The sequence below is a fragment of the Pinus tabuliformis genome, chromosome 9 (genome assembly GCF_031772625.1).
Source record: "Pinus tabuliformis cultivar Carrire ecotype Pingquan chromosome 9, CPIR1, whole genome shotgun sequence".
Taxonomy (NCBI): Eukaryota; Viridiplantae; Streptophyta; class Pinopsida; order Pinales; family Pinaceae; genus Pinus; species Pinus tabuliformis.
In genome coordinates, this window is record NC_142307.1 from 729,421,697 (window position 1) to 729,493,785 (window position 72,089).

General features: G+C 36.3%; 6 non-coding genes across 6 annotated transcripts; 4 read left to right on the plus strand and 2 right to left on the minus strand.

Moving 5' to 3' along the window:
* Positions 1-20,112: 20,112 nt before the first annotated feature.
* LOC149150769 (small nucleolar RNA snoR97) lies at positions 20,113-20,218 on the plus strand. The gene has a single exon (XR_016263874.1). It is a non-coding gene; the product is annotated as a small nucleolar RNA snoR97 (small nucleolar RNA).
* Positions 20,219-21,530: 1,312 nt separating this feature from the next.
* On the plus strand, positions 21,531-21,636 carry LOC149150770 (small nucleolar RNA snoR97). The gene has a single exon (XR_016263934.1). It is a non-coding gene; the product is annotated as a small nucleolar RNA snoR97 (small nucleolar RNA).
* Positions 21,637-37,197: 15,561 nt separating this feature from the next.
* Positions 37,198-37,304, plus strand: LOC149150771 (small nucleolar RNA snoR97). The gene has a single exon (XR_016263898.1). It is a non-coding gene; the product is annotated as a small nucleolar RNA snoR97 (small nucleolar RNA).
* A 1,249-nt stretch (positions 37,305-38,553) lies between these two features.
* LOC149150772 (small nucleolar RNA snoR97) lies at positions 38,554-38,659 on the plus strand. The gene has a single exon (XR_016263858.1). It is a non-coding gene; the product is annotated as a small nucleolar RNA snoR97 (small nucleolar RNA).
* Positions 38,660-54,997: 16,338 nt separating this feature from the next.
* Positions 54,998-55,103, minus strand: LOC149150773 (small nucleolar RNA snoR97). Its single transcript, XR_016263982.1, has one exon. It is a non-coding gene; the product is annotated as a small nucleolar RNA snoR97 (small nucleolar RNA).
* Positions 55,104-56,361: 1,258 nt separating this feature from the next.
* LOC149150774 (small nucleolar RNA snoR97) lies at positions 56,362-56,467 on the minus strand. The gene has a single exon (XR_016263826.1). It is a non-coding gene; the product is annotated as a small nucleolar RNA snoR97 (small nucleolar RNA).
* Positions 56,468-72,089: the final 15,622 nt, after the last annotated feature.

Below are 72,089 nucleotides of genomic sequence, written 5' to 3' on the forward strand. Positions count from 1 at the left end.
GATTTCAAAGGCCATATTTTCTGGAAGACAACAACCAATAAAATTTTGAGAGCGGGGTATTATTGGCCAACTCTTTTTGCTGATGTGTACAAAACAATAGAAAGCTGCCATGAATGTCAAATTTTTCAAGGTAGGAGGAAGTTGCAGCCTTTACCACTCAAGCCCATTGAAGTAAGTGCTCCATTACAAAAGTGGGTTTTGGATTTCATTGGCGAGATTCATCCTTCTTCTTTAGTGCAGCATAAATGGATCCTCACAGTGACGGATTATTTCACCAAATGGATTGAGGCAATTCCCACGAGGTAGGCAACTGATTTGGTAATCATTTCATTTCTTGAAAAAAACATTTTGTCTCATTTTGGCTGTCCAAATAATCTGATCACTGACAATGCAACAACCTTTAAATTTAAGAGGATGATTGACTTTTGTCATAAATATCAAATCACTTTGGGGCACTCAACCGCCTATTACCCACAAGGCAATGGATTGGCAGAGTCCTCAAATAAATCTTTGGTCAACATTATCAAAAAGCTACTGGAAATGAACAAGAAAAGTTGGCATAAAAACCTGGTCAATGCACTTTGGGCAGACAGAGTAAGTCAAAAAAAATCTATAGGCATGTCTCCTTTTGAGCTTGTATATGGTGTGGACATAGCTTTCCCGACCTCTCTTGCAGTCCCGGTGGTCAAACTCCTACAAGAAGCGGGCAACGAAGACGATCATTTGCAGCAGAGAATCAATCAAATGATTCACTTGTAGCAAACTAGGGAGGAGGTATTTCAGAACAATTTCAAGTTGCAATAGAGAATCAAGAAGATATATGACCGAAAAGAAAAATCAGACAAGTTTCAAATAGAGGACACAGTGCTGAAATGGGATGCAAGGAACGAAGAGAAAGGTAAACATGGCAAGTTTGAAAATCTTTGGAAAGGACCTTACAGGATTGCTGCATATTAGGGCCAAAATTCCTTCCTCTTGCAAGAAATGAATGGAGAAGACTATCCTGGTGGGCCAGTCAATGGTCAGCTACTCAAACAGTATTATTTTTGAAGTATTTTCTGTCGTCATATGTATCATTGTACATACCGCTTTGTTTAAGTTCCATTGCAAGTGTGTATTGTTTTCATACTTTTAGTTTGGTGCTTGAGGTGAAGGCTATAAAACTGAGGTTTGATTTTAGTTTTGGTTTGGTTTGTTTGAGTCAGGTCTTTTAGTCGATTTCAGTCTTGAAATTGGGTCAGTTTTGAGTCACATTTCAGTCCTGAAATTGAGTTAAGAGTCTCGTTTTGGTTTGTCGAAGTTATTGACTCCATAGCCCAATGGAGGAAGGCACTGCCTGCTTTCGCAGAGATCTGTAGTTATTGGCACCTCCAAGGAGCTATCATCCCCATTGGAGCCAATGTTAATGTCGATATCTTCATCCCTCCATTAGAGATCAAATTCTCTTGTTGCATTACATATTAGGTGTCTCGCACAGTCAATTGCATTCCATTAGGAGCATGGATCATCTGACAGTTGTGGCTTGTTGTACATTTTCCCTCATGTCCTTTACCTGCTAGCTCATTTCAATTCATCAAAGATCACTTGCAGTCACATTTTGTCTTCAAATTTGCAAAAGTCTTGTTTAGGGTTTCAGTTTCATTAGGTCTAGGGTTTCATCAAAGAGGTCTTCAAAATTTCCAATAATAGCCAGAAAGCACTTGAGGAGGTTGAAAAAAGTTCCAGTATCAATAAATTTCACTCAGAAATGTATTTTTCGTCAAAACTTTGTTTTGAGCAAAAAACAGAGTATTTTAGGTTTTATTTGTATAAATTCATGTATTTTTAGTTCTTTCATATGTACATCACTTCAGTGGCAACCCTAGTCACCTTGCCAAGCATCAGTAGCTCCATCTCCTGCAAGGAAAACAAAGATCGAATCATTCAGTTCATCAAAAAGCTCAAGTAAAGAAAACTGCTTAAAAACAGAGGTGAAAACAAAGTGACATTGAAAACATTATAAAAGGGGGTTTTTATGAAACAAAAATGAAAAGCTCTTGTGTATAAATCATTTTCCAAAATCAAAAGTTCATTTTCATTCCAAGAAGCAAGATTGAGCAAGTCGAAAGCCGTGTTGGGAAAGCGAAGCAAATCGCAACAAAAAATACACAGTTTTGGAGGTGCGGCACACTGGGTGAGTGGTGCGGCGCACATGACAGGCGTGGCGCATAGGGTTGCGGTCTCCAGTGTTAATTTGAATTGGCGCAACGCACATAACAGGCGTGGTGCGTTGGGTTTGAGGCGCGGCGCATGGAGCTGCCAAACCCGTTTCACTCCAAAACTCCCTCAAATTCCTAAAATCGCTCAACTCTTCTAGTGTGCAAGTAAGTTAAGATCTCTTCCTTGCCAGTGAAGGAGTTTTTCATACAATTTATGGTGGTTATGTAAAACAAAAATCAAACCCTAATTCCTTGCCATTTCTCAAGAAACTATTTCCTAAGGTTTGCATTGGTCATTTTAGCTGCCAAGTTCATTCTTCCACTCCTTCATTTTTCCACTTCTCCACTCATTTTCTCATCCTATACCCCATTCCCTAACTCCCATATTCCCAAAACTAATTTACCCCTATCCCCAATTCCCATTTTCCCAAATCCTAACCATCAATCCCAAAACCCTAATGGCTATTCTTAAAGCCTAAATATCACTCCCCAATCCCCTATTTCCAAAACAAAACCCTGTCCTAACAGTCCCAAAATCCCTCATACTCCTTTCCCCCACAGTCCCTCATATATTTTTTCCCTTGGTGGCAGAAAATTAAAAACACCATAAATCTCCTACTACTCATCAAGAAAACACACCTACTAAGAAAAAATGGAGTCTGATCCTTCATATGACCATGAGGAAAAGACACAGAGTGACTCTCCAACAGAAATACATGCACCAAGGAGACCTCATAAGGGTGGCAAACATATATGAGAGGAACCAACCACACTTGCTGAGCTGCAGGCCTGCCCTCTCGCTATCACATGCTTCCAACACCAATCCTGCTATGAGTTCTGTGAGATGGTTGCTAGAGTCCAGTATCATCATGAGTTGGCCCAGTTGTTTGTGCTTCATTTACATAATGGTCAAGCCACTTTAGCTGGTGTAACATTCACTTTAACACCAGAGTCTATTTCTCTAGCAACCGACATTCCTAATATTGGAGAGCAATGGAATAAGAGGCAGCAAATTGACAGGGAACATTATGAACCATACATCAAGCCCGGTTATTTGAGACAACTCAGCAGAGTGTTTCCCTTTCGGTACCTGAAAGATTCATATGCTCCTTTAATGAAACTGATAATGAAATATTTCAGCTGTGAGGGCCGGTTTTCTCGCCTATATGCCTATCATATCAGGTTGTTGATGCACTTTACCAGGGTGAGAATGATGAATCTCCCCTACTTCATGTGCCGAAATATTGAGAAGATGGCCACCCTGGTACAAAAAAAGACTCCTCAACATCAGTTCAATAGTATATATCATTTTTCTCTCATTAAGATTGTGGTCGTGCATCAGCTTGGTTTGCAGGGCATCTCATGGGAGGATTTCATTTCTCGTGAGTTCTTCACGCTCCTCAGGTACCTACAGAGACTTTTCATGACGCAGGTGGACCTTCTCATCAGCATGAGGGTCATAAGACACAGACCGCTAGTGTGCCGGTGTTTGTCACCTATCAGAAGGGCACTAGACGGTTATTTGCAACACCAAAGCGACTATTATCTCCACCCGAGGTGGAAGGGGTCTCGCTTCCTTCATCAGCATAGCAGGTTCAGGACAAGGGAAAGAGGCTAGTACATGATGAGGGGCCTTCAGGTGAGCAGGAGACCAATTTCATTCTCATTGAGGGTGATGACACTGATTTGGGCCCACAAAGCTCAAATCTCAAAGAAGTCATCCAAGAGAAACAGGCAGACATCAATGCTTTGTACCTCAACTTGGAAAGAGCTGAGTGGATAATAAAGTACTTGGAGCAAAGAAACAAGCAGCTTGAGGATCAACAAGTGATTATGGAGTTGCAAAACATACGAGAAAACCGCCAAGCTGCCAAAAGAAAGAAGGTGAAGCTCACATCAGTTGAGCAAGAAATCAATGCTGATCGAGAATCACGGCTTGAAAGAGCTAATATCCACTTAGATAGGAGGTTGGGGAAATCCATCAATGAGAAGAATATGTTGAGAAACATGGCATATCATTATTTGTCAAGGAATATGGTGTGCCAAGCTAGAATTAGGAGCTTGAAGGCAAAATTGAAGAAGAGATCGAGGAGGCAAAAAGCGCAAGATAAACTTCAAATAATGGCTGAGGATTCCTTGGCCCAACACAACACTTGATGGAGAGTACTCAACCCAAATTTCAAAATTTGGGACACTTTTTTCATTTTTGAAATGTTTGGGCTAAAACATAGAATTTTCTACCCTATTCGCCGCTCTACCTGGCGCTCGCTTTTGATGGGAGCCTCCAAATGACAAAAACTCAGAATTTTTGGATTTGGCATGAAAAAATATGCTTGCTTACCAATGGCCAAGAAATTTTTACAGCTTTTGAGCCCTCAAAAAGGTAAAAACACTCAAAAAATGACCTTACTGCCCCTATTTTGACACAAAGGAAGCAGTGTTGGGAGAACTCAATTTTGGAGGGGAAAATGGAGGCCAAATGAAAAAATTCCACTTGGGTTGGAAAGTAGACAGGAATAACTTTCAAACAAGAACACTTGGAGTAAATTTAGACACCAGGAAGGCCTACAAAAGTGGCTGCAAACAGGGGCTACGCATAGAGAATTCAACATGGCGCATAGGGGAAATTTTGCTCAGTTTGACCAAGTATACCCTGCTTTTCGCCTAGTTCTTTGACAGTTTGACTTTTCTCTTTCTTGATGTCAAAATTATGATGTAATATAATGTAAATTAATAGAAGGTAGATTCATCCATAAGAAGTTAATTTGCAACTGAATGAATCAGTTCCCTAGTTTTTAGAGGCATGTTGTTCCACTGCCTAATTTGTAGTTCTCCGTTTAGAATTAGTTGGAACAACTTCTAAACTCATGAGATCGACCCTTGGAGGATAGGATGAGTTCTTGTTTGCCTATATATTATGTTTTTTCAGTGATTAGCATGGTTGGACTTTTGGGAAATCTTGGAGGTTATTGTATACTCATTTCAGCAGTTTTGGATAAGGAATAGACCAGTGGTTTGCAGCACTCTATGGGATTCCTGTGTCATGTTGCTTTGATATTGTGTTTCCTTATATAAATTTAAGTTTATATGTGTTTTATATATTCCATTATCTCTCTTGATTCTTCTTAACTAAAACAAACAAGGATAAAGGTATAATCCATTGAAATTACAGTGCTCTACCTAGGGTTTGCTTAGTTATTGATGTTTTCAACTGTTTGAAGAGGATCCTTGAGGATTTCTTGCCCTCTTCAACCCCTCACCTGTCTAAATCTTTCCATTTCATTCAATTTTAAGTATCAAATCACTTTCCTACCTTGCCCCATTGAGACCTCTGCAAAACTGAGCCTCATTCCCAAGACCCAAAAACGACCATTCCATTTAAGCTGACAAAACATAATCAAATTAAATCAAGCCCTTTTGCATAGATACCTAGCCTAAAATCAATTTTCATTCAAGTCATCTCAAGCCTCATTGATCATTTTTACTGATATTGATAGGAGAGAGCCCTCTCCCGACCTAGGAGGGCTAGCTACCAGGTTAAGCTTGGTTTGATGTTACCCTAGATCCTACCTTTCTCAGCTTGAGGTAGATTTAGGCCCTAACACTAGGGTGAGCTAGGGAGTGTTAGTGGGTGTCAAGGAAACATAAGGAAGCACTAGTTCAAAATGCATGGAACTTAACGAATAAGAGTGTGTGAGAGGGAGTTTCAATGAGTTCTAGATGTGTTAATGAGGGAGTGACGAGGTTATATGCTAGGCAATGCCAAGGTATGATAAACCACCAAGGCATGTTAGGAAGTGCCACAATGTGCTAGGGAGTGTCAAATCATGCCAAGGAATGTAGGGGATGTTAACTCATGCCACATAGTGCCAAGGAATTCTAAGACATGTCAGGTGTTATGGCATGTCAAGATGTAAATTGTGTTGCTTAATTGTTTTAGACCAAGGTTGGATGTGATGAGCCTTGTCTTGGTAACTTGTTAAGTGGGATGAGTGGGATTGTACATGAGTACCCTAATATGAGTTACAAGTAGTTCTTAGGTGAACAAGGCATATGTTGAATTTCCATGACACATGAGAATTGGGGTTTGGCCTTAGAATTTTTTATGCGAACACACTCAAGTGCCACAACACATCTACTATGCAGAACGAAATTTGCCATGAAAGAAAAAGTAATGGATTGAATGCACATAATTTAGGGTATGCACATCTTCATATGTTAATTCTTATTATTGTGATATATAATAGCCATTTATATGTCTAGTGTAAGACTTCTCTGGATATTTCTATCCAACAACAACATCTCTATGGTAAAATGTGTACTGCCAGAGGTTGCTCCATCAAAAATAGCAACCAAAAGGGACCTTGTTGTGCACACAGATGAAGAATTAAGAATATTGTTGTCTATGAGTCCTGATGTGGAGGTATGGGACAAAATTACACATGCATCGAACCTTTTTATTCAACCAATCAAGATCTAAAAAGGAAAATGTGTGATTATATATACATGTGTGATAGTATTTCGAGAAATGCCAACCTAACCCACAAATTTGTTGACATTTTGCTGGAGCTGACCTATAATTGTTCCTAAATTTATTAAACATGTAAAATAGGACTGACTTTTCAATACAAAATATAAATTGATAGGAACATGGCCAAATTGTGAAAGTGTAAAAATTGCTATGGTTTAAAGGGACCAATCCCTTTGAAAAGTCTTAAATGTGCTAATGAAGGTTGAGCCTCGTTAAATAACCCCTTTGGGCATCCATCTTAAGAATTGGTGTAGGATGCAACACTTTAGAATAATTTTTGTAGCAGTGATGTCAACACTTGTATAGTGACATGGGGTTGGAGTTGGCCTATCAAAGCTCATTGATCTACTTTGGAACTTGTCTGGGGTGATGCCTTAGATGATTTGGAGTATGAGGGCATGATTTGATATTTAGTTTGCATTGAAGAAGCTTTGGAGGCTAGATACTGCAGAGAAACCCCTTGTTCTGAACAGGGAAGCACATGCCACTGAAGAAAGTAACAACAAGTACATAGATTTGAAACTCCAATCACATCACTATTTATTACTCTTTGAAACAAGAAATAACTAAAAATTTCAAAAACTACTATTCACTTTTCCTTTAGTCTAGAAGGTACAGTGAATCTGGAAACATGTACAACAATGTCTCAACTTTCTTAACTCCTAATCCTAATGCACCTTCCTTGCATGGATAGATAAGAAAATTAAAGTCTGCCACTAGTGAATATGATATGAGATATGCAAACATGCTTCCTTAGCTAAGGCTGAGAATTAATAACTAGGGAAGTGCTCCTTTTAACTGTGCATGCAAAAACTAAATAAAGAAGGGATGTGACGCTACTCTAGGTGCCAGAAATGAATCCACTGCCTAAGGTAAGTGCTTTGCCCAGAACATGATATTAAGGACTCAGAAACTTTGTTGCTTCCTTCAAGAGATGTGTATGCCAAACAAAACTAAGTTATCATGCACTATCCTCCAAATTCATTCACCTTTAACAGAAATCTTATGCCCAGAAAAAGACAAGAGACTAATATCCGACAGGATTCGCTGACCAGCCAGAGACCCTTGTGCTCAAACAACGAGAAAATAAGGGAATGTCAACTAGGGTGGAATATTTCGCCACTAAAATTGACAAGAGATAGAAGGGGTCAAAAACTATCATACCTAATGCTCAAGAACAAATGAATTAATCCACACTTGGTGATCCAAAATGAATTCAATCCTTCTTTATTTATAGATTTTGTAGAGCAGTTTAATATTCTTAAGTGATTGAGTAGACCTTACTCCAAACCCAAAAATTGGGGTTTTTAAGCCCAGTTTCCCCAAAAATTCCCCAAGAATGGGTCTTTTGGGGTTTTCCCCCTTTACGGATGACTATAGTCTACGAGGATGGATATGATATTACATCCCATTCGTCCCCAATTTGTAGATGATGATACATGGCACCTAATAAAAGAAATAGTGCTTTAGTTTAGGAGGTAATAACTAAATTCTTATTTCTTTCCACATAGGACATACATCTTGTAAAAATGATCATTAGGTAAAAATACTACAAAAGGCCTAAATCTTACTAGCATTGTCATAGTCCAAGAATAAAACCCCTTTCAAGTGAAACAAGGTTAGTACCACATACTACAAGCACAAATGAAAAATTAAAAAACAATATACTTATTCAATGAAAGAATGATGAATCATATTAGTGCACTTCAAATTTAATAGCTCTTGAGTTGCAGTGTCAATCAAAATTTCTCAGGTTGGATCATAATTGAGTACTCAATGTGGTTTTGGGTCCAATTTGGGAAAAGGAGGAGCTCTTGGTGACAATGGGATGATCAAGATTTTTAGAAGGGAGCTCTGTTATACTTTTCAACATACAAGCCATTCATTCTAGTGGAGGAGATATAGAGAAGCCTTTAATAAGGACCTTTCCAAGATCAATTTGGAGGAAAATCCATTTTCAAAGCTTAAACATAGTTCTAGATTCAAACAAGAGTAGAAACAATTATTAATTCCCAAGAAATTGGAGCCAAGCTGACATGTTGACTATTTATTCTTCTAGTGGACAAGGAAGCATTTATGAAAAGTCCTTGGCCCTTTGATCTAGTATTTGATGTAAATCTCTTGATTAGAAATGCAACAAGATATGCAATTTATATTAAGGAAAAGGGAAAAGTAGAGGGCCAATTAATAATTATCTCTAAAAAACCCTCAATATAATCCTAACATATTTGAAATGGAAAAGGATAACTCCATCATTATTTTTTTCTTTAGAAACTTTGTTAATTTCCATGATTGAAGCATGTATTCATGCCTTGAAAGAAGCTCACAAATGCTTTTGATATTGGTTGAAGCAAAGAAAGTGTGCAAAGTTACACTCAGATAGAGGTATGGAAAAAAAGTATGTGGAGCTTGTTGTCCCAGACTCCAAACAAAGAATGGACAAAAGGTGAAAAAACCAAGTCAAAAGGTATGTGTAGCTTTTGTCATGTAGAGGTAGGTGTTAACTCCACACTCTACAGTGAAGGCTTTGCGGCGTAAGTGACACAAAGGTTTGCATGCAGAACTTTGGATTAAAAGGAGTGGAGCTTGATGCTACATGTCCACTATTACCCCACTTTCTGTATGAGTTATAGGAGATAAAAATAATGAGATACAAGAGATATAGAGTAGATACTATTGTTATTCAAATTTAATAAAAAGTATTACTATGTATTCCTGGACATAAAAGAAAAACCTTCCATGAAATATTTCTCCATGAACTTGATTTAAAATGAATGTCTTCCATTGACGCGCCCAACTGCAAATAGAAACAATTCCGATGGGCCAATTTCAATTTAGAAAATTCACAATTAGTTTCAACTATAAGATCTCCTATTTTCAGTTCAGATTTCAGTTACAAGCAGTGAAACAGGACTCGACAATCAATCATGATTAATCACGAGTTAGAATCTGCTCGCTCTCTAAATGATCTGATATAAATATTTGCGAGTCTAACTCATGTTGACCAAGTTTAACTCATGGTTAATGCAATTTTGACTTGAGACTTGCCGATTAAAGCAGATTCCTGCAATCGATTCCAATTTATTCAATTTTCAACCTTGACTCGACGAGTACAAGTTTATCAAGTTTAGGTATGATGCATTGCTAAAAACTAAACACCAGTCGTTCCAAAACTTATTTCTCATTTCTGAGGCCCAAAACTCATACGTTGAGACCTTCAGTAATCAATCACTACTCACTATTACACAGTCCAAACTCAATATCAGGGTTCCACCAAGGTTAACCCAAATCCAGACTCTATATCGGGCAGTCGCTAATGTGTGCCCTATAAATACTCCATATCGACCCTCGGGAAGTCGCGTGTCACCTTCAGCATGTGTTACCTTTAGGCTTAGCCGCTTCACTATTCAACAATTGAGGATATTGGCACTTGGCTTAAATAATAAGTATATTACTATATTGAAGTTTCAATGTTGTTTTCAATGGAAAGTTTCAAGTTTCACTATTCAGCAATCGAATGTTTGGCGTATTCCTTTGGTAATGACTTTTCAACCCTATAAATGGGGCTTAAATAGATTTTAAAAATGCACTAAGAAATGGTTTCATACCAACCATCGACCAAGTCATCAAGCATTCCTTCCTTGGTTGATGTCTTGCCGACTTCAAAGGCTTTAACCATGCATTCACAACTTTGGGTATTTTTGTTCTTCTAGAATCCGTCATTGATGTATTGGTTCATTTGTCTTATGGTAAACGAGTTTGCAAATTCAAGATTACAATGCAATATATGTCGATAATATTTCCTTTAGGTAGCATTTCCTCATATATAACTAATTGTGTTTCAAGGTCATAATGATATATTAGGTCGAAATATGCTTGTATTGCTGGATAAACTCCTATTTGATCCTTAACAAAACCTCATATCCTTTAAAACCAACCCTCTTTTTTGTGAAGTTATATATGCCATTTTTAATTTTAATTTTTTATTGTATTTTACAGGAGCCAAATTAAATAGAAGGCACAACTCCAAATCTAAACATAAGAGGCAATTTAAACACAAGTCCAAAACAACAACAATGCCGAGGGAGAAGGATTTTGGTTGGGCTTATTGTGACAAGATTCTTGGAGACCCTAAGATTCTTTGTAAATTTTGAAAATTGAAATGTAGTGGAGGAATTTATAGATTCAAGTACCACCATTTGTACAAATACCCGACCATGATATAGGTTTCTGGAAAAACGTTGACAAAAATGTCAAACACCAAGCAACCTTGGTCATTGATATGTTGAGTCAACATAATGCAAGGAAAGAAAAGAAAAAAACAGAAATAAGAACTACTGGAGTTAACAATTTTTCTTCCACTACCCCATTATCATCTCCCTCTGTTGAATCCTCAATGCAGTTCCCAAGTTTCCCACACATGCCTCCAAGTCCAAGTCAAACTCAAGGCCAAATGAATCCTCCTGCATTCAACATTGGAAGTGGAAACATAAACACCTTTTTTTCTCCCCACACAAAACCCTGTTCCGAAACTACCTTGGATACCAGTGGTTAGAAAAAAAATATCCATAGTCAGGCAAGGAAGGCCATTGCTAACTTTTGGTACTATTCTGACATACCTTTCAACTATGCCATAAGTCCTTATTGGCAAGTTATGATTGATGCAGTTGTTGTTGTAGGTCCAGGGTTCAAAGCTACTTCATTAGAGAGCATTAGGAAAAATTTGCTATTAGAAAGTGTTGAAGATGCCATGCTTGTGCTATCTGAGTTTCATTCATCATGGGTAGAAATAGGGTGCACGATCATGAGTGATGGATGGATAGATCAGAGGAATAGAACTTTAATAAATCTCCTTGTATCTTCTCCAGTAGGTACAACGTTTCTCAAATCAGTGGATGCCTCAGACAAGGTTAAGACTGCACAACTTATTTGTGAAATGATGGAGGAAGTCGTTCAAGAAGTGGGAGAAGAACATGCTGTACAAATTTTCACCGATAATGCAGCTAATTATATGGTTTCTAGTAGACTTTTTGAGATTAGGCACCCCACTATTTTTTGGACCTATTGTGTTGCCCATTGTATAGATTTAATGCTTGAGGACATTGGTAAGCTTCATTGGATACATGAGGTTGTGGAGAAGAAAAAATCCATAACCAAATACCTATACAACCACATTATTGTCCTAAACACCATGAGAAAATACACTGAAGGTAAAGAAATTGTTCGACATGCAGTGACTAGATTTGCAACAAATTTCATATCTTTGCAATTTGTGGTTGAGTAAAAGATAAATCTGAAGAGGATGTCCTTGGGACCTGAGTGGATGGCATCTAAACATTCCAAGACCCTTGAAGGCATTGAAGTTGTTGCACTTGTCCTTAATGACGATTTCTAGAAAGATGTCGAAGAGATTATTGTTTTGATGGAGTCCATGTTAGAGTTCTCATGTACTTCAAGTCTTTTTAACTTTTTCATATTTTAAATTTCATTTCAAGCTTCTTTTTATTTTCAATGTTTCATATTAATTTAAATTTGAAAGCTTGAACTTTTAGGATGGTTGATGGTGACAAACCTACTATGGGTTCCATTTATGAGGCGATGGATCTCACAAATGAGGCCATCAAAAGAAGTTATGGGGATGAGGAGGCAAATTATATGCCTCTTTGGGACATTATTGATGCACAATGGGATAGGAAATTGCATTCCCCTTTACATATTGCTAGGTACTTCTTAAACCCATAGTATTTTTAATATAAGAGAAAATTTAATGAGGATGGGGAGGTTCATAGAGGACTTATGACATGCATGGAAAGGTGCTTCCCTAATCTAGAATTTCAAAGTCGTGTCGTTTCCCAACTATAGGATTATAGAGCACCACCTAAATTATTTTCCTATACCAATGTTATACGAGAAAGTTCTAAGGTGTTGCCAGGTACCCTTTGAGGCTTGAAGGCTTTATCAGTTCATTAAATTTGTTTAAACTTTATTTTGTATGTTAAATGTTTTATTAAATTTTGTTGTCTTTTTAAGTTTTTACTTTTTAGTATTTAGTATGTCTACTCATGAACCCTTGCCACTTTATAGGTCTTTGGTGGCAAAACTTTTGTAGTGATACGCCAAATTTGAAGAGATTTTCCATTTGAATCTTAAATCAAGCATGCAATGCTTTAGGTTGTGAGTGCAATTGGAGCATATTTGAGAAAATACATTCGAAGAAGAACAACTGAGTGACACAAAAGTGCTTAAATGACCTTGTATTTTTCCATTACAATATACAACTTCGCAACAAGAAAATACTAGGTGAGAGCTTGAATTTGAAGGTTCATAATATGATTTGGAATTTAAAGTTTAAACATTAATGTTCAAATTCAAACTTAAATTCACATTTCAATGTCTCATGATAATTATAGGTTTGGATCATTCACCAATAGACCTTGAAGAGATAGATTTGCAAACTACAAATGCAGCAGATTGGGTCCAATTAGAGGAGGCTCCTCTTTTGAGCCTACATGACTTGAAGAACTTTGAGAGTTAGGTAAGCGGAGGAGTGTGAGGAATCACTTCTATTTCTCACTCTTAAGAGTCTTAGACTCTTAGTTTCTGATTTTTTCTAATTAGTATGCAGTTTTTGTAAACTTTTAGAAGCACTTGCTTCTAGTTCTATGTAGTGACTAGTTAGGAGTCTTGACTCAGTACTTTGGATCATGTTTGGACTCATAACATTTATGAGATGCTTATTCATTCATGATATTTTGGACATCTATTGATATTATGAATTGATTGGACATGGGTTTACTGAATATCAATGAAAAATGTTTTTTTTTTTTTTAATTCTATATATGTGTATATTTTTATTTATTGAATTCACTGATTTTTTCCCGAATTTTCCCCAATCTGATTCAAACTCTTAGCTCTTTTGCCTCGCCGATTTATTGTCTATTCTGATTTTGGTAACATTGGTTACAAATTTCATTCTTCACTTATGAGTGCTAAGGTATGCTAGAGAGTGTCAGTGCATGCTGAGGAGTGTTAGGGAGTACTAGGACAACACAAGGGAGCACTAGGTCAAAATGCATGGAAGTGAATGAATATGAGGGTGTGTTGGGGAGTGTTAATTAGTGCTAGTTGTCATGCCAAGGAGGGAGTGACAAGGTATGCTAAGAATGGGTAAGGCATGCCAGGGAATATCAGGGAATGTCAAGAAGTGCTAGAGTGTGCTAGGTAGTTCCGGGGTGTGCTAACATGTGCCAAATAGTGCCAAGGCATTCCAGGTGCTAAGACATGCTAGGATGTGCAGGGTGCTAGAGTATGCCAATATGTGTCAAGGAGTTTCAAGGCAACAAAAGGAATAACCAAGCTAAAATGAAAGGAAATGAACACATAAGAGGGTTAATAAGTCTAGACTTTATCTTTTTCAATAGGGGCATGCTAGGCACACTAATAATATGTTCCAATACATGCCAAGTGTCAATGTGTGCCAAGTGCTAATTTTTGTCAATGCAATAATATGCCAAGGAGTTCCAAGGCGTGCTAGGGACTACAAGGAATGCCAACACATGATAGGGGAGTACTATGCTATGCTATGGCATACCAACATACTATGGCATGCCAACATGTGCTTTGGCATCCTACTCATGGCAATATGTTCTAGGTACAAATATGTTCCAAGACATGCGAGGTGCTAAGGAATGTTAGTGTATTGTTCCAAAGCATGTTAAGGTGTGCCATGAGTGTTGAGGAGTGCTAGGTCTCTCTCATTAATAGAATTGATAGAGTTTGATTATGTATTAAATAATATAGTTCCTACACACACTAGTGGAACTTTATTTAAAGGAAATTTGCTAGATAATAAATCTAATAGAGATGAGTCATGTGTTGACTCATAGGAAGACTATATTCTTATGACTTGAGGGAAATGATACACACTAGTTACTTCTTAACAAATTGACTAGCTATTATAACCACTATGATCTTGGACACATAATGAAAAATAATCAACAACAATGGTCTTAAATCATTATATTTTGACAAAAAATATAGTAACAGGTACATAGCATCATCAAAAACTCATTGGAATGATCAATGATGACGAACATTTTTTGACCGTCACCAAAAGTAACCAAAAAGAGCATTGGTGAGGGTCAATAAAATATTGTCACTCGAAGTGTCACCAAAGAGAGAATTAGTGATGGTCGTTTAACGACTCTCACCAAAAGTGTCACCAAAGAGAGTATTAGTGATGGGAAATTAACAACACTCACCAAAAGTGTCATTGAAAATGGCTTTGGTGACAAACCTTAAAGGACCATCACTATATACACTTACAACAACGATTTTTTAAAAACCATCAACATATGTGACATTGGTGATGGACCTTAAAGGTCCATCATAGGCATGAAGCGTCATAAAAAACTCATTGGAATGATAAATGATGATGAACATTTATTGACCGTCACCAAAAGTAACCAAAAAGATTATTGGTGACGGTCAATAAAATATCGTCACTAGAAGTGTCACCAAAGAGAGAATTAGTGATGGGCCTTTAAAGACCCTCACCAAAAGTGTCACCAAAGAGAGAATTAGTAATGGGCCTTTAACGACCCTCACCAAAAGTGTCACTCAAAATGGCTTTGGTGACAAACTGTAAAGGACCATCACTATATACACTTACATCAACACTTTTTTAAAGACCGTCACCATATGCGACATTGGTGATGGACCTTAAAGGTCCATCAAAAGCATGACCCTCACCAATGACATTTTTTCTTATAGTGAATATATAGAAACTTGCATGCATAACAAATGCATATACAACCACAAACTCATGATGACACATCCCACAACAACACGATCAACCTTCATACATCGACATCACTATAGCCATGATCAACACCATACAAATGCGACAAGCACATGGTCATACAACACAAGAGACACACATGAAACATGAATCCATGACAAACAGACAATCCATCCAGTCCAAGGGGTGAACCATGCTCTATACCACTCTCTAACACCCTTCTCTGAAATATGCCCAAGTAACTCGCCAACCATAGTAAACATGCAACAAGAGGCCACTGTGATATGATTCGACCTCATAAGTTATGTTAAGGAAGTGGAACTAATGGCGAAACCGCATACAGACCTTCAACATCAACATTAGGACCCCCAAGAACCATCCCAACCTGTCTGCCAACCAGCCCCTGGGTTCCACTACGATTTTGGACCACTTGACCCTGAGACGCTCCCATGCTATAGGCCTACCAACGTCCAAGAGGCTCTAGGCACTCTCATGACAAGGCATGCAAGCATCGAGGAACTATTTTGCTCAATGTTGTGCCATCGTCCCTGGGATTTAAGCCACCTTTTCAGGCCCAGTGCCCAAGTCACTGCCTAGAATTGAATGACACCTTCAGAACAGTAAAATAACAGAGAAATGATAGTACAAATGAAAATACTTAAAGAATCCCTTGACTAGACCCCTACTAGCCATGACAAGAATTTCGCCAAACATATCGCGAATATGTGTTATACAAGTACAAATAACAAATATTAGCATATGGGTCTCATACTTTTTTGAGATTCGCTATGAGGTATTTTTTCCTTATCACTTTAGCTTCATTTTCATCCATTAGGCCATAGATACATTTTTCATTCATATACAACTAAAAACATGATGGGAACCATACAGAGCCACTGTCATAATACATATTCATAACCAACATAATGACAACAGAAATACCATGGATACAATAGCCATAGAATCCACATATAAACCAATATTATAATCCTGAGATAACAAGGAGAAATAACTTCATATTAATGATGCAAAAGCCAACCCAGTATGGGACTAGCATGTTCCACCCGACCGTAGAATGGCTTAGCGAAATCTCTCTTCATGCATTCACCCTCATGCCATATTCCAAGCATGAATGTGGGATATCATAGAACACATCAATCCAAAACCATCCATGGCTTCCAAAGGCCATCCACCTCAACCCATCAAATAGCGATTCCACCTCACAGCTTGACATCACAAAACCATCATCAGATTGGTCCCTATCTAAGCTTTCCAGGGCTTCCACAGAATTTTTCCAACCAAGGCTTCCAAGACTAGTAAATCAACCCACATATTTTACTCAACATCCAAAGCGTTTATCCAACTAGGGCTTCCAAGACTAGTAATTCAACCCACCAAGGGATTCTAGAGTGTTTTTCCAACCAAGGATTCTAGTACTAGTAACTCAACCCAGTTGTTACAGGGCTTCCAAAGCATTTGTCCAACTAGGGCTTCTAGGAATAATAAATCAACCCAACCTAAGGAAACAAGAGAACCAACCAAAACAAAACAAGGATATAAAACCACAATCTCCATGGGTATCTAGGAAATGGCAAGGCTAGGAAAATCCACTGTCAATCTCGACCATCCTCCATGCTAATGACAAACCATTAACAACAAACCACATGCATATGACATGCATTCCAAAACTGTTGAGGAAAACACACATGAAACTCAATACCTCCAAGGAAAGACCACAATAGTTGTTGATCTTGATGTCCTCTTGTGCTTTTTTACTCTTCCTTTGCCTTCTTTCTCCGAAACACCAATTATTCCACACTCCTCAAAGAGTGATCCAAGAAAACTATAAGTATCCAAGAATATGAGAGAGAGAGAGAGAGAGAGAGAGAGAGAGAGAGAGAGAGAGAGAGAGAGAGAAAGCTCCAACACTGGACTTACCAAGCTTGCCCACTGATTCTTAGAAGCCATTTTATTAATGAGGCTTCTATTTTCTTCATTTTCCATTATTTTCCTTCATTTTCCTCCTCACATGCAACCTGTCAGCTTTCACCTCCATTTTCTCCTAATCTTTATTATTTTCATACATAAAATGCCAATAAATGCCTCATGCCTTTCCAAATCCTTTGACATTTCATTTGTGAATTTCCTTAGCCATAATACACCAAATGAAAACCCACTTGGGTGATTTCCCCATCATTCATTTTGGAATATGTGTCCCATGGTTGTGGTCTTATATATTTTTACATGAATTTTTAACCAGGGTTGTTACACAATTGAGGTGTTGCTTCTCCTTCATATATTAGTCTCTCCCTATGTTGTAACAATTCTCCCCTTTCCTATATAAACCCTGTTTCTTCTTGTAGCTAGGCAATTTTTGCTTGGAGTTACTTAGCTCTAGATACCCTAGTGATTGGCCTTCTTATGGATGTTTGAGGCTTCAATTTTCCCTTTGCCTCATCCCAATTTACCTTCTTGTTGGCTAACAAATTCTTCAGAGAAAGAGTTTCACCAATTTGGTAGTGGTGAAAATTGTGGAAGAAGGGGTGAAAATGGATTTTTTTCGTTGACAAAGATGGATTTTTGGATAGATAAGTGGTTGAATAGCATGGAGGATGGATGATGGAGGTGTGGTATACTTCCTTCTTCACTCCCCTAGCTTAAAATCTGACCCCTCTCTATGTTAATCACAATCCTGTAGCAATTCTGGTCAATATTTTACGAGTTCAGGACAATCCTCTAAAAGATTATGGTGGAAAATAAGGGAAAATTATGGTGGAAGCTTAATTAAAGAAAAAAGAACACACTTGGGACAAATTCCTCTTTTGGGGAGGGTTTAGACAAAAATCTCTATAATCTCTTGTAAAAAGAGGACAAACTCCTACATCTAATATCAAGAGAAGGGTTTTAGAGGATGAATGCTCATATGAAGAGTTAATATTTGAAAGAAAATGAGTAGAATTTTTTTGATGATCTAAAAAAATACTGTGGATATTCCATTGGACAGTTCGTCACAACAGATATGATAATATTATATTAAAAATTTGATATTCCACACTATTACAGTTTTATTTAATTTCTAGATATGTACAATTAATTGTAACTAGTGCATGCATGTAAAATTAAATCAACGAGAAAAGTAGAGGATGAAAAAATAAGCTCACACACACATAATACGTAAGATATGCTCTCTGGGAAACCATTTCGGGAGAAAACCCAACAGGAAGGTGAGGTCGCTTCGCTCTCTTTCTTTGTCTGGAAATATGGCTGTAGATACAAAGAAGTAATGTTTGTGGCCTGTGGGCTGCTACAATTCATAGATCCTCTCTGTGTGCTCTCCCTTTTATCTCTCTTGGCTATCTTTTCTCAATTATGGAACAAAATTCTCATGAAAGAATGGAATGCCTCTTCCTCCTAGTGGCCTGATTATAACACAACCCGATAGCGTACTAGTGGTTAAGTTTGACTACATCAACTCTTAACTAGAGTTACAAAATATAATTTTCTAGAGTATTTTACATCACAAATACATGTCTAGCCCCTTTTCCATGAATAATGGGGCTGACACAGCATCCTCCCAAACTATAGGTGTGAAAATAAGAAGGTCAACTTTTGAGTGGCATAACTTTTGCATACAGACTCTGATGGATGCGCTTCTTACGTAGTTGGAAGTATTTTTGTGTGAAGATTATCATGAAAAGGTGTGACTCTTTAGTGGAAATGTGTTACCCCCAACAAACATTGTTTGATTCCTCAAAATTATCTCGGAAGGTTTCAGACTAGGTTTCACCAAACTCGGTCCCACGTTAAAAATGGTCTTGTGAGCAGATTCCTCCACTTTTCCCACTCTAAATGCATCGAAATGGATGAAAAATAAGATAATGATACAATTCAGATCATTTGAGGCTAAAGCAACCCCTATGTCAAAGAAGAGAAAATCCCCGTAAGAATAAGAAGAGGTCCTAGTCAGTGAGGATTGCTTGGACTTTAGGGAAATACCATGGTCATGGTCTTCATGAGGAAGGGGTAAATATTTGGCTATTTAAAAATCCTAATGTTGTTTGTAGAACTCTTAGTGGATTTATTGTGTCAAACTATCCATTATTTATATGTAATTAAATTCAAATAATGTTCTTTCTTCTATACCGTTTCCATAAGAAGTTAGCTAGTTACATCGTAAGGCATTCCCCTTTGAAATAAACTCCCCTCTGAAGGTATGTGTACATTCATGGGCCCTTGATTTAGGTGTTAGATGATTAAAATAGTTTGAACCATTTGATTAATTTTATCGATATTAAATTAGTTATAACTATAAGCCTCGCGACCTCGCAATGCAATAGATTGACCGTCCTTGCTCAAAACTACTTCTTGCTCGACTCTACTTCTAGGTGCTTCGGATCGACCACAATTGCTCAACACTACTTCTTGCTTGGCACTACTACCTCCAGGTGCTTCGGCTTGACAGCCCTTGCTCGGAAAGAGGAATGAATCTTTTTGAAGGAGAAACCCCTAATCTACCAGGTTCTTTCTCCATATAAATGTGTCACAGTCTTCAGTGTCTGCATCGAGTTTCAACTATCCATAATCTCCATTTCAAAGAACTGTGGATTTATAACTCACAAATTTTTTGATGTCATCAGTTTCATCTCTCAGATCCCTACGAGATTGGGGTTAAATAACATCACAAAATGCAAGTCTTCATCTTTTTTCATTTGTTTACTGATATTTCGTTTCAGTGGCTACTTCAACACTGTTGTATATGTTTAGGGTTTTCTTTCTTAAGAAAAGGTATGATTTGAATTTTCATTTTCATTCATTGTCTCATTTGGGAATTTTTTGTAGCAATGGCTTGTCTTCTGAAGTTTTTCTAGTGTGATTGAGAGGTTGTTGTTTAGGGTTTTTCAATTTCTATGTTCTTGCTAAGAGTTTTTAGTAAATTAACTTCTGAGAATCGAGAAGTTTGGAATCTCTGCTTGTATATCGTTTTTGTGGGCAGTATTAAGTAAAATCCAAACTTGTTTTGATATTATGCATTTTTAACGACACCCATTTCCGGTGCATTTCTATATCTGTATTTAGCGTGAAAGAGGCCTTTGGCAATGTTTCTCGTTGTATTTTCTAGAAATTTGAAGTTATTTTAATGAGAACTATAAGTTTAATGGCCTTTTTTTGGGGTGTCAATTGTCTCTTATGGATAATGGCTAATTCTTTCATTATCATTATTTGATATTCGTTCTACTTTGTTTAGGGCATGAAGCTTTGTTCATGCACTTTAAGTCTTGAACAAAAAAATATTATAGTCTGCAAAGAGCTATGAATAAGTATATGATGTGGACAACTATCACCACAAATATCATTGTAAAACATGAAAGAGGTTTTTCCCCTTAAAGATCTCGTTAAACCATATAAAACCCTTTATTAAGTTGCGATTACACACTATGTAATGCCCTTTATTCTACAATTTTATGTCATGGGACTCTTGTAAATTTCTGTTTGCTATTGTTATTGTAGAATTAAAACCATTTTATCTAATTAAAAGAATGACATGGGCATTGGAGCCTGGCACTAAGTTTTAACTATCCAACCCAGTTCTGATATATATATATATATATATATATATATATATATATATATATATATATATATATATATATATATATATATATAGAGCAAGCTCTGAGGTGGATTCGGGCATGGATATTATTTCGAGAAGAATCCCTGTTGATTATGGTAGACCTGCTAGGGAGGTTAGAATATACAGTTCCCTTCAATCCATTGCTAAAGTTCTTCAGTACTTTCATGTAACAAAGGCATATCTTTAAGGCCTTCAATCCCTTGGTGAATTTATTCATTAATTTCATTTAAATTAACAGAGGCATAACCTTAAGGTCTGAAAGAGGAATGAATCTTTTTGAAGGAAAAACCCTAATCTCCCAGGTTCTTTCTCCATATAAATATGCCACAAGTTTCGGTGTTCGCATCGAGTTTCACCTATCCAAAATCTCCATTTCAATGAGAAGTGTGGTTGTATAACTCACAAATTTTGTGATGTCATTAGCCTCGTCTCTCAGATCCCTACGAGATTAGAGTTAAATAACATCACAAAATGCAATTCTTCATCTTTTTTCATTTGTTTACTGATATTTTGTTTCAGTGTCTACTTCAACACTGATGTATATGTTTAGGGTTTTCTTTCTCAAGAAAAGGTATGATATGATTTTCATTTTGATTCACTGTCTTATTTGGGAATTTGTTGTAGCACTGGCTTGTCTTTTGAGGTTTCTCTTATTGTGATTGAGAGGTCTTTGTTGAGGGTTTTTCTATTTATATGTTTTTGCTAATAGATTCCAGTAAATTAACTTTTGAGAATTGAGAAGTTTGGAAACTCTTCTTGTATAGCGTTTTTGTAGGAAGTATTAAGTAAAATCCAAACCTGTTTTGATATTATGCATTTTTAACGACACCCATTTACGATGCAGTTCTAAAACTGTATTTAGCATGGAAGAGGCCCTTGACAATGTTTCTCGCTGTATTTTCTAGCAATTTGAAGTTATTTTAATAGGATATATAAGTTTAATGGCCCCTTTTCAAGGTGTCAATTGTCTCTTATGGATAATGGCTAATTATTTCAGTATCATTATTCGATATCCGTTCTACTCTATTTAAGGCATGAAGCTTTGTTCATGCACTTTAAGTCTTGAACAAACAAGTAGTCATGCAAGAAGCTCTGGATAAGAATATGATGCAAAAAAATATCGCCGCAAATATCATTGTAAAACATAAAAAAGGTTTTTCCCCTTACATCTTTCGTTAAACAATATACAACCATTTATTAAGTTGCGATTATCACACTATGTAATGCCCTTTATTCTACAATTTTATGTCTTGGGATTCCTGTAAATTTTTGTTTACTATTGTTCTTGTAGTATTAAAAGCCTTTAATCTGATTAAAAGCATGACTTAAGCATTGGAGCTTGGCATTGATTTTTAACTATCCACATTCTTCATTCCAATGGGAAAATGATGGCTGTGAGACGAAGGTTTGAGGAAGTGGTAGATCCATTGCTCGAAGTTAAACCCACATCTAGGGCATTGAAACAAGCATTGTAAGTATCACTGAATTGCGTGGATCCAAATGCTGCTAAGAGGCAAAAGATAGGCCGTGTCATACACATCCAAGAGCCAGACGAATTACCCTTTCATGATGTATGTTTTTCTTTGAAACAATAACCATGTTGTTGCAGAGTATCAATGGCAGTATAAGTTTATATTTAAATGGTGTATATCGTATATATATACTCTGTTTACTTGTATTAATACTATGTTGCCCAATGCTTATTATTGTCATTAGAGACATGTCATAGTAATACAATCTGAAATGTGGATTTTGCAGGATCGTTGCCTAGGGTGTGAGGCTTCTGCCCAAGCATGTCATGAGAATCCAGCTAATAACATAATCTCCAACCCAAATGGGGATAACACTAGTGAAGGTGAAGTCAGTAGCCCCAATCACAGAACAAAGCTGATATTGTTTGAACTATTTAAGACTTTGAACAAGGCTTTCTTGTTTGGTGATTTGAATCTAGTTCAAGCTTTGATCGAGCAACTAGGAATCTACAAGTGGGATTCATACTCAGAGATTGAGTACTTATAACCATTGTCATTGAGTCATCATGGAATACTAAGAATTTAGGGATATCAAGTGTGCATTTACAAATAATGAATAGTTCATTTAGGTCAATCAAACCTTAATTTTTACAGCTACAAAAAAAATTCAGGAAAATGAACAATAGTTTGTTGCTCAAGTGGCAACAATCATGGGCACACATGCCCAACAAAAATATCAGATAGTAGTCTTGGAGGTTTAATGCACTATGCTTCAAAACATGGTTCTTAAAATGAGAAAGGGAGAATAGATTAAGGCCTCAAATCAAGTGCAATCTATAAATTCAAATTATGGAGGACCAAAGGAAGAAGCTATAATGCATAAACATGTTTTTGACATGGAAGTTGTTACACTAAAACCTAACATGGTCAATACAACAATGGAAGAAACAATGATTCAACATCCATTTTGCTAAGTTATATATTTCATAAAGTCATAGTATTTTAGGTTTATTCTATGGAGTATATACCACTTAGAAGCATTGACAAACTTTGTCAATGGATGTAGTTAGGCTATGTTATAGGTTAGTATACACTATGGATTTTTGTTATTATATGAAAACTATAAAGTGGATATGAATGTATTTGATCTACTACTCTATTGCAATGTTTTTTATTTATATAAAATTTTCTAGAAAACATGTGTGTAATGTTCAAACTCCTGAAGTGTGAATGAATAATCTATTTTTGCTACATGTTTTTATAGTTTGTGTTTCCTATGAATGAAATAGATGGTTATTCTTTCTTTGATGCTTTCGAATGTCACTTTCTTATTTTCACATCGATACATTTAACATGACGATACGAAAACTCTATGGTAACCTCAATAAGATACCAATGATGTTGTTGTATGTTGATCATTTGAGTATGTTCTTAGAATACGAAATGCCAACATTTAAGGGTGAAATTATGAGCCAAAATTTGGTCCCATTATTGATTTTTCTTTTTGTTTACATGTATCAATGAGCATATTAGGTTTGCTAGGGATGCCATCCACTAATGTGGGAAAACATGTTTTGGGTTTCTCATGATGTTTTCCTTGGAAAACATTTATTGATGGGATTATATTGGAAACCAAAATGATCAAATATTTAAGAATCATGGGAAAGGAAACATGTTTTACTTAGCATTACTTTGACAATTTTGATGTATCACCATAGAAGTTTTCATCGTGGGAATAGTTTTGGTTGATTTTTCCACTACTTTTGCAACTATGATTAGAAAGGCTACAACTCAATGGCATGAATGACACCATCAAAATTATCAAATATTTAAGAATCACGGGAAAGGAAACATGTTTTACTTTGCATGATTTTGATAATTTTGATGTATCACCATAGAAGTTTTCATCATGGGAATAGTTTTGGTTGATTTTTCCACTAATTTTGCAACTATGATTAGAAAGGCTACAACTCAATGGCGTGAATGGCACCATAGGCATCGAACACAAAAATAAGCATGGGAAAAAAATAGGAGATTGTGCAGTAACAAACAATGGACCATTGTGTGAAACATATAATTGACTCTCATATCATAAAATTTGGCTCTCAATGGGAGCCAACTAAAAATAAAATCACTTGCTCATGAAACCCATGAAGCAAGGCTTACAATAATAATTTTACTTTCTTCATTACATCATTTACAAAAGTCTCAATTAGATGTCATTATGAATACCGAACCTAATTATACTTTTCAACACCCTCTTAACTAGGGAGATATTCATAATGGTACTTGGTCATTCTCAATCTGGAGAATTTCACATAAGAAGAATTATGATTTGTAACTCATTTGTATAGCATCATATCAACTAGCATTGTTACATAGCAAGGCCTTGACTAACAACTCCTTATCTCCACAAGGTATGAGCTCAATCCTAGTGAGACTAATTATTTATAGACAGACTCATCATTGTCTCTCTCAGAACATACCTTGGCTAGGTACTCAGGATATGTCCCATGAGGATTATTCTTATCTTGGCCTCCCCCGTCCCACAAAGAATATTGGTCCTCCACGACTACTCTTAATATTGGATGCCCTATCTCATCCTTAAAGAGCATCAGATCCCAAATGATTACACAATCCTCCATTTTGTCTTCCCATGTGAAGACCAAAATGACATGTCTATTTCTCCCTCTCAAATTGGAAGGACATATTCCAATAAAGGAATGTACTCATTCCTATCTCAAAGGAATGTACCTAAGCTCCCTGCTTAGGAATTTCTAAGTTTCTTCCAATTAAGAAAATACTTCTCGAGCTCCCTCTTAACTAGGGACCTACAACAACTCCTCATGTGGAACAACCAGCTACTTGACAAACTCCTCTCTTCTTCGATGTCATCAATTTGTTTTTTCATGGAGTCTTCGTCTTTCAAGGACTTATTCATAGGGCACAAACCATCCATCACTTTCATTCATGAGTTAGTCATGTCCTCAAATCATCAAAAAGTGATCCAATAGTATTCCATTTGGATTTGCTTTATGTCATTCTACTTTCATGCCATATTTTCTAGAAGGCTCTTACATCCTTCAATATGGTCCTCTCAGAAGTCATTCACATATCTTCCCATTAACAATCCTAGATAAGCCCAACTAGATATTAGTTCAATAATAAGAAATGAACACTTGAATCAAAATTACCTTTATGATGGCCTTTCATCGTGACATCTTCCTGTAGGCCTCATCATCCTGCATGCAAATTGATACATTTTCCAAAGATATCCATTGTCAAGGGTCTCCATCTTTTTCCAACTCCTATCAGACACTTCAAATCTTTCTGAGAGATCGCCTAGTCAAATCTTCTTGGTATTCTGGATGTTTTTCACCTTTACCATCGTTGCACATCTCATGATCTCTTCCTTCCTTTCTCCACATGTTTCTTTCCCAAGAACTTCCAATTAAAGTTCCTTAATTGTAGACAACCTCCTCATACTTCATATGAAGACATATTATGTTGATTTCATCTAGTGTGATTTATGCTTTTCTGCATTCTTTCAGAGGATGAGATCCTTTCTTCTTTGATCCTGCCTCTCAAGATAGAATTAATGATCCATGTTACCTACAACCATACAACATGACATTATAATATTAAATACAAGCATACATACCTCATTTACCTTTAGGTCATCTAGGATTCTTTTAGTAGTGTCCTTTATTGAAAAGATCTTCAACCCCTTGATCGACTACATCTCTCATGTCATCATACCATCATCCCATGAACTCCACAAGTTGGAGTTCTTGATGAAACACTTGCTTCCTCTCTAGATTGGTGAACCCTCCAATGAGGATTCCATCTCGCATATCCTTATTCAGTAGATGTTTCTCTTTTAACTCATGTATTATGAGACTTTTCCTGGATAATTTCTTCCTTTGATCTTTCAATGGGGCCACTAAGAGCTATATCCTTCAAAATTGACTATCAGACATACTTCATGTTTCGTATGGTGATGTCACGAGTTCTTGTTTCTAATGCTTCCATGATGCCACGATGCATCTTATTATTTATTATAGCTATATTTTATAACATAATATGTAGAAGCTATGTCAAGACCTTTTGTGAGGGAGACTATCTCAATAGAGATCTCTTACTTCCCCTTTTCTTGGAATTCTTCTCTTTAGCTTCCTCCACTTATTTTGGTGATATGGCCTTCTTCTTTTTCTTTTGATATTGTCCCTTTAGAACAATTTTTCTTGTAATGTCCATAGTCTTTACTTCCATAGGATTGAATATCTATGCTCTTATTTCCTTTCCGAGGACCATAATTTTCCAAACTTCCCTTTCTTTCCTACAAATATTTGAGTCCTTTAACCTTCAACACTTTTGCCCTAAACTTGTCTTCTTCTATCTTGCATAGAAACCACAAGTTGTGGAATGATGTAAATTTCTTATCCCCATGGACATTTATTACTTTTTTCATCAGTTAGTACATTTAGAACAATGATGATTATCGCCTTATCATCTTTCCCACATCTTGTAGTTGAGATCTGAAGAAGATATCCCTTCATCCTTTGATACGATCAGATCTAAGTCATGTGACCTTCTTTATTGCATCTTCAGAGAATAATCTTACAATTTTATCATATACATTTCTTTGATGTCTTAAATATTTCTATATGAGGGGAATTTTCATAAGAATCACTTTCCATGAATTCAGAGGAGACCTTTCCATTGATATGTTCAATGACTTCATTTTCTTCGAGGACTATGTCTATCCTCCTTTTCCATACAAGAAATTTCGATGACCCATACAACTTATAGATCTACTTTCAAACACAAAATCATTTTACCAAATTTGATTATAGAATGAAAGATAATTACTTGACAAGTGAAGATGAAATCTTTAGCTTGATCACTTTGATGGTGGTTGAAGAATATGTATTTAATGCTTCCTTGGATGATATTCTTCAAGGGAAAGGAGGGGATCCTTGATTCAATGAGGGGGAACATGCCTCATAGGTTTGAATATGATGATAATCCCTTCTTTCTTTCAAGATACTTCAACTACTTTGGTAGTGAATGAGTGCAGATTAGAATTGATTCTAGGGTTTCAACTTTCTTCAAGATGATGTGATCTTCATATTTAAAGTCCTTCGAGCTACCTTTCTTTGTAGATAACTTGGTGAGGATTTTTTTTGTGGTATTTTGATGATGATAAGAGGATCCAAAACTTTTGTTGTTGTAGATTTCTTCTTTGATCTAGGGTTTTATCCTTCAATGTGCCTCATGTGCCTCTCCGTCAAAAGTAGACCTAGAAAATTTGTTGATCATAGCTAGCTGATATATTATATCATAATTATGGTGCTCATTTGTTATTTGAAGGCCCTGTAACATATGACCGATTGATGAGAGCAATTAGCATATGTTTCTGTTAGTGTTTGTCAGCGAATTTTTACAATTATAAAGAGGAATCCTCTCAATTAATTATGGTTGCAGTCTAGTGATTAATATGGGCCATTATCATGATCAGACCTAGGTTCAAACCTCCACAGACATTAATCCCTGAAAATTAACTTGTTAACTAGATTTGACAACCATTCATATGTTCCAGGGAAGAAACTCACTAGCCAGGATTTGACCCATTGACATCTTGATGCGAGAGGGATTTTGTAACCTTCTTGGAAATGTATTATGCCTGGATAGTGCTCCTCTTAGATTTATTCCAAGAAACTCCTAAATCTTGTTTCCGATCTTGGGTCATGGAAAAATTCATGGACAACACAGAGCTCCTTGTGGATTGCATCTCACCTGTGTTGGGTAATGGATTCTGAAGCCATGAATAAGCTTCATCATTGAAGGCCTATATCAAGAAGGCAAAAATCATGAGAAAAATTCCACTCCATCCAACCATGCTCGCAAATCAAGTGCCTCATTTCTTTCCCATCTGTCTGTCTACATGAGACTCAAATTACCTATGGCTATGGCTACTCCATAGGTCGGGAGAAAAAAACCGAGAGGAAGTTCCTCAATGCCAACCATGCTTCTCTCTCTTTCTGTTGTTAGAAAAATATGAATATGAAAATCACTAGCAAAGAATGGCACAGAATGTACTATGTGTCAACTTAGTTTACTTGAGGAAATGAATTGAGACCCCACTCCCACTCCCAAGTTCTCGTATTAACTTTAGGCTGACTGTTGTGGAAACAAGGTGCCTGTTGTTTTGTACGAGGGAGAGTCGTTGCAGTAATTGCCACAACTACCTTACCATCTCTGAAATAGTGGATGCCTTTTGACTTCAAATTAGTATTTAATTTAATTGCTTTAAGGAAGAATTTGGAGTAATGAGCTTAAACATTGTTTAAAGGAAATGGTAATTTTCAAGTAAATCTAGGGGAATAGATAATGGATTGGTAATTCTTTTGAGTAAATTTAGAGGAATGGGTAATGGATTGAAATTATTTTTCTCTGAGAGTTGGATAGGCATATTGGCAGAGGAATTGTTTGACGATTAATTAAATTTCTCATTTTTTATGGTTTTGTGGGAGTTATGTTGTCAGTTTCATTTTTAAAATCTATTTATTTATCATCCAACAAACTTTGGATTGGTAAGACATCTTAACAGATGAAAAATTTGACAAAGCATTGATTATCACCAATTTAGATAGGAAATTTAAATCAAATTATGGAAAAATGTAAAGCGTGAAAGCGATTTAATGAAAAAAATAGACTTGTGAGATTCGACAATGCCACATGCAATTGATGTTAAATTGGATTAATTTTGTATAGGAAAGAAGATATAAAACATGGTTATATGGTAGTTAGTTCTTGCAGTTTAGCTTAACTAGCAATTGCACCAAATGTTGCGAATAAAATGCCGTAAGGAAGTGACATAGGAAAACTAGCATTAACAATGAATGTGTAATATAGGAAAGAGTAGCATTAACAGTGAATATGTCACTTATAATATCTGCAGTAAAAATCTTGGATGCGGTTAATACTCAAAATCAATTCAACAATTTGAAACATTTTGAAAGCATACAAAAGGTTAAGAACTATGTTTCTCTGTTGTATAAATCAAATACAAAACAAAAGGGCAAAATTAAAAAAATCAGTAAATTGAAATTAGAATGCATATGGGCCAACATTATTACAGTCTACACCATGTCATCATACAGTTGAAATCTGAGCATTTTGTAGGATTTCATTTTCCATTTATAGAGAGATTCTTCATATGAATCAAATAATTGGTTGTGTTTAGGAGAAATGAGGGCATATGGAGTCAAAGTGTCAATTTGAGGGCATTGTTTTCTACTTTTTAACATTTGAGCTATAGATGTTGATAATGGGAATTCACATATCTATTACACATTATAATAGAGTTGTAACACATGAAGCCCAAGAATATAGGGTATTGGCAATATTGTCGAGTGGTAGTATGATCATACTGTGCCTTCCATCATCACTTGCAATACAATTCTTTTCTTCTGTTCTGACATCTATACAAAGGCATCTGAACTAAGGTTGTGGGTGCATTTAATTTAAAATAGATGCTAGCGCAAAATATATCAGAGCCATCTAAATTAAGGTTGTGGGTGCATTTAATTTAAAATAGATGCTAGCATAACATTTGTGAGTCCATAAGAGATACACATTTAAATGAATAAATGTAGTGTGTCAGAGCAAAATTTGTGAGGAGTACAGTTGATAGATTAACATATATTCCTCTCAGCTCCAATTCTATTATGTTAACTCCAATTGTAGTGAGTTTTTTTTTTTTTTTTTAATTTAAACCCAAAAAATAGCTATTATTTATGATCTATGCTAGTTTTTTAATATATTTATTACTAATTTTCTCCTTTTAAGACGTTTCATATTAAATTTTGTTCAGTTTGAGATTTAAGTGTTTATTTGACAATCACATCTTATACACCAATTATGAGATTCCTGCACGAGAAACTTCTATTCCAACAAAACTCAAATTATGGCTAGAAAGAGTTTCGTTGGCCTTCTCCAACACAAACTGCAAGTACTTACCCTGAGCTTCAATTAGGAGGTGCAAATGTTGTTGTACATGTTTCAACCATGTTAGATTAAGAAAAAGAGAAGAGTCTAACAACCCATCAGTATTTGTAAGGAGTTCATTCACTACTGTGATCAAAATTATTAAGGTTAAGGGTAGTAAGGAGAAATCCTTTGAGCCACCCAAGCTGGGCTTGTAGTTAGGATTTCACTTATTCTCTCAACTTTCTCATTCTTAAGACCCACAATAACTGCAATGATTGTGTTGGAAAATGCTTGCAGTATAGAGGGATCTGAGTTGTAGATCTTGAATCTATTGATAATGGTGTTTCTAGGCCTCTTAGCTACCTGCTTCCGTGATGGAAAATTGCCCCCTTCCATTCCGTAGTTTACACCAATTCCAGGGTTTGGCTATTATGATTGTCCCCCTCCATTCCATAGTTTACACCAATTCCAGGGTTTGGCTACTGTGATGCCTCCGACTCATTTCCCCCTGCAATGTGCAATACCAAAAAACATACAACGAAACCCCACATTAGCTCAATTCAAAAACTCAAATATTTTTCATAACTGAGGAGATTACGATCAGTCTATTTTATTGACGTACTTGATGACTTCATTTCGTCATCTTGGCTCTTTTATGACACCACTTTCTATCTATCAAATATTAATGACACTCCTATTCACTGGTCTCTCAATGGATAAAGTGGCATTGCCTGAACGTTCTATTTTTCCTCATGCTTTTTCTCAAATCCATATTTGAATTGCTTGTTAAATATTTCCTTTGTTTGTGATGTCTAACATATCTTAAGCTAACTCTTTTTGCAAGTTATGATTTAATTGGTTACAACCTTTGGCAAAGGAGTTGGGAGTGAAGGTTGTGCTCACCTTCAAAGTATTTAAGGGTAAAAATATTGTTAAAGAAGTGAGAGGAGCAAGATTAAATGATCTGGTACAAGATATTGAGAGTAAAAAATCAAGTTCATACATTTACAAATTGGTTGGCCTTCTTCATTTTTAGATTTTGTAAATTGATATCCTACCAATAAAGTGTTTTTTGTTTGAACATGAAATGGTACTATTTCTCAAATTGAGACGGCATGTTGTCCTCAATTTATGCCTTACAAAGGAAAAACATTTGGTGGTAATGCTAGTGCATGGAAGTTAGATTTGATACATCAATATTTAATGTTATTTTATTATTTTTACAAAAAATATAGTAATAGGTACATAGTGTCATAAAAAACTCATTGGAATGATCAATGATGATGAACATTTTTTTATCGTCACCAAAAGTAACCAAAAAGGGCATTGGTGAGGGTCAATAAAATATCGTCACTCGAAGTGTCACCAAAGAGAGAATTAGGGATGGTCCTTTAATGACCCTCACCAAAAGTGTCACCAAAGAGAGAATTAGTGATGGGAAATTAATGACACTCACCAAATGTGTCATTGAAAATGGCTTTGGTGACAAACCTTAATGGACCATCACTATATACACTTTCAACAATGATTTTTTAAAGATCGTCACTATATGTGACGTTGGTGATGGACCTTAAAGGTCCATCATATGCATGAAATGTCATCAGAAACTCATTGGAATGATAAATGATGATGAACATTTATTGACCGTCACCAAAAGTAACCAAAAAGATTATAGGTGATAGTCAATAAAATATCGTCACTAGAAGTGTTACCAAAGAGAGAATTAGTGATGGGCCTTTAAAGACCCTCACCAAAAGTCACCAAAGAGAGAATTAGTGACGGGCTTTTAACGACCCTCACCAAAAGTGTCACTGAAAATGGCTTTGGTGACAAATTGTAAAGGACCATCACTATATACACTTACAACAACACTTTTTAAAAATCGTCACCATATGCGACATTGGTGACAGACCTTAAAGGTCTGTCATAAGCATGAACCTCACAATGAAATTTTTTCTTGTAGTGAATATATAGAAACCTACATTCATAACAAATGCATATACAACCACAAACTCATGATGACACATCCCACAACAACATCATCAACCTTCATATGTCGACATCACTATAGCCATGATCAACACCATACAAATGCGACAAGCGCATGGTCATACAACACAAGAGACACACATGAAACATGAATCCATGACAAACAGACAACCCATCCAGTCCAAGGGGTGAACCATGCTCTATACCACTCTCTAACACCCTTGTCTGAAATATGCCCAAGTAACTGGCCAACTGTGGTAAACATGCAACGAGAGGCCACTGTGATTTGATTCAACCTCATAAGTTATGTTAAGGAAGTGGAACTAATGGAAAGACCCCATATAGACCTTCAACATCAACATTAGGAACCCTAGGAACCATCCCAACCTTTCTGCCAAACAGCCCCTGGGTCCCACTAATATTTTGGACCACTTGAACCTGAGACGCTCCCATGCTATAGGCCTACCAACATCCAAGAGGCTGTAGGCACTCTCATGATGAGGCATGCAAGCATCAAGGAACTATTTTGCTCAGTGTTGTGCTAGCGTCCTTGGGATTTAAGTCACCTTTTCAGGCCCAGTGCCCAGGTCACTACCTAGAATTGAATGACACCTTCAGAACAGTAAAATAACAGAGAAATGATAGTACAAATGCAAATACTTAAAGAAGCCCTTTACTATACCACTACTAGCCATGATAAGAATTTCGCCAACCATATCGCGAATATGTGTTCTACAAGTATAAATGACAAATATTAGCATATGAGTCTTATACTTTTTTGAGATTCTCTATGAGGTATTTTTTCCTTATCACTTTAGCTTCAGTTTCATCCATTAGGCCATAGATACATTTTTCATTCATGTACAAGTAAAAACATGATGGGAACCATACAGAGCCACTCTCACAATACATATTCATAACCAACATAATAACAACATAAATACCAAGGATACAATAGCCATAGAACCCACATATAAACCAATATAATAATCCTGAGATAACAAGGAGAAATAACCTCATGCAAAATCCAACCTGGTATGGGACTAGCATGTTCCACCCAACTGTAGAATGGCTTAGCCAAATCTCTCTCATGCATTCACCCTCATGCCATATTACAAGCATGAATGTGGGATCTCATAGAATACATGAATCCAAAACCATCCATGGCTTTCAAAGTCCATCCACCTCAACCCATCAAATAGTGATTCCACCTCGCGGCTTGACATCACAAAACCATCATTATATTGGTCCCTATCTAAGCATACTAGGGCTTCCAGAGAATTTTTCCAACCAAGGCTTCCAAGAATAGTAAATCAACCCACATCCACATATTTTACTCAACATCCAAAGCGTTTATCCAACCAGGGCTTCCAAGACTAGTAACTCAACCCACCAAGGGATTCTAGAGTGTTTTTCCAACCAATGTTTCTAGTACTAGTAACTCAAGCCACCAAGGGATTCTAGAGTGTTTTTCCAACCAATGTTTCTAGTACTAGTAACTCAACCCAAGATATTACAGGGATTCCAGAGTGTTTGTCCAACTAGGGCTTCTAGGAATAATAAATCAACCCAACCTGAGGAAACAAGAGAACCAACCAAAAAAAACAAGGATATAAAACCACAATCTCCATGGGTATCTAGGAAATGGCAAGGCTAAGAAAATCCATTGTCAATCCCGACCATCCTCCATGCTAATGACAAACCATGAACAACAAACCACATGCTTATTACATGCATGCCAAAACTAGTGAGGAAAACACACATGAAACTCAATACCTCCAAGGAAAGACCACAGTAGTTGTTGATCTCGATGTCCTTTTGTGCTTTTCTACTCTTTCTTTGCCTTCTTTCTCCGAAACACCAATTATCCCACACTCCTCCAAGAGTGATCCAAGAAAACTATAAGTATCCAAGAGTATGAGAGAGAGAGAGAATAGAGAGAAAGCTCCAATGTTGGACTTACCAAGCTTGCCCGCCGATTCTTAGAAGCCATTTTATTAATGAGGCTTCTATTTTCTTCATTTTCCATTATTTTCCTTCATTTTCCTCCTCAAATGAAACTTGTGAGCTTTCACCTCCATTTTCTCCTAATTTTTATTATTTTCATACATAAAATGCCAATAAATGCCTCATGCCTTCCCAAATCCTTTGACATTTCATTTGCGAATTTCCTTAGCCATAATACACCAAATGAACACCCACTTGGATGATTTCCCCACCATTCATCTTGGAATATGTGTCCCATGGCTATGGTCTTATATATTTTTACATGAATTTTTAACCAGGGTTGTTACACAATTGAGGTGTTGCTTCTCCTTCCTATATTAGTCTCTCCCTATGTTGTAACAATTCTCCCCTTTCCTATATAAACCATGTTTCTTCTTGTAGCTAGGCAATTTTTGCTTTGAGTTACTTAGCTCTAACTAACCTAGAGATTGGCCTTCTTATGGATGTTTGAGGCTTCAATTTTCCCTTTGCCTCGTCCCAATTTTCCTTCTCGCTAGCTAACAAATTCTTCAGAGAAAGAGTCTCACCAATTTGGTAGTGGTGAAAATTGTGGAAGAAGGGGTGAAAATGGATTTTTTTCGTTGACAAAGATGGATTTTTGAATAGATAAGTGGTTGAATAGCATGGAGGATGGATGATGGAGGTGTGGTATACTTCCTTCTTCACTCCCCTAACTTAAAATCTAACCCCTCTCTATGTCAATCACAATCCTATAGCAATTCTGGTCAATATTGTACCAGTTCACAACAGTCCTCTAAAAAATTATGGTGGAAAATAAGAGAAAATTATGGTGGAAGCTTAATTAAAGAAAAAATAACACACTTGGGACAAATTCCTCTTTGGGGGAGGGTTTGGACAAAAATCTCTATAATCTCTTGTAAAAAGAAGACAAACTCCTACATCTAATATCAAGAGAAGGGTTTTAGAGGATGAATGCTCATTTGAAGAGTTAATATTTGAAAGAAAATGAGTAGAATTTTTTTGATGATCCGTAAACTACTGTGGATATTCCATTAGACAGTTCGTCACAACACATATGATAATATTATATTAAAAATTTGAGATTCCACAATATTACAGTTTTATTTAATTTCTATATTTGTAAAATTAACTGTAGCTAGTGCATGCATGTAAAATTAAATCAACGAGAAAAGTAGAGAATGAAAAAATAAGCTCATGCACACATAATACATAAGATATTCTCTCTAGGAAACCATTTTGGGAGAAAACCCAGCAGGAAGGTGAGGTTGCTTCATTCTCTTTCTCTATCTGGAAATATGGCTGCAGATACAAAGAAGTAATGCCTGTGGCCCGTGGGTTGCTACAATGCATAAATCCTTTCTGTGTGCTCTCCCTCTTATCTCTCCCGGCTATCCTTTCTCAATTATGGAACAAAATTCTATCGAAAGAATGGAATGCCTCTTCCTCCTAGTGGTCCGATTATAACACAACCCAATAGTGGTTAAGTTTGACTACATCAACTCTTAACTAGAGTTACAAATAGAATCTTCTAGAGTATTTTACATCAAAAATATGTGTCTAGCCCCTTTTCCATAAATAATGGGGCTGACACGACATCCTCCCAAACTATGGGTGTGAAAACAAGAAGGTCAACTTCTGAGTGGCATGACTTTTGCATACAGACTCTGATTGATGCGATTCTTACATCATTGGAAATATTTTTGTGTGTAGATTAGCATGAAAAGGTGTGACTCTTTAGTGAAAATTTCTTACCCCCAAAAAACATCGTTTGATTCCTCAAAACGCTCTCGGAAGGTTTCATACCATGTTTCACCAAACTCGATCACATGTTAAAAATGGTCTTGTGAGCTGATTCCTCCACTTTTTCCACTCCAAATGCATCGAAATGGATGAAAAACAAGATAATGATACAATTAGGATCATCTAAGGCTAAAGAAACCCCTATCTCAAAGAAAATCAAATCCCCGTAAGAATAAGAAGAGGTCCTAGTCAGTGAGGATTGCTTGGACTTTAGGGAAATACCATGGTCATGGTCTTCATGAGGAAGGGGTAAATATTTGGCTATTTCAAAATCCTAATGTTTTTTGTAGAACTCTTAGTGGATTTATTGTGTCAAACTATCCATTATTTATATGTAATTAAATTCAAATATTGTTCTTTCTTCTATAACTTTTCCATAAGAAGTTAGCTAGTTACATCGTAAGGCATTCCCATTTGAAATAAACTCCCCTTTGAAGGTATGTGTACATTCATGGGCCCTTGATTTAGGTGTTAGATGATTAAAATAGTTTGAACCATTTGATTAATTCGACCAATATTAAATTAGTTACATTTATAAGCCTCGCGACCTCACAACACAATAGGTTAACCACCCTTGCTCTAAACTACTTCTAGGTGCTTCGGATCGACCGCCCTTTCTTGACACTACTTCTTGCTTGGCACTACTACCTCAAGGTGCTTCACCTCAACCACCCTTGATTGGAAAGAGGAATGGATCTTTTTGAAGGAGAAACCCTAATCTCCCAAGTTCTTTCTCCATATAAATATGTCACAGGCTTCAGTGTCTGCATTGAGTTTCAACTATCCACAATCTTCGTTTCAATGAACTGTGGATGTATAACTCACAAATTTTTTTGATGTCATCAGCTTCGTCTCTCAGATCCCTACGAGATTGGAGTTAAATAACATCACAAAATGCAAGTCTTCATCTTTTTTCATTTGTTTACTGATATTTTGTTTTAGTGGTTACTTCAACACTGTTGTATATGTTTAGGGTTTTCTTTCTCAAGAAAAGGTATGATTTGAATTTTCATTTTCATTCTTGTCTTATTTGGGAATTTTTTGTAGCAACAACTTGTCTTCTAAAGTTTTTTCAGCGTGATTGAGAGGTTGTTGTTGAGGGTTTTTCAATTTCTATGTTCTTGCTAAGAGTTTTTAGTAAATTAATTTCTAAGAATTGAGAAGTTTGGAATCTCTGCTTGTATATCGTTTTTGTGGGAAATATTAAGTAAAAGCCAAACTTTTTTTGATATTATGCATTTTTAATGACACCCATTTCTGGTGCAGTTTTATATCTGTATTTAGCGTGAAAGAGGCCTTTGGCGATGTTTCTCCTTGTATTTTCTAGAAATTTGAAGTTATTTTAATAAGAATTATAAGTTTAATGGCCTTTTTTCGGGGTGTCAATTGTCTCTTATGGACAATGGCTAATTCTTTCATTATCATTATTCGATATTCGTTCTACTTTGTTTAGGGCATGAAGCTTTGTTCATGCACTTTAAGTCTTGAACAAACAAATATTATAGTCATGCAAAGAGTTATGAATAAGTATATGATGTGGACAACTATCACCGCAAATATCATTGTAAAACATGAAAGAGGTTTTTCCCCTTATAGATCTCGTTAAACCATATAAAACCCTTTATTAAGTTGCGATTACACACTATGTAATGCTCGTTATTCTACAATTTTATGCCTTGGGACTCTTGCAAATTTCTGTTTGCTATTGTTATTGTAGTATTAAAAGCCTTTTATCTAATTAAAATAATGACTTGGGCATTGGAGCTTGGCACTAAGTTTTAACTATCCAACCCAGTTCTGATATATAGAGAGAGAGAAAGCTCTGAGGTAGATTCGGATATGGAGATTATTTCGGGAAGAAGCCCTGTTGATTATGGTAGACCTACTGGGGAGGTTAGAATACACAGTTCCCTTCAATCCATTGCTAAAGTTCTTTAGTACTTTCATGTAACACAAGCATATATTTAAGGTCTTTAATCCCTTGGTGAATTTCCTCATTAATTTCATTTAAATTAACGAAGGCATAACTTTAAGGTCTGAAAGAGAAATGATTTTTGAAGGAAAAACCCTAATCTCCCATGTTCTTTCTCCATATAAATATGCCACAGGCTTCGGTGTCCGCATCGAGTTTCACCTATCCATAATCTCCATTTCAATGAGAAGTGTGGTTGTATAACTCACAAATTTTGTGGTGTCATCTGCCTTGTCTCTCGGATCCCTATGAGATTAGAGTTAAATAACATCATAAAATGCAAGTATTCATCTTTTTTCATTTGTTTACTAATATTTTGTTTCAGTGTCTACTTCAACACTCATCTATATGTTTAGGGTTTTCTTTCTCAGGAAAAGGTATGATCTGAATTTTCATTTTGATTCACTGTCTTATTTGGGAATTTGTTGTAGCACTAGCTTATCTTTTGAGGTTTTTCTTAGTGTGATTGAGAGGTTGTTGTTGAGGGGTTTTCTATTTATATGTTTTTGCTAATAGATTCCAGTAAATTAACTTCTGAGAATCGAGAAGTTTGGAAACTCTTCTTGTATAGAATTTTGTTAAGAAGTATTAAGTAAAATCCAAACCTGTTTTGATATTATGCATTTTTAACGACACCCATTTCCGGTGCAGTTTTAAAACTGTATTTAGTGTGGAAGAGGCCCTTGACAATGTTTCTCACTGTATTTTCTAGCAATTTGAAGTTATTTTAAAAGGATATATACGTTTAATGTCCCCTTTTCAAGGTGTCAATTGTCTCTCATGGATAATGGCTAATTCTTTCAGTGTCATTATTCGATATCCATTCTACTTTGTTTAAGGCATGAAGCTTTGTTCATGCACTTTAAGTCTTGAACAAACAAATAGTCATGCAAGAAGCTCTGAATAAGAATATGATGCAGAAAGCTATCACCACAAATATCATTGTAAAACATGAAAGAGGTTTTACCCTGACAGGTTTCACTAAACAATATACAAACCTTTATTAAGTTGTGATTACCACACTATGTAATGCCCGTTATTCTACAATTTTATGTCTTGGGACTCCTGTAAATTTGTGTCTGCCATTATTCTTGTAGTATTAAAAGCCTTTTGGCTGATTAAAAGCATGACTTGAGCATTGGAGCTTGGCATTGATTTTTAACTATCCGCATTCTTCATTCCAATGGGAAAATGATGGTTGTGATTTGAAGGTTTGAGGAAGTGGTAGATCCATTTCTCGATGTTAAACCCACATCCAGGGCATTGAAACAAGCATTGTTGGTATCACTGCATTGCGTGGATCCAAATGTTTCTAAGAGGCCAAAGATAGGTCGTGTCATACACATGCGAGAGGTAGACGAATTACCCATTCGTGATGTATTTTTTTCTTTGAAACAATAACCATGTTATTGCAGAGTATCAATGGCAGTATAAGTTTATATATAAATGAGCAAATTATCAGTCGTAGTGTTTGTTTATATATAAACCAGCTCATATATATGTATACACATATATTTAAATGGTGTATATAGTATATATATACTCTGTTTACTTGTATTAATACTTTGTTGCCCAATGCTTATTATTGTCAATGGAGACATGTCATAGTAATACAATCTGAAACGTGGATTTTGTAGGATCGTCGCTTAGGACATGAGGCTGCTGCCCGAGCATGTCATGAGAATCCAGCTAATAACAAAATCTCCAACCCAAAAGGTGACAACACTAGTGAAGGTGAAGTCAGCAGCCCCAGTCACAGAACAAGGCTGATATGGTGATGACAATCATGGGATTTTTTTCTTATTTTCAATGAAAATTCTGTTGGGCCTCATGTGCCTCTCCCTCAAAAGTAGACCTAGAAAATTTGTTGATCATAGCCAGCTGATATATTATATCATAATTATGGTGCTCATTTGTTATTTGAAGGCCCTGTAACATATGATCAATTGCTGAGAGCACTTAGCATATGTTTCTGTTAGTGTTTGTCAATGAATTTTTACAATTATAAAGCGGAATCCTCTCAATTAATTATGGTTGCAGTCTAGTGATTAAGATGGGCCATTATCATGATTAGACCTAGGTTCAAACCTCCGCAGACATTAATACCTGAAAGTTAACTTGTTAACTAGATTTGACAACCATTCATATGTTCTAGGGAAGAAACTCAGTAGCCCCAACTATTAACATTTTTGTTAATTGTTACCTATGGCTATGGCTACTCCATAGGTCGGGAGAAAAAAACCGAGAGGAAGTTCCTCAATGCCAACCATGCTTCTCTGTCTTTCTGTTGTTCAACAAAATATGAATTTGAAAATCAATAGCAAAGAATGGCAGAGAATGTACTATGTGCCAACTTAGTTTACTTGAGGAAATGAATTGAGACCCCACTCCCACTCCCGAGTTGTGGTGTTAACTTTAGGCTGACTATTGTGAAAACAAGGTGCCCGTTGTCTTGTACGAGGGAGATTCGTTGCAGTGATTGCCACAACTACCTTACCATCTCTAAAATAGTGGATGCCTTTTGAATTCGAATTAGTATTAATTTAATTGCTTTAAGGAAGAATTTGGAGTAATGGGCTTAAACATTGTTTAAAGGAAATGGTAATATTCAAGTAAATCTAGGGGAATAGATAATGGATTGGTAATTTTTTTGAGTAAATTTAGAGGAATGGGTAATGGATTGAAATTATTTTTCTCTGAGAGTTGGATAGGCATATTGGCGGAGGAATTGTTTGATGATTAATTAAATTTCTCATTTTTTATGGTTTTTTGGGAGTTATGTTGTCAATTTCATTTTTAAAATCTATTTATTTATCATCCAACAAACTTTGGATTGGTAAGACATCTTAATAAACGCAAAATTTGACAAAGCATTCATCATCACCAATTTAGATAGGAAATTTAAACCAAATTATGGAAAAACGTAAAGTGTGAAAGCGATTTAATGAAAAAACTAGACTTGTGAGATTCGACAATGCCACATGCAATTGTTGTTAAATTGGATTAATTTTGTATAGGAAAGAAGATATAAAACATGGCTATATGGTAGTTATTTCTTGCAGTTTAGCTTAACTAGCAATTGCAAAAAATGTTGCAAATAAAATGTCGTAAGTGACATAGGAAAAAGTAGCATTAACAATGAATGTGTAAGATAGGAAAGAGTAGCATTAACAATGAATATGTCACTTGTAATATCTGCAGTAAAAATCTTGGATGTGGTTAATACTCAAAACCAATTCAACAATTTGAAACATTTTGAAAGCATACAAAAGGTTAAGAACTGTGTCTCTGTTGTATAAGTCAAATACAAGACAACAGAGAAAAATTAAAAAAATCAGTAAATTGAAATTAGAATGCATATGGGCCAACAATATTACAGTGTTCACCATGTCATCATACAGTTGAAATCTGAGCATTTTGTAGAATTTCGTTTTCCATTTACAGAAAAGGAGAAAAAAAATCTAAAAAACCCTAAGAGTCAAATACCATACATGTGTTACTTCAACAAACATGAAGTAATCAAAACTGCAACAGGTACTCGAATAGAGAGGTTCTTCATACGAATCAGATAATTGGTTGTGTTTAGGAGAAATGAGGGAATATGGAGTCAAAGTGTCAATTTGAGGGCATTATTTTCTACTTTTTAACATTTGAGCTATAGATGTTGATAATGGGAATTCACATATCTATTACACATTATAATAGAGTTGTAACACATGAAACCCAAGAATACAGGGTATTGGCAATATTGTCAAATGGTAATATGATCATATTGTGCCTTCCATCGTCACTTGCAATACAAATTTTTTCTTCTGTTCTGATATCTATACAGAGGCATCTAAACTAAGGTTGTGGGTGCATTTAATTTAAAATATATGCTAGCATAAAAGTTGTGAGTTCATAATAGATACACATTTAAATGAATAAATGTAGTGTGTCAGAGCAAAATTTGTGAGGAGTACAGTTGATAGATTAGCATATATTCCTCTTAGCTCCAATTCTATTATGTTAACTCCAATTGTAGTGAGTTTTTTTATAATTTATACCCAAAAAATAGCTATTATTTATGATCTACCCTAGTTTTTTAATAGATTTATTACTAATTTTCTCTTTCTAAGATGTTTCACATTAAATTTTGTTCAGTTTGAGATTTAAGTGTTTATTTGACAATCACATCTTATACAGCAATTATGAGATTTCTGCACAAGCAACTTCTATTCCAACAAAACACAAATTATGGCTAGCAAGAGTTTTGTTGGCCTTCTCAAACACAAACTACAAGTACTTACCCTGAGCTTCAATTAGGAGTTGGAAATGTTGTTGTACATGTTTCAACCATGTTAAATTAAGAAAAAGAGAAGAGTCTAAGGACCCATCAGTATTTGTAAGGAGCTCATTCACTACCGTGATCAAAATTATAAAGGCTATGGGTAGTAAGGAGAAATCCTTTGAGCCACCCAAGCTTGGCTTGTAGTTAGGATTTCAGTTATTCTCTAGAGTTTCTCATTCTTAAGACCCATAATAATTGCAATGATTGTGTTGGAAAATGCTTGCAGTATAGAGGGATATGAGTTGTAGATCTTGAATCTATTGATAATGGTGTTTCTAGGCATCTTAGCTACCTGCTTCTTTGATGGAAAATTGCCCCCCTCCATTCCATAGTTTACACTAATTCCAGGGTTTGGCTATTGTGATTGTCCCCCTCAATTCCATAGTTTACACCAATTCCATGGTTTGGCTATTGTGATGCCTCCAGCTCATTCCCCCATGCAATGTGCAATACCAAACAACATACAACCATAACCCACATTAACTCAATTCAAAAACTCAAATATTTTTCATAACTGAGGAGATTAAGGTCAGTTGATTTTATTGACGTACTTGATGACTTAAGTTCATCATCTTGATTCTTTTATGACACCGCATTCTGTCCATCAAATATTTATGACACTCCTATTCACTGGTCTCTCAATGGATAAAGTGGCATTGCCCGAACGCTCTATTTTTCCTCATGCTTTTTCTCAAATCCATCTTTGAGTTTCTTGTTAAATATTTCCTTTGTTTGTGATGTCTAACATATCTTAAGCTAATGCTTTTTGCAATTGACGATTTAATTGGTTACAACCTTTGGGAAAGGAGTTGGGAGTGAAGGTTGTGTCCACCTTCAAAGTATTGAAGGGTAAGAAGATTGTTAAAGAAGAGAGAGGAGCAAGATTAAATGATCTAGTACAAGCTATTGAGAGTGTAAAATCAAGTTCATACATTTACAAATTGGTTGGCCTTCTTCATTTTCAGATTTTGTAAATTGATATCCTACCAATAAAGTGTTTTTTGTTTGAACATGAAATAGTACTATTTCTCAAATTGAGATAGCTTGTTGTTGTCAATTTATGCCTTACAAAGGAAAAACATTTGGTGGTAATGCTAGTACATGGAAGTTAGATTTGATAAATCAATATTTAATGTTATTTTATTATTTTTAGATATATGATATTATTTTTTAAATATTTAATGTTATTTTGTTTATGATTGTAATTTAATTATGAAATGATTTTTAAAATTGTTTAATATAATTATAAAAGTGGATGATTTTAAGTTGGAAAAATAATTTGTTTAATTAGAATAACTAGGTAAGTAATTGTTTTATTTCAATTATAAATAAGTTAGAATAATTTTTTTTGGATAATAAATTGTGAATAACTAATACCGGCTTGACATCGATGATGAAGAAGAAGAAGCCAAGCCAGGGCTGACTGAACTCATCATAACGGAACGGAAAGAGCAAAGTTAGCCGTCACCTTTTGGTTAGAAATTATAGATATGTGAAGTAGTGAGGTGAGAGTTCACTTGGGTTGAAAGTTGTTGCAGAAACCACTCCACAAATTAGCAGCAGCAGCAACAATGGAACCAAGATTAAATGGATTTCCATTAGCAGCAGCAGCAGAAATGGAACCAAAATTACCACGATTAAATGGATTTCCATATGGTCCATTAGAAGCTGGACGCTTAGTTGCAGGAGATGGAGAAGGTTTTGAGCTAGAAATCCTCAATCTCTTCTTGTTGCAAGAGTTGAAAGCATTAGAAGAAGAATATATTCCTTCTTCATCATCACGATTATCACGGCCCCGGCCCTGGCCCCATCCCAATCCCCATCGCCGTCCCGCTATGGGCGCTCTTGTTGCTGCCGCTTTTGCAAAACCGTCTGCAGTTTCATTGCCTTGTACTCCAGAGTGGGCCTTCACCTTGTGCATATGAACATGGGCAGGCCAATTCTTATTATTGATCTCCATCAATATCCTCTGCCCCAACCCGTCATTGTCGTCGCCCGAGAATGGCTCCTCTCCATCCTGCAGGAGTTGTAGATGCGTCAGCGCATCCTCGCTGTCCGTGAAAATATCGAAACGATCACGAGTTTTATATTTCTCCTTCACATGCTTAACGGCCTCTAGAATTGCTTTCGATTCTAGCCGCAAAACATTGTTTTTGTGCTCCCTGTAGGTAGAGGGTTTCGCCATCTTTATATTCAGTCCCGGAGAATAAACGGCATACCCACCTTGGCCCGTGCTCTTATACAAACTACCGTCAGTGTATATGATGTTCTCCTTGTCTTTAATATCGCACTGGCAAACACTAGCGCAGTTCTTGCTCCCATACTTGCGTAGATCTTTTCCCTTACAAATATGAAGTTGTCCCATTTCTCTCTACTCTTTAATTACTATTATTATTATTTCCCCTATTCTTCCTATAAGGAACGTAGAACACTCATAGAAATAGGTGAAGGATTTCAAAAATTGACACTTGTAGAAAATTCGCTTTTACTACATTGCTAGAAAGCATCCCACCACTCCTCCACAATATAGCTCCAAGGTAATAGTTGAGATTTTGCAAATATGTTAATAAAAGATACGAGATAGATACCCCTTCTCTTTGCTTACATGTTGGTGACGAGCCTCAATATTGCAACAAGAGTGTTGCAACTCCCATGGCTACCAACTTTAATTATCAACCCGGAGTTCGTGCAAACTTAAGAGGTGACAACGTTGTATGCATGGTAGGCTAAGTTATGTTCATGTCACCTTCAAGCAATGGACCATACCAATGCATATATAGACCACTTTATCATCTAACTCAAGGAAAGAATTTGCATAAAAATAGAGTTTTGTTCTAATTGTAGAAACGAAAATATAATTCTACTTGCAAAAGGAATGAAGATGCTACTTATCCAACTATAGATGCTAACCCTAGTTGTAAGAATGTAAAATCTATATTATTTGTAGAGATAGAAACATTAGTCTACTTGCAGAATGTAAATAAGGTAAACATTGATCTAATTGCACACTGTAAAAGTTGGTTGAAAAGGAAACTAACCTATGCAATAACAGTGTTTATAATTGAAACCCTACATAAGCAGAAATTCAAAAGAAACATTCCTAATCTGTTTTGCATGGATAAATCAACTTTCAATCATTATGCTCAAAGGGATTTGGTTTTAGTGACATAGTTCATTAGGGATTTCATGAGACAATCAAGAAAGTCATCATTTTACTTCAAATTTAGAAATCTCTCCTCTAACCCCATTTGCATAATTGTGTTATAGTGAAGAAAATGTCAGTCTTAAGTGGCCTTTAGTCCTCCTTAATCATGTTTCCGTAGCCTAGGGGACATTATTCAAGACAAAGAGCACTACAATTTGTTCCTAGTTTCACTTCCATCTGATGACTTTTATTTTAAGCCATTTTTAAGGACACTTCTATTTTTGGATCCACCTAGATCATTCCTCCTCACCAATGAGTTTTTGGACTGCCAAAATCTTTATCAATCAATTGGCAAGTGAGGGAATTTATACCTTACTTTTTCCTTACTTGGATGCTTTTTCAGTCAATTGGCAAGTGAGGGAATTTATCCCTTACTTTTTCCTTACTTGGATGCTTTATCAGTCAATTGGGAAGTGGGTCTTACTTGGATACATTCCTTTGAAACCAATATTAAGGTACTCTATGTCTCCTCAATTTGATGTCCTGGTCTTTCTATGAATAATTATGTCCCCTGGTAGCTTGTCCAAGTAATATGGTGCAAAATTGTCCACTGTAGGAACCTGTCCAACCTCTTTGGTGTCCATGATCAGCGACAACTCATAAATCTTCAAGTTTTCAACATTCATCACTGATTACATATGCATGTATGTTCAAAAATAAAGATGAAAAACATTATCTCCAATCTTCTCTAATATGGTGAATGGGCCATATCAGATTGGTCTCAACCTCTTTCCTTCCTTCCCCTTTCATTCTATCTTTGCTAATGTGGAGCCACACTTTGCCTCCAACTTGGAATTGGTAATCAACTCTGTGCTTGTCATGTTGGAGTTTATATTGGGCTTGAATTTTCTCCAACTACTCCTGCACTTCCTGGTGAATCAGTTTATCTTTTAGATGGTTGTGCCCATACCTTGACTACGTGTACTTCTTTCACTATCAGAGATATCAGTTGTACTTGCGCCTGCAGGTTCTCTGCGATGGTGTTCCACTTCAGTTATGGTTTCATAAAGCATTTCACCCCTCCCACTCTCTCTGCCTTCATGCTTTAGGGGGCATCTGGTACATAGTATTTTGTCACTGACCCCACATCCCCTGATCCTGGATAGAGTCGGTCCCTGAATGACATCTGATATTTGTCATATACCAAAATATGTGTCCACATCTTCCATATTACTCAATAATATTTCCTAAGCTCATTACTCCTGAAGTTGACCCATTTTACCCATGTTTCAAGATCGTCGTAGGTCATCAGCATAGCGACAACCCAAATATGGCAAATTAGTTCAAACATAATACTTCTGGGTGGTTCTGGAGTTGGTTGTTGGGTCAAAGAGGTTCACCTCTCCTCCTTTGAGATGGTGATTCCGCATTTTGAGAAACCTCCCATGAAGATAAGATTCCTCTCCCCTCATTTATGGAGGCTCCTCCTCTTATAAAAACATCCTCCATGACTATGATCAACTAGTTCTTAGTTAGCTAGTTCTTGGTTTGTTGGATTGATAGCTTACAGTATGGATTGTTGATAGTCTAGCAATAGCTTGTGAGGTATGAGAATAACCTTTCATGTTGTGGACTAAAAGTGTAAAATGGTTTTGTAAGAAGGAAGCCTTGTGGTGAGTGCCTTAGTTTGATACTTGTGCTTTTGGGTGAGAGAGAGTCATCAGTATTTCTGGGAGATCTTTGAGAGTGAATGCTTATGGAGACATACTAATCGAACACTTCAAGAAAGCTTGCGACGTCAAGGCGTGGTTGTAAGCTTTACTATTGTTTATATTAATAAAATCAATGGTTATTTCCTATATCATGTATGAAATGTATGTTGATAGCTTATGGTTCCTTGACTCTATCAGTAGATAGTTCGTTGTTGTTCTCTTTTATATGTTTTGTTGTTTTCATATATTGTTTCAGGTGAATCAATCATTAAGGAGAAGAAAGCGATAGCTGAAGCGACGTGACTAAGACTTCATCAAACACTAGTATAAGGTAGGCCTCTTCAATGATAACTATTTAAGGAATTAGATATTGTCTTTGTCTTGTTGCGACTAGACCCACTCTAGGGCTAGAGGGGTTGTCTCTGTTCGCAGAGGGAACTTACCTGCATCACAATTAGGGGAACAAGGTACAATTTAGTTGTAGTAAATGTAACTTGGTAAAGTTGTTGTAGTCGAGGCAGGACTTGGTTGGGTTCCTAAGTCAAAAAGAAAATAAGGGTAGTTATGAGGGAATGATAATTAAGGAGTGCCATGGCATGCCAAGGAATGAAAAGGCATGCTGACATATGAAAAATAGTGTCAATGCATGTCAATGATTGTTTGGGAGTGTCAGGGAATCATAAGGGAGAACTAGGTCAAAGTGCATGGAAATGAATGAATAAGAGATTATGCCAGGGAATGTCAGTGAATTCTAGGTGTCCCATGGATGAAGTGTGTTAGGAGAATTTCATATTAGGACTTGTAGGAGGAAATCCTACGGTTGTGATAATGAGAGTTCCTAGAGCCTCTTGGATGTTGGTAGGCCTATAGCATGGGACCGTCTCAGGGTCAAGTGGTCCAAAATCTTAGTGGGACGCAGGGGCTGGTTGGCAGAAAGGTTGGGATGGTTCCTGGGGTTCCTAATGTTGATGTTGAAGGTCTGTATGGTGTCTTTCCATTAGTTCCACTTCCTTAACATAAATTATGAGGTTGAATCAGATCACAGTGGCCTCTCGTTGCATGTTTACCACAGTTGGCCAGTTACTTGGGCATATTTCAGAGAAGGGTGTTAGAGAGTGGTATAGAGCATGGTTCACCCCTTGGACTGGATGGGTTGTCTATTTTTCATGGATTCGTGTTTCATGTGTGTCTCTTGTGTTGTATGACCATGCGCTTGTCGCATTTGTATGGTGTTGATCATGGCTATAGTGATGTCGACATATGAAGGTCGATGGTGTTGTTGTGGGATGTGTCATCATGAGTTTGTGGTTGTATATGCATTTGTTATGAATGTAGGTTTCTATATATTCACTACAAGAAAAAATGTCATTGTGAGGTTCATGCTTGTGACGGACCTTTAAGGTCCATCACCAATGTCGCATATGGTGATGGTTTTTAAAAAGCGTTGCTGTAATTTTATATAGTGATGGTCCTTTACAATTTGTCACCAAAGCTATTTTTAGTGACACTTTTGGCAAGGGTCGTTAAAGGCCCGTCACTAATTCTCTCTTTGGTGACTTTTGGTGAGGGTCTTTAAAGGCCCATCACTAATTCTCTCTTTGGTAACACTTCTAGTGACGATATTTTATTCACTGTCACCTATAATCTTTTTGGTTACTTTTGGTGATGGTCAATAAATGTTCATCATCATTTATCATTCCAATGAGTTTCTGATGACATTTCATGCCTATGATGAACCTTTAAGGTCCATCACCAATGTCACATATAATGATGGTCTTTAAAAAAACATTGTTGAAAGTGTATATAGTGATGGTCCATTAAGGTTTGTCACCAAAGCCATTTTCAATGACACATTTGGTGAGTGTCATTAGTTTCCCATCACTAATTCTCTCTTTGGTGACAGTTTTGGTGAGGGTTGTTAAAGGAGCATCCCTAATTCTCTCTTTGGTGACACTTCGAGTGACGATATTTTATTGACCCTCACCAATGCTCTTTTTGGTTACTTTTGGTAATGGTAAAAAAATGTTCGTCATCATTGATCATTCCAATGAGTTTTTGATGACGCTATGTACCTGTTACTATATTTTTTTGTAAAAATAATAAAATAACATTAAATATTGATGTATCAAATCTAACTTCCATGCACTAGCATTACCACCAAATGTTTTTCCTTTGTAAGGCATAAATTGAGGACAACATGCTGTCTCAATTTGAGAAATAGTACCATTTCATGTTCAAACAAAAAACACTTTATTGGTAGGATAACAATTTACAAAATCTGAAAATGAAGAAGGCCAACCAATTTGTAAATGTATGAACTTGATTTTACACTCTCAATAGCTTGTACCAGATCATTTAATCTTGCTCCTCTCACTTCTTTAACAATCTTTTTACCCTTCAATACTTTGAAGGTGGGCACAACCTTCACTCCCAAATCCTTTGCCAAAGGTTGTAACCAATTAAATCATCACTTGAAAAAAGCGTTAGCTTAAGATATGTTAGACATCACAAACAGAGGTAATATTTAACAAGCAATTCAAATATGGATTTGAGAAAAAGCATGAGGAAAAATAGAACATTCAAGCAATGCCACTTTATCCATTGAGAGACCAGTGAATAGGAGTGTCATTAATATTTGATAGATAGAATGTGGTGTCATAAAAGAACCAATATGAAGAACTGAAGTCATCAAGTACGTCAATAAATCGACCGACCTTAATCTCCTCTGTTATGAAAAATATTTGAGTTTTTGAATTGAGATAATGTGGGTTTTGGTTGTATGTTGTTTGGTATTGCACATTGTAGGGGGAAATGAGTTGGAGGCATCACAATAGCCAAACCCTGGAATTGGTGTAAACTATGGAATGGAGGGGGACAATCGTAATAGCCAAACCCTGGAATTGGTGTAAACTATGGAATGGAAGGGGGCAATTTTCCATCACAGAAGCAGGTAGCTAAGATGCCTAGAAACACCTTTATCAATAGATTCAAGATCTACAACTCATATCCCTCTATACTGCAAGAATTTTCCAACACAATCATTACAGTTATTGTGGGTCTTAAGAATGAGAAAGTCGAGAGAATAAGTGAAATCCTAACTACAAGCCAAGCTTGGGTGGCTCAAACGATTTCACCTTACTACCCTTAACCTTAATAATTTTGATCACGGTAGAGAATGAGCTCCTTACAAATACTGATGGGTTGTTAGACTCTTCTCTTTTTCTTAATCTAACATGGTTGAAACATGTACAACAACATTTGCAGCTCCTAATTGAAGCTTAGGGTAAGTACTTTCAGTTTGTGTTGGAGAAGGCCAACAAAACTCTTGCAAGCCATAATTTGAGTTTTGTTGGAATAGAAGTTGCTCATGCAAAAATATCATAATTGGTGTATAAGATGTGATTGTCAAATAAACACTTAAATCTCAAACTGAACAAAATTTAATATGAAATGTCTTAAAAAGAGAAAATTAGTAATAAATATATTAAAAAACTAGCATCGATCATAAATAATAGATATTTTTTTGGGTTTAAATTTAAAAAAAAACACTCACTACAATTGGAGTTAACATAATAGAATTGGTGCTGAGAGGAATATATGCTAATCTATCAACTGTACTCCTCACAAATTTTGCTCTGACACACTACATTTATTCATTTAAATGCGTACCTATTATGAACTCACAACTTTTATGCTAGCATCTATTTTAAATTAAATGCACCCACAACCTTAATTTAGATGGCTCTGATATATTTTGCGCTAGCATCTATTTTAAATTAAATTCACCCACAACCTTAGTTCAGATGCCTCTGTATAGATGTCAGAACAGAAGAAAAAAATTGTATTGCAAGTGATGATGGAAGGCACAGTATGATCATACTACCACTCGACAATATTGCCAATACCCTATATTCTTGGGCTTCATGTGTTACAACTCTATTATAATGTGTAATAGATATGTGAATTCCCATTATCAACATCTACAACTCAAATGTTAAAAAGTAGAAAACAATGCTCTCAAATTGACACTTTGACTCCATATGCCCTCATTTCCCCTAAACACAACCAATTATCTGATTCATATGAAGAATCTCTCTATAAATGGAAAACGAAATCCTACAAAATGCTCAGATTTCAACTGTATGATGACATGGTGTAGACTGTAATAATGTTGGCCCATATGAATTCTAATTTCAATTTACTGATTTTTTTAATTTTGCCCTTTTGTTTTGTTTTTGATTTATACAACAGAGAAACATAGTTCTTAACCTTTTGTATGCTTTCAAAATATTTCAAATTGTTGAATTGGTTTTGAGTATTAACCGCATCCAAGATTTTTACTGCAGATATTATAGATGACATATTCACTGTTAATGCTACTCTTTCCTATCTTACACATTCATTGTTAATGCTACTTTTCCTATGTCACTTCTTTACGGAATTTTATTTGCAACATTTGGTGCAATTGCTAGTTAAGCTAAACTACAAGAAATAACTACCATATAGCCATGTTTTATATCTTATTTCCTATACAAAATTAATCCAATTTAACATCAATTGCATGTGGCATTGTCGAATCTCACAAGTCTAGTTTTTTCATTAAATCGCTTTCACACTTTACGTTTTTCCATAATTTGGTTTAAATTTTCTATCTAAAATGGTGATAATGAATGCTTTGTCAAATTTAGCATCTGTTAAGATGTCTTACCAATCCAAAGTTTGTTGGATGATAAATAAATAGATTTTAAAAATGAAATTGACAACATAACTCCCACAAAACCATAAAAAATGAGAAATTTAATTAATTGTCAAACAATTCCTCCGCAAATATGCCTATCCAACTCTCGTAGAAAAACAATGTCAATCCATTACCCATTCCTCTAAATTTACTCAAAAGAATTACCAATCCATTATCTATTCCCTTAGATTTACTTGAAAATTACCATTTCCTTTAAACAATGTTTAAGACCATTACTCCAAATTCTTCCTTAAAGCAATTAAATTAAATACTAATTTGAAGTCAAAAGGCATCCACTATTTCAGAGATGGTAAGGTAGTTGTGGAAATTACTGCAATGACTCTCCCTAGTACAAAACAACAGGCACCTTGTTTCCACAACAGTCAGCCTAAAGTTAATACCAGAACTTGGGAGTGGGAGTGGGGTCTCAATTCATTTCCTCAAGTAAACTAAGTTGGCACATAGTACATTCTCTAGCATTCTTTGCTAGTGATTTTCAAATTCATATGTTGTTGAACAACAGAAAGACAAAGAAGCATGGTTGGCATTGAGGAACTTCCTCTCGGTTTTTTTCTCCCGACCTATGTAGACAGACAGATGGGAAAGAAAGGAGGCACTTGATTTGTGAGCATGGTTGGATGGAGTGGCAGTTTTCTCATGATTTTTGCCTTCTTGATATGGGCCTTCAATGATGAAGCTTATTCATGGCTTCAGAATCCATTACCCAACACAGGTGAGATGCAATCCACAAGGAACTCTGGAAACAAGATTTAGGAGTTTCTTGGAATAAATCTAAGAGGAGCACTATCCAGGCATAATACATTGCCAAGAAGGTTACAAAAATCCTCTCGCATCAAGACGTCAGTGGGTCAAATCTAGGCTAGTGAGTTTCTTCCCTGGAACATATGAATGGTTGTCAAATCTAGTTAACAAGTTAATTTCCAGGGATTAATTTTTGTGGAGGTTTGAACCTAGTTCTGATCATGATAATGGCCCATCTTAATCACTAGACTGCAACCATAATTAATTGAGAGGATTCCTCTTTATAATTGTAAAAATTCGTTGACAAACACTAACATAAATATATGCTAAGTGCTCTCAGCAATCGGTCATATGTTACAGGGCCTTCAAATAATAAATGAGCACCATAATTATGATATAATATATCAGCTCGCTATGATCAAAAAATTTTCTAGGTCTACTTTTGACGGAGAGGCACATGAGGCCCAACAGAATTTTCATTGAAAATAAGAAAAAATCCCATGATTGTCATCACAATATCAACCTTGTTCTGTGATTGGGGCTGCTGACTTCACCTTCACTAATGTTGTCCCCATTTGGGTTGGAGATTCTGTTATTAGCTGGATTCTCATGACGTGCTTGGGCAACAGCCTCACACCCTAGGCAACGATCCTGCAAAATCCACATTTCAGATTGTATTACTATGACATGTCTCTAATGACAATAATAAGCATTGGGCAACATAGTATTAATACAAGTAAACAAAGTATATATATACTATATACACCATTTAAATATAAAATTACACTGCCATTGATACTCTGCAACAACATGGTTATTGTTTCAAAGAAAAACATACATCATGAAAGGGTAATTCATGTGGCTCTTGCATGTGTATGACATGGCCTATCTTTGGCCTCTTAGCAGCATTTGGATCCACGCAATGCAGTGATACCTACAATGCTTGTTTCAATGCCCTGGATGTGGGTTTAACGTTGAGCAATGGATCTACCACTTCCTCAAACCTTCGTCTCATAGCCATCATTTTCCCATTGGAATGAAGAATGTAGATAGTTAAAAATCAATGCCAAGCTCCAATGCTCAAGTCGTGCTTTTAATCAGCTAAAAGGATTTTAATACTACAAGCTCAATAGTAAACAAAAATTTACAGGAGTCCCAAGACATAAAATTGTAGAATAAAGGGCATTACATAGTGTGATAATCACAACTTAATAAAGGGTTGTATATTGTTTAACGAAACCTGTAAGGGGAAAAACCTCTTTCATGTTTTACAATGATATTTGCGGCGATAGTTTTCTGCGTCATATTCTTATTCAGAGCTTCTTGCATGACTATTTGTTTGTTTAAGACGTAAAGTGCATGAACAAAGCTTCATGCCTTAAATAGAGTAGAATGGATATCGAATAATGATACTAAAAGAATTAGCCATTATCCATAAGAGACAATTGACACCTTGAAAAGGGGCCATTAAACTTATATATCCTATTAAAATAACTTCAAATTGCTAGAAAATACAACGAGAAACATTGTCAAGGGCCTCTTCCACGCTAAATACAGTTTTAGAACTGCATTGGAAATGGGTGTCGTTAAAAATGCATAATATCAAAACGGGTTTGGATTTTACTTAATACTTCCTACAAAAATGCTATACAAGAAGAGTTTCCAAACTTCTCGATTCTCAGAAGTTAATTTACTGGAATCTATTAGCAAAAACATATAAATAGAAAAACCCTCAATAACTACCTCTCAATCACACTAAGAAAAACCTCAGAAGACAAGCCAGTGCTACAACAAATTCCCAAATAAGACAGTGAATCGAAATGAAAATCAGATCATACCTTTTCTTGAGAAAGAAAACCCTAAACATATACATCAGTGGAAGTAGACACTGAAACAAAATATCAGTAAACAAATGAAAAAAGATGAAGAATTGCATTTTGTGATGTTATTTAACTCTAATCTCGTAGGGATCTGAGAGACGAGGCTAATGACATCACAAAATTTGTGAGTTATACAACCACACTTCTCATTGAAATGGAGATTGCGGATAGGTGAAACTCGATGCAGACACCGAAGCTTGTGGCATATTTATATGGAAAAAGAACCTGGGAGATTAGGGTTTTTCCTTCAAAAAGATTCATTCCTCTTTCAGACCTTAAGGTTATGCCTCTGTTAATTTAAATGAAATTAATGAAGAGATTCACCAAGGGATTGAAGACCTTAAATATATGCATTTGTTACATGAAAGTGCTAAATAACTTTAGCAATGGATTGAAGGGAACTTATATTCTAACCTCCCTAGCAGGTCTGCCATAATCAACAAGGCTTCTTCTCAAAATAATCTCCATGCCCGAATCCACCTCAGAGCTTGCTCTCTCTCTCTCTATATATATTAGAACTGGGTTGGATAATTAAAACTTAGTGCCAGGCTCCAATGCCCAAGTCATTCTTTTAATTAGATAAAATGATTTTAATTCTACAATAACAATAGCAAACAGAAATTTACAAGAGTCCCAAGACATAAAATTGTAGAATAAAGGGTATTACATAGTGTGTAATTGCAACTTAATAAAGGGTTTTATATGGTTTAATGAGATCTGTAAGGGGAAAAACGTCTTTCATGTTTTACAATGATATTTGCAGTGATAGTTGTCCAAATCATATACTTATTCATATCTCTTTGCAGACTATAATATTTGTTTGTTCAAGACTTAAAGTGCATGAAAAAAGCTTCATGCCCTAAACAAAGTAGAACGAATATCGAATAATGATAATGAAAGAATTAGCCATTATCCATAATAGACAATTGACACCCCAAAAAAAGGGCATTAAACTTATAGTTCTCATTAAAATAACTTCAAATTTCTAGAAAATACAATGAGAAACATCGCCAAAGGCCTCTTTCACACTAAATACAGATATAGAAATGCACCGGAAATGGGTGTCGTTAAAAATTCATAATATCATAACAAGTTTGGATTTTACTTAATACTGCCCACAAAAATGATATACAAGTAGAGATTCCAAACTTCTCGATTCTCAGAAGTTAATTTACTAAAAAGTCTTAGCAAGAACATAGAAATTGAAAAACCCTCAACAACAACCTCTCAATCACACTAAAAAAAACTTCAGAAGACAAGCCATTGCTACAAAAAATTCCCAAATGAGACAATGAATGACAATGAAATTTCAAATCATACCTTTTCTTGAGAAAGCAAACCCTAAACATATACAACAGTGTTGAAGTAGCCACTGAAACGAAATATCAGTAAACAAATGAAAAAAGATGAAGAATTGCATTTTGTGATGTTATTTAACTCCAATCTCGTAGGGATCTGAGAGACGAAACTGATGACATCAAAAAATTTGTGAGTTATACATCCATAGTTCATTGAAATGGAGATTGTGGATAGTTGAAACTCGATGCAGACACTGAAGCCTGTGACATATTTATATGGAGAAAGAACATGGTAGATTAGGGGTTTCTCCTTCAAAAAAATTCATTCCTCTTTCCAAGCAAGGGCTGTCAAGCCGAAGCACCTGGAGGTAGTAGTGCCAAGCAAGAAGTAGTGTTGAGCAAGGGTGGTCAATCTGAAGCACCTAGAAGTAGAGTTGAGCAAGAAGTAGTTTTGAGCAAGGACGGTCAATCTATTGCATTGCGAGGTCACGAGGCTTATAATTATAATTAATTTAATATCGATTGAATTAATCAAATGGTTCAAACTATTTTAATCATATAACACCTAAATCAAGGGCCCATGAATGTACACATACCTTCATAGGGGAGTTTATTTCAAAGGGGAACGCCTTACGATGTAACTAGCTAACTTCTTATGGAAACGTTATAGAAGAAAGAACACTATTTGAATTTAATTACATATAAATAATGGATAGTTTGACACAATAAATCCACTAAGATTTCTACAAAAAACATTAGGATTTTGAAATAGCCAAATATTTACCCCTTCCTCATGAAGACCATGACCATGGTATTTCCCTAAAGTCCAAGCAATCCTCACTTACTAGGACCTCTTCTTATTCTTACGGGGATTTTCTCTTCTTTGACATAGGGGTTGCTTTAGCCTCAGATGATTTGAATTGTATCATTATCTTATTTTTCATCCATTTTGATGCATTTAGAGTGGAAAAAGTGGAGGAATCGGCTCACAGGACCATTTTTAACGTGGGACCAAGTTTTGTGAAACCGAGTCTGAAACCTTCCGAGAGCGTTTTGAGGAATCAAACAATGTTTGTTGGGGGTAACACATTTCTACTAAAGAGTCACACCTTTTCATGATAATCTACACACAAAAATATTTCCAACGACGTAAGAATCACATCAACCAGAGTCTGTATGCAAAATTTATGCCACTCAAAAGTTGACCTTCTTGTTTTACACCTATAATTTGGGAGGATGTTGTGTCAGCCCCATTATTCATGGAAAAGGGGCGAGACACGTATTTGTGATGTAAAATACTCTAGAAAATTATATTTTGTAACTCTAGTTAAGAGTTGATGTAGTCAAACTTAACCACTAGTACGCTATCGGGTTGTGTTATAATCAGGCCACTAGGAGGAAGAGGCATTCCATTCTTTCGAGAGAATTTTGTTCCATAATTGAGAAAAGATAGCTAGGAGAGATAAAAGGGAGGGCACAAAGAGAGGATCTATGCACTGTAGCAGCCCACAGGCCACAGACATTACTTCTTTGTATCTGCAGCCATATTTCCAGACAAAGAAAGAGAGCGAAGCGACCTCACCTTCATGCTGGGTTTTCTCCCAAAATGGTTTCCCAGAGAGAATATCTTATGTATTATGTGTGTGTGAGCTTATTTTTTCATCCTCTACTTTTCTCATTGATTTAATTTTACATGCATGCACTAGTTACAACTAATTTTACAGATTTAGAAATTAAATAAAACTGTAATAGTGTGGAATATCAAATTTTTAATATAATATTATCATATCTGTTGTGGCGAACTGTCCAATGGAATATCCACAGTATTTTACGGATCATCAAAAAAATTCTACTCATTTTCTTTCAAATATTAACTCTTCATATGAGCATTCATCCTCTAAAACTCTTCTCTTGATATTAGATGTAGGAGTTTGTCCTCTTTTTACAAGAGATTATAGAGATTTTTGTCTAAACCCTCCCCAAAAGAGGAATTTGTCCCAAGTGTGTTCTTTTTTCTTTAATTAAGCTTCCACCATAATTTTCCCTTATTTTCCACCATAAGTTTTTAGAGGATTGTCCTAAACTCGTAAAAGATTGACCATAATTGCTACAGGATTGTGATTGACATAGAGAGGGGTCAGATTTTAAGTTAAGGGAGTGAAGAAGGAAGTATACCACACCTCCATCATCCATCCTACATGCTATTCAACCACTTATCTATCCAAATATCCATCTTTGTCAACGAAAAAAATCCATTTTCACCCCTTCTTCCACAATTTTCACCACTACCAAATTGGTGAAACTCTTTCTCTGAAGAATTTGTTAGCCAACAAGAAGGAAAATTGGGATGAGGCAAAGGGAAAATTGAAGCCTCAAACAACCATAAGAAGGCCAATCACTAGGGTAGCTATAGCTAAGTAACTCCAAGCAAAAATTACCTAGCTACAAGAAGAAACATGGTTTATATAGGAAAGGGGAGAATTGTTACAACATAGGGAGAGACTAATATAGGAAGGAGAAGCAACACCTCAATTGTGTAACAACCCTAGTTAAAAATTCATGTAAAAATATATAAGACCACAACCATGGGACACATATTCCAAAATGAATGATGGGGAAATCACCCAAGTGGGTGTTCATTTGGTGTATTATGGCTAAGGAAATTCGCAAATGAAATGTCAAAAGATTTGGAAAGGCATGAGGCATTTATTGGCATTTTATGTATGAAAATAATAAAAATTAGGAGAAAATGGAGGTGAAAGCTCACAGGTTGCATGTGAGGAGGAAAATGAAGGAAAATAATGGAAAATGAAGAAAATAGAAGCCTCATTAATAAAATGGCTTCTAAGAATCAGTGGGCAAGCTTGGTAAGTCCAGTGTTGGAGCTTTCTCTCTATCTCTCTCTCTCTCTCTCTCTCTCTCTCTCTCTCTCTCTCATACTCTTGGATACTTATAGTTTTCTTGGATCACTCTTTGAGGAGTGTGGAATAATTGGCGTTTTGGAGAAAGAAGGCAAAGTAAGAGTAGAAAAGCACAAGAGGAAAACAAGATCAACAACTATTGTGGTCTTTCCTTGGAGGTATTGAGTTTCATGTGTGTTTTCCTCACCAGTTTTGGCATGCATGTCATATGCATGTGGTTTGTTGTTAATGGTTTGTCATTAGCATGGAGGATGGTCGTGATTGATAGTGGATTTACCTAGCCTTGCCATTTCGTAGATTCCCATGGAGATTGTGGTTTTATTTCCTTGTTTTGTTTTGGTTGGTTCTCTTGTTTCCTTAGGTTGGGTTGATTTATTATTCCTAGAAGCCTTAGTTGGACAAACGCTTTGGAAGCCCTGTAACAACTTGGGTTGAATTACTAGTACTAGAAACATTGTTTGGAAAAACACTCTAGAATCCCTTGGTGGGTTGAGTTACTAGTCCTGGAAGCCCTGGTTGGATAAACGCTTTGGATGTTGAGTAAAATATGTGGGTTGATTTACTAGTCTTGGAAGCCTTGGTTGGAAAAATTCTGTGGAAGCCCTGGAAAGCTTAGATAGGGACCAATCTGATGATGGTTTTGTGATGTCAAGCTATGAGGTGGAATCACTATTTGATGGGTTGAGGTGGATGGCCTTTGGAAGCCATGGATGGTTTTGGATTGATGTGTTCTATGAGATCCCACATTCATGCTTGGAATATGGCATGAGGGTGAATGCATGAAGAGAGATTTGGCTAAGCCATTCTACGGTCGGGTGGAACGTGCTAGTCCCATACCGGGTTAGCTTTTGCATCATTAATATGAAGTTATTTCTCCTTGTTACCTCAGGATTATTATATTGGTTTATATGTGGATTCTATGGCTATTGTATCCTTGGTATTTATATTAATATTATGTTGGTTATGAGTATGTATAATGACAATGGCTCTGTATGGTTCCCATCATGTTTTTACTTGTATATGAATGAAAAATGTATCTATGGCCTAATGGATGAAACTGAAGCTAAAGTGATAAGGAAAAAATACCTCATAGTGAATCTCAGAAAAGTATGAGACCCATATGCTAATATTTGTTATTATAATTGTAGAACACATATTCACGATATGTTTGGCGAAATTCCTGTCATGGCTAGTAGGGGTCTAGTCAAGGGCTTCTTTAAGTATTTGCATTTTTACTATCATTTCTCTGTTATTTTACTGATCTGAAGGTGTCATTCAATTCTAGGCAGTGACTTGGGCACTGGGCCTGAAAAGGTGGCTTAAATCCCAGGGACGATGGCACAACACTGAGCAAAATAGTTCCTCGATGCTTGCATGCCTTGTCATGAGAGTGCCTAGAGCCTCTTGGACGTTGGTAGGCCTATAGCATGGGAGCGTCTCAGGGTCAAGTGGTCCAGAATCTTAGTGGTACCCAGGGGCTGGTTGGCAGAAAGGTTGGGATGGTTCCTGGGGGTCCTAATGTTGATGTTGAAGGTTTGTATGGGGTTTTTCCATTATTTCCACTTCCTTAACATAACTTATGAGGTCGAATCAGATCACAGTGGCCTCTCGTTGCATGTTTACCACGGTTGGCCAGTTACTTGGGAATATTTCAGAGAAGGGTGTTAGAGAGTGGTATAGAGCATAGTTCACCCCTTGGACTAGATGGATTGTCTGTTTGTCATGGATTCATGTTTCATGTGTTTCTCTTGTGTTGTATGACCATGCGCTTGTCGCATTTGTATGGTGTTGATCATGGCTATAGTGATGTCGACATATGAAGGTTGATGGTGTTGTTGTGGGATGTGTCATCATGAGTTTGTGGTTGTATATGCATTTTTTATGCATGCAAGTTTCTATATATTCACTACAAGAAAAAATGTCATTGGTGAGGGTCATGCTTTTGATCGACCTTTAAGGTCCATCACCAATGTCGCATATGGTGACGGTCTTTAAAAAAGCGTTGTTGTAAGTGTATATAGTGATGGTCCTTTACAGTTTTTCACCAAATCCATTTTCAGTGACACTTTTGGTGAGGGTTGTTAAAGGCCTGTTACTAATTCTCTCTTTGGTGACACTTTTGGTGAGGGTCTTTAAAGGCCCATCACTAATTCTCTCTTTGGTGACACTTCTAGTGACGATATTTTATTGACTGTCACCAATAATCTTTTTGGTTACTTTTGGTGATGGTCAATAAATGTTCATCATCATTTATCATTCCAATGAGTTTTTGATGACACTTCATGCCTATGATGGACCTTTAAGGTCCATCACCAATGTCACATATGGTGATGGTTTTTAAAAAATCGTTGTTGTAAGCTTATATAGTGATGGTCCTTTAAGGTTTGTCACCAAAGCCATTTTCAATGACACTTTTGGTGAGTGTTGTTAATTTCTCATCACTAATACTCTCTTTGGTGACACTTTTGGTGAGGGTCGTTAAAGGACCATCACTAATTCTCTCTTTGGTGACACTTCGAGTGACAATATTTTATTGACCCTCACCAATGCTCTTTTTGGTTACTTTTGGTTACGGTCAAAAAATGTTCGTCATCATTAATCATTCCAATGAGTTTTTTATGATGCTATGTACCTGTTACTATATTTTTTGTCAAAATATAATGATTTAAGACCATTGTTGTGGATTCTTTTTCATTATGTGTCCAAGATCATAGTGGTTATAATAGCTAGTCAATTTGTTAAGAAGTAATTAGTGTGTATCGTTTCCCTCAAGTCATAAGAATATAGTCTTCCTATGAGTCAACACATGACTCATCTCTATTAGGTTTATCATCTAGCAAATTTCCTTTAAATAAAGTTCCACTAGTGTGTGTAGGAACTATATTATTTAATACATAATCAAACTCTGTCAATTCTATTAATGAGAGAGACCTAGCACTCCTCAACACTCATGGCACACCTTAACATGCTTTGGAACAATACACTAACATTCCTTAGCATCTCGCATGTCTTGGAACATCTTTGTACCTAGAACATATTTCCATGAGTAGGATGCCAAAGCACATGTTGGCATGCCATAGCATAGCATAGCACTCCCCTATCATGTGTTGGCATTCCCTGTAGTCCCTAGCATGCCCTGGAACTCCTTGGCATATTATTGCATTGACAAAAATTAGCACTTGGCACACATTGACACTTGGCATGTATTGGAACATATTATTAGTATGCCTAGCATGCCCCTATTGAAAAAGATAAAGTCTAGACTTATTAACCCTCTTATGTGTTCATTTCCTTTCATTTTTGCTTGGTTATTCCTTTTGTTGCCTTGAAAATCCTTGACGCATATTGGCATACTTTGGCACCCTGCACATCCTAGCATGTATTAGCACCTGGAATGCCTTGGCATTATTTGGCACATGTTAGCAAACCCCAGAACTACCTAGCACACTCTAGCACTTCTTGACATTCCCTGATATTCCCTGGCATGCCTTACCCATTCTTAGCATACCTTGTCACTCCCTCCTTGGCATGAAAACTAGCACTAATTAACACTCCCCAACACACCCTCATATTCATTCACTTCCATGCATTTTGACCTAGTGCTCCCTTGTGTTGTCCTAGTACTCCCTAACACTCCTCAGCATGCATTGGCACGCTCTAGCACACCTTAGCACTCATAAGTGAAGAATGAAACTTGTAACCAATGTTATTAGAATCAGAATAGACAATAAATTGGCGAGGCAAAAGAGCTAAGAGTTTGAATCAGATTGGGGAAAAATTGGGAAAAAATCAGTGAATTCAATAAATAAAACTATACACATATATTGAATTAAAAAAAAAAAAACATTTTTCATTGATATTCAGTAAAGCCATGTCCAATCAATTCATAATATCAATAGATGTCCAAAATATCATGAATGAATAAGCATCTCATATATGTTATGAGTCCAAACATGATCCAAAGTACTGAGTCATGACTCCTAACTAGTCACTATATAGAACTAGAAGCAAGTGCTTCTAAAAATTTACAAACAAATACATACTAATTAGAAAAAATCAGAAACTAAGAGTCTAAGACTCTTAAGAGTGAGAAATAGAAGTGATTCCTCGCACTCCTCTGCTTGCTTGACTCTCAAAGTTCTTCAAGTCATGTAGGTTCAAAAGAGGAGCCTCCTCTAATTGGACCCAATCTGCTGTATTTGTGGTTTGCAAATCTATCTCTTCAAGGTCTATTGCTGAATGATCCAAACCTATCATTATCATGAGACGTTGAAATGTGAATTTAAGTTTGAATTTGAACATTAAAGTTTAAACTTTAGATTCCAAATTATATCCTTCAAATTCAAGCTCTCACCTAGTATTTTCTTGTTGTGAAGTTGTAGATTGTAATGGAAAAATACAAGGTCATTTAAGCTCTTTTGTGTCACTCAGTTGTGCTTCTTAGAATGTATTTTCTCAAATATGCTCCAATTGCACTCACAACCTGAAGCACTGCATGCTTGATTTAAGATTCAAATGGAAAATCTCTTCAAATTTGGCGTATCACTACAAAAGTTTTGCCCCCAAAGACCTATAAAGTGGCAAGGGTTCGTGAGTAGACATACTAAATACTAAAAAGTAAAAACTTAAAAAGACAACAAAATTTAATAAAACATTTAACATACAAAATAAAGTTTAAACAAATTTAATGAACTGATAAAACCTTCAAGCCTCAAAGGGTACCTGGCAACACCTTAGAACTTTCTCGTATAACATTGGTATAGGAAAATAATTTAGGTGGTGCTCTATAATCCTATAGTTGGGAAAAGACACGACTTTGAAATTCTAGATTAGGGAAGAACCTTTCCATGCATGTCATAAGTCCTCTATGAACCTCCCCATCCTCATTAAATTTTCTCTTATATTAAAAATACTATGGGTTTAAGAAGTACCTAGCAATATGTAAGGGGGAATGCAATTTCCTATCCCAATGTGCATCAATAATGTCCCAAAGAGGCATATACTTTTCCTCCTCATCCCCATAACTTCATTTGATGGCCTCCTTTGTGAGATCTATCGCCTCATAAATGGAACCCATAGCAAGTTTGTCACCATCAACCATCCTGAAATTTCAAGCTTTCAAATTTAAATTAATATGAAACATTGAAAATAAAAAGAAGCTTGAAATGAAATTTAAAATATGAAAAAGTTAAAAGACTTGAAGTACATGAGAAATCTAACATGGACTCCATAACAACAATAATCTCTTCGACATCTTTCCAGAAATCATCATTAAACACAAGTGCAACAATTTCAATGCCTTCAAGGGTCTTGGAATGTTTAGATGCCATCCACTCAGGTCCCAAGGACATCCTCTTCAGATTTATCTTTTACTCAACCACAAATTGCAAAGATATGAAATTTGTTGCAAATCTAGTCACTGCATGTCGAACAATTTCTTTACCTTCAGTGTATTTTCTCATGGTGTTTAGGACAATAATGTGGTTGTATAGGTATTTGGTTATGGATTTTTCCTTCTCCACAACCGCATGTATCCAATGAAGCTTACCAATATCCTCAAGCATTAAATCTATACAATGGGCATCACAATAGGTCCAAAAAATAGTGGGGTGCCTAATCTCAAAAAGTCTACTAGCAACCATATAATTAGCTGCATTATCGGTGAAAATTTGTACAACATGTTCTTCTCCCACTTCTTGAACAACGTCCTCCATCATTTCAAAAATAAGTTGTGCAGTCTTAACCTTGTCTGAGGCATCCACTGATTTGAGAAACATTGTACCTACTGGACAAGATACAAGGAGATTTATTAAAGTTCTATTCCTCTAATCTATCCATCCATCACTCATGATCGTGCACCCCGTTTCTACCCATGATGAATGAAATGCAGATAGCACAAGCATGGCATCTTCAACACTTTCTAATAGAAAATTTGTCTTAATGCTCTCTAATGAAGGAGCTTTGAACACTAGACTTGCAACAACAACTGCATCAATCATAACTTGCTAATAAGGACTTATGGCATAGTTGAAAGGTTTGTCAGAATAGTACCAAAAGTTAGCAATGGCCTTCCTTGCCTGACTATGGATATTTTTTTTCTAACCACTGGTATCCAAGGTAGTTTGGGAACCAAGTTTTGTGCGGGGAGAAAAAAAGGTGTTTATGTTTCCACCTCCAATGTTGAATGCAGGAGGATTCATTTGGCCTTGAGTTTGACTTGGACTTGGAGGCATGTGTGGGAAACTTGGGAACTGCATTGAGGATTCAACAGAGGGAGATGATAATGCGGTAGTGGAAGAAAAATTGTTAACTCCAGTGGTTCCTGTTAGTGTCAGTCTTTCCAGCCTTCCTCCAGTGATCAAATATGCTCTTACAAAGTGGTCTCAGAGTGTCAAGGTCAAATTTTGTCATTTCAAAGAGTTTTCAAGCAAAATTTGGTCACTAGGCATTAGGTCTAGGGTTTGCTTTCACTCCTTTCAAAATTGCCCAAATGCCAATCCATGTCATCATTCAGCTGCTTTTAACATCATTCATAGGGTTTTCATTATCATGTCAGTGTCTAATGAGTCATTTTACACCTTGTTCATGCTTCAGTTGCGCCTATGCAAGGTCATTTCCCTCTCCTAGGGTTTTGAAGCCAATTTCTCGTGGACAGTAAAATCATTAGCAAAACTTGTATCCTGATGTTCATACACCTTCCCCTATCCTTCATATACCTTATCAAATGCTTCCTATCACTGAGATCCCCCAAAATCCTCATTTTTGCACAAACCCTAGTTTCTAGCTACAACCTGGCAATTTTCTAGGTTGGGCCTGTGTTTTGCCCTTTTGGACCCCTTCCCCTCACTCAATCTCTGAGATTCCACTTTCCCCTGCTTCCTAACATCCCTCCCTACTTCCAAAAATTTCCCCAAGAATTTAGAAGCCCCTTATCCCCTTCATTTCGATAAAATCCCTTGTTCCACACATCGGGATAAGTTTCACTCAAAAGCCGTTTCAGAGAAATAAAAGATGAATTTTGGAAAAATGAGAGAGGTTTATGTCCAAACAATGCCAAAGAATAAAAACTCCTTCACGTTTTGCACAGGTGTCATGGTTTGAGAGAAATGTTAAGAATACCGTTGCCTTAGGAGAATCAAAGACACCTCTAAAGTGACCTTGGGAAAATCAAGTTTTCTCCTATATTTGTTGGCAAAATGATTTTCTTGATGGGTAAAATGATAGCTAGACACAAATATATTTCCAATGAGCTATCATGATCTCAATTTGGGATTGAGGAAGACATTCAAAAGTTGACTGCAACAGCACTTTTCCTTGAGGCAGCCTCATTTGGCACTTTTTTACCAGTCTTGGGAGATTTGATTTTTGATAGGGAAAATGAACTCCAAATTGAAAAAATCTAGTTGGGTTGGAAAGTAGACTCAAATAACTTTCCAACGAGCTATCCTGCACCTGATTCCGACACTGGGAAGGCCTCCAAAAGCCTCCTGCAAAAGCGCGCGACCTGTTGGGTGCGCGCGACCTGTCAGGGGGGTCTTACCAGTTGAGAAAATACACTGGCGCGACCTGTTGGGAAATTATCCACAAAAAATTGCTTATAAACTGCAAATTGACCCCAAATCTCTTCAAGGTTGCAGGTAGATCAAGGTTTATTGCTTGCTAAAGCTTGCATGAGCATGAAAATGTGTTTTAATGCCATCAATTTGAAAGGAGAAGTTCATGTGTATTTTGTTTAGAAATGTCAAAGTGCAAGTAAAGCCAGGGTTTTGTTTTGCTACTCTCAAGGTCATCCCTTTCACTCCCATTTTTCCCCACATCCCAACCATCTCCCTTTTCATTTACACCTAATCTCCTTACCAAAAATATCAAAGTCCCTAAACCCTACCTCCTATGAAACCCCTACAAAATATGATTATGTGATGGTATATGTTTCATAATTGCTTCCCTAAATTCCCCTTTCATATGTATTTTCCCTAAATCCCTTCAAAAGTCCCCCTCCCTAACATCTCCCTTGTGTTTTTGTCCCCTTGGAGCAGCATTTAAACAGTCAAAACAACAGGGTATCCCATGGGAGGATTTTATCTCTCGAGAGGCTATGCTTCTCCGGGTCAATGCTCATTTGGAGAGGCTGCTGGCTAAGGCCAACAAAGATAAGGACCTGCTCCGAAATATGAAAAACCATTATTGGGCCCGCATGCACGTATGCAAGGCGAAAATGAAGGTGATTCAAGGGCGGTTAGCCAAGGCACTAAAACGACGAAAAAGGCCCGATCCCCTCCACATCTTGGCTGAGGCTTCCTTGAAGGAGCATGATATTAAATGACCTCACTACAGCACAAATTTCAAAAAAATTTGAGCATTTTTGGTCACTTATGAATTTTTGGGCAAAAAAACAAGTTTTTCTCCCTGACTATTCGATGGGCAAATTCATTTTGGGAAAACTCAGCATTTCTGGATTTTTCATGCAAAGATACACCTGCTCAGTAGTTACCAAGAGATTTCATCAAGTTTTGAGCCTCCAGAAGGTCAAAAAACATGCAAAAATTGACTTTCTGCCATCTTTTTGACAAACAAGAAGCAGTCTTGGGAGATTGCAACTTTGGAGGGGAAAACAGCCACCAAATTCAGAAATTCTAGTTGGGTTGGAAAGTATACATCCAGACCTTTCCAACAAGCCCACTTTTGCCTCATTTGGACACCTGTAAGTGCCTCAAACGGAGCTCCAAAGAAGCGCGACCTATCAGGATTAGGGCGCGACCTATCAGACAATTTTCATAATTTTTCACCTACAGCTCAGGAATTCGCCCAACTTTTGCCAGTTTTGACTTGGGATGGGATTTTTCACCCTCTTTGGTGTAATTAATGTATTTTCATGTTGACATGACACTTATTTACCTATTCTAGAAGATTCATTCATGAAATAACAAACATTTAATGAATGAATTGGTTTCCTAGCTTATAGAGGCAAGTTGTTTTGACTACCTAGATTTTAGTGCTCAGTTTAGAATTGGTTGAAACAGCTCCTAGAAGGATGAGCTCGACCCCTAGAGGCAAGAAAAGGTGTTAGCTTGCCTATATTATGTATTTTCTTAGTCATTTTCAGAGGTTGGAGAGGTTGGACTCTTGAGGGAGAAAGCTCTATTGTATTATTCATTGTATCTCTGCAATTTTGGCAAAGGAAGAAAGACCAGGGTTTTGCAGTCCTTTTTGGGATTCCTGTGGTTACATGTATTGATGGTGTGCTTCTCTTTGTACTTGTAAGTGTGTTATGTGAAATCATCCTCTTTCTTTTTCTTCTGAAATTAGGCAAATGAAGTGTTAAAGTAGAATTCATGATTTACATGCTCTGCTTTTAAATTTGCTTAATATCAATGTTTTCATCTATTTAAGGAGAACTCAAGGTGATTGCTTGCTCTCCTTAGCTCCTCACCGGTCATTCCTACACATTCACTTAATTTAAAGGCATCAATACAGTCTCCTACCTTGCCCCAAAGAACCCCCTGCAAAAACTGTGTCCAATCCCCACACCCAAAATTGCCTTTCCCCGATTTTCCACCAAAATCCAAAAATCCCAAAACAAACTCTTTTTATCAGTTTACTAGCCTAAAATCAGTGTTTCCTTATTGTTTATCTCGCCCGTTGAAGATCTTTACCGAGATAGATCAGAGAGAGCCCTCTCCTGCCCTGTAGGGCTAGCTACGAGGCTAAGTGGTTTGATGTTGCCTTGGAGTTTACCTGTTTCAGCCTGAGGTGAAATTTCAAGTGCTAACATTTCCTATTTCTGTTTTTTTCTTTTCTTTGTTTGCATTATGTTGACTCAACATATCAATGGCCAAGGTTGCTTGGTGTTTGACATTTTCGTCAACGTTTTTGTAGAGACCTATATCATGGTCGGGTATTTGTGCAAGGTGGTACTTGAATCTATAAATTCCTCCACTACATTTCACTTTGCAAAACTTACAAAGGAGCTTAGGGTCTCCAAGAAGCTTGTCACAATAAGCCCAAGCAAAATCCTTCTCCCTCGGCATTGTTGTTGTTTTGGACTTGTGTTTAAATTGCCTCTTCTGTTTAGATTTCGAGTTGTGCCTTCTATTTAATTTGGCTCCTGTAAAATAAAATAAAAAATTAAAATTAAAAATGGCATGTATAACTTCACAGAAAAGAGGGTTGGTTTTAAAGGATATGAGGTTTTGTTAAGGATCAAAGAGGATTCTTTCTAGAAATACAAGCATATTTCGACCTAATATATCATTATGACCTTGAAACAAAATTAGTTATATATGAGGAAATGCTACCTAAAGGAAATATTATCGACATATAATTCATTGTAATCTTGAATTTGCAAGTTCGTTTAGCATAAGACAAATGAACCAATACATCAATAATGGATTCTAGAAGAACAAAAATACCCAAAGTTGTGAATGCATGGTTAAAGCCTTTGAAGTCGGCAAGACATCGACCAAGGAAGGAATGCTTGATGACTTGTTCGATGATTGGTATGAAACCATTTCTTAGTGCATTTTTAAAATCTATTTAAGCCCAATTTATAGGGTTGAAAAGTCATAACCAAAGGAATATGCCAAACATTCGATTGCTGAATAGTGAAACTTGAAACTTGCCATTGAAAACGACATTGAAACTTGAATATAGTAATATACCTATTATTTAAGCCAAGTGCCAATATCCTCAATTGTTGAATAGTGAAGCGGCTAATCCTAAAGGTAACACATGCTGAAGGTGATGTGTGACTTCTCGAGGGTTGATATGGAGTATTTATAGATCACACATTAGAGACTGCCCGATATGGAGTCTGGACTTGGGTTAACCTTGGCGGTTACCTGATATTGAGTCTGGATTGTGTAATAGTGAGTATTGATTGATTATTGAAGGTCTCGACGTATGAGTTTTGGGCATCAGAAATGAGAAATAAATTTTGGAACGACTGGTGTTTATTTTTTAGCAATGTGGCATACCTAAACTTGATAAACTTGTACCCATCGAGTCAAGGCTGAAAATTGAATAAATTGGAATCAATTGCAGGAATCTGCTTTAATCAGCAAGTCTCAAGTCAAACTTGCATTGACCATGAGTTAAACTTGGTCAACATGAGTTAGACTCACAAATATTTATATCAAATCGTTTGGAGAGCGAGCAGATTCTAACTCGTGATTAATCGTGATTGATCATCGAGTCCTATTTCACTACTTGTAACTGAAATATGAACTAAAAATAGGAGATCTTACAATTGAAACTAATTGTGAATTTTATAAACTGAAATTGGCCCATCGGCATTGTTTCTGTTTGCAGTTGGGTGTGTCAACGGAAGACATTCATTTTAAATCAGGTTCATGGAGAAAATATTTTATGGAAGGTGTTTCTTTTATGTCGAGGAATACATAGTAATATTTTTTATTAAATTTGTATAATAATAGTATCTACTCTGTATCTCTTGTATCTCATTATTTTTATCTCCTATAACTCATACAGAAAGGGGGGTAATAGTGGACATGTAGCATCGAGCTCCACTCCTTTTAATCCAAAGTTCTGCATGCAAAACTTTATGTCACTTACGCCGCAAAGCCTTCGCTGTAGAGTGTGGAGTTAACACCTACCTCTGCATGACAAAAGCTACACATACCTTTTGACTTGGTTTTTTCACCTTTTGTCCATTCTTTGTTTGGAGTCTGGGACAACAAGCTCCACATCCTTTTTTTCCATACCTCTATCTGAGTGTAACTTTGCACACTTTCTTTGCTTCAACCAATATCAAAAGCATTTGTGAGCTTCTTTCAAGGCATGAATACATGCTTCAATCATGGAAATTAACAAAGTTTCTAAAGCAAAAAATAACGATGGAGTTATCCTTTTCCATTTCAAATATGTTAGGATTCCATCGAGAGTTTTTTAGAGATAATTATTAACTGGCCCTCTACTTTTCCCTTTTCCTTAATATAAACTGCATATCTTATTACATTTATAATCAAAAGATTTACATCAAATATTGGATCAAAGGGCCAAGTACTTTTCATAAATGCTTCCTTGTCCACTAGAAGAATAAATGGTCAACATGTCATCTTGGCTCCAATTTCTTTGGAATTAATAGTTGTTTTGAAAAATGACTACTCTTGTTTGAATCTAGAACTATGTTTAAGCTTTGAAAATGGATTTTCCTCCAAATTGATCTTGGAAAGGTCCTTATTAAAGGCTTCTCTATATCTCCTCCACTAGACTGAATGGCTTTTATGTTGAAAAGTATAAGAGAGCTCCCTTCTAAAAAGCCTGATCATCCCATTGTCACCAAGAGCTCCTCCTTTTCCCTAAATTGGACCCAAAACAACATTGAGTACTTAATTATGATCCAACCTGAGAAATTTTGATTGACACTGCAACTCAAGAGCTATTAAATTTAAAGTGCACTAATATGATTCATCATTCTTTCATTGAATAAGTATGTTGTTTTTTAATTTTTCATTTGTGCTTGTAGTATGTGGTACTAACCTTGTTTCACTTGAAAGGGGTTTTATTCTTGGCCTATGACAATGCTAGTAAGATTTAGGCCTTTTGTAGTATTTTTACCCGATGATCATTTTTGCAAGATGTATCTCCTATGCGGAAAGAAATAAGAATTTAGTTATTACCTCCTAAACTAAAACACTGTTTATTTTATTAGGTGCCATGTATCATCCTCTACAAATTGAGGACGAATGGGATGTAATATCCTATCCATCCCCGTATACTATAGTCCTCCGTAAAGGGGGAAAAACCCCAAAATACCCATTGTTGGGGAATTTTTGGGGAAATTGGGCTTAAAAACCCCAAATTTGGGGTTTGGAGTAAGGTTTACTCAATCACTTAAGAATATTAAACCCCTCTACAAAATCTATAAATAAAGAAGGATTGAATTCATTTTGGATCACCAAGTGTG